Source organism: Ursus arctos, unplaced genomic scaffold (assembly GCF_023065955.2).
Source record: "Ursus arctos isolate Adak ecotype North America unplaced genomic scaffold, UrsArc2.0 scaffold_42, whole genome shotgun sequence".
NCBI classification, from domain to species: domain Eukaryota; kingdom Metazoa; phylum Chordata; class Mammalia; order Carnivora; family Ursidae; genus Ursus; species Ursus arctos.
This window is the reverse complement of record NW_026623059.1, coordinates 181,447-253,535: the sequence shown is the minus strand read 5'-3', so window position 1 is coordinate 253,535 and position 72,089 is coordinate 181,447. Positions and strand designations below refer to the sequence as shown.

The 72,089-nt window shown below is 44.0% G+C and overlaps 4 gene segments (V, D, J or C); all 4 read left to right on the top strand.

Annotated features, from left to right (window-relative positions):
- Positions 1-3,299: 3,299 nt before the first annotated feature.
- LOC125281442 (immunoglobulin heavy variable 3-23-like) lies at positions 3,300-3,903 on the top strand. The segment is given in 2 exon segments: positions 3,300-3,411; positions 3,515-3,903. Coding segments are annotated over 2 exon segments (435 nt in total).
- Positions 3,904-17,479: 13,576 nt separating this feature from the next.
- LOC125281443 (immunoglobulin heavy variable 3-23-like) lies at positions 17,480-48,306 on the top strand. The segment is given in 3 exon segments: positions 17,480-17,591; positions 17,695-18,021; positions 48,260-48,306. Coding segments are annotated over 3 exon segments (420 nt in total).
- A 2,300-nt stretch (positions 48,307-50,606) lies between these two features.
- On the top strand, positions 50,607-51,206 carry LOC125281444 (immunoglobulin heavy variable 3-23-like). The segment is given in 2 exon segments: positions 50,607-50,716; positions 50,818-51,206. Coding segments are annotated over 2 exon segments (435 nt in total).
- A 13,843-nt stretch (positions 51,207-65,049) lies between these two features.
- LOC113250191 (immunoglobulin heavy variable 3-30-like) lies at positions 65,050-65,676 on the top strand. The segment is given in 2 exon segments: positions 65,050-65,166; positions 65,270-65,676. Coding segments are annotated over 2 exon segments (453 nt in total).
- Positions 65,677-72,089: the final 6,413 nt, after the last annotated feature.

The following is a 72,089-nucleotide window of genomic DNA, read 5'->3' as shown; positions in this document are numbered from 1 at the left end:
GTAAGCCAAGAGAGACCCAAAGAGTCACATAGACCAGAAAGAAAAAGACAATCCACAGAAACAGGGAGGATGTGACAGGTAATACAATGGCACTAAATTCATATCTTTCAATAGTAACTCTGAATATAAATGGGCTAAAGGCTCCAATAAAAAGACACCAGGTATCAGATTAGATTTTAAAAAATGCAAGACCCATCCATATAGTGTCAACAGAAGTCCCATTTTAGACCTAACACACTCCCAAACTGAAAGTGAGGAGGTGAAGAACAACTTATTATGCTAATGGACATCAGAAGAAAGGTGGGATAACAATCCTCATATCAGATAACTTACATTTTAAAAAATTACATTTTTTAAATTATATTATGTTAGTCACCATACAGTACATCCCTGGTTTTTGATGTAAAGTTCGATGATTCATTAGTTGCATGTAATACCCAGTGCACCATGCACTACATGTCCTCCTTACTACCCATCGCCAGCCTATCCCATTCCCCCACCCCCCTCCCCTCTGAAGCCCTCAGTTTGTTTCTCAGAGAACCAAAGACTATAGGGGCGTCTGAGTAGCACAGTCATTAAGCGTCTGCCTTCGGCTCAGGGCGTGATCCCAGCTTCTGGGATTGAGCCCCACATCGGGCTGCTCCACTGGGAGCCTGCTTCTTCCTCTCCCACTCGCCTGCTGTGTTCCCTCTCTCACTGGCTGTCTGTCACATAAATAAAAAAATCTTAAAAAAATAAATAAATCAAAGACTGTAGTAAGAGATGTAAACAGACATGATATCATACTTAAAGAGTCTGCACAACAGGAAGACCTAACAATTATAAATATTTATGCTCCTAATTTGGGAGCAGCCAATTATATCAACCAATTAAAAACCAAAGTAAAGAAAAACATTGATCGTATTAGATTAATAGTAGGGGACGTCAACACCCCACTCACAGCAATGGACACATCACCTAGGCAGAAGATCAACAAAAATTCAAGGGCTTTGAATGACCCACTGGGCCCAATGGACTCTGAAGGCATATAGAGAGCAGTCCATCCTAACACAACAGAATATTCATTCTTCCCAGGTGCACATGGAACTTTCTCCAGAATAGATCAAATACTGAGTCATAAATCAGGTCTCAACTGATACCAAGAGGTTGGGATCATTCCCTGAATATTCTCAGACAGCACAGTTTTGAAACTGGAACTCAATCACAAGAGGAAATTTGGAAGGAACTCAAACACTTGGAGCTTAAAGACCATACTACTAAATAATGAATGGATCAATGAGGAAATTAAAGAAGAATTTAAAAATTCAGAAAAACTAAGGAAAGGGAAACACAGCTGTTCAAAACCTTTGGGATACAGCAAAGGTGATCCTAAGTAGGAAATACATGGCAATACAAGAATCTTGCAAAAATGTATAAAAATGTCAAATATGCAAGCTAACATTACGCCTAATGGGGCTACGGAGATAACAGAAAATAAAGCACTAACCAAGCAGGAGGAGAGAAATAATAAAGATCAGAGCAGAAAGCAGTGAAATAGAAACCAGAAGAGCAGCAAAACAGATCAAAGAACCTAGAATCTGGTTCTTTGAAACAACTGTTAATTTGTATAATATCCAAAGCAGACTTATCCAAAGGAAAAGAGAAGAACCCAAATTAACAAAATCATGAATGAAAGGGTACAGATAACAACCAACTGCAAGGAAATACAATTTTAAGACCATAATATGAGCAACTATTTACCAATAAATTAGGACAATCTGAAGAAATGGATACATCCCTGGAAACATATAAACTACCAAAACTGAAAAAGAAGGAAATAGAAAATCTGAACAGACCCATATCCAGCAAGGATATTGAAGCAGAAATAAAGACCTCTCAAAAAAAGACTCCAGGGCCAGATGGCTTCCCAGGGGAATTCCTAGTTCTAATTGTACTTTAATTATATTCTCAAGTTTGAAGAGGAGTTTTCGAAGACATCTACATGATTTATGAACACAAGAGGGCATAGAAACTCCTCCATTGACTTTATCGTCATCCTCTCCAGCTTAATTGTTGTGAAAAGCACATTAATAACACATTCTCTGAGCTCCATATCTATATTTGCAGGGTGATAAGCACGTTTATTATAATATCTAAAACGGGATAGGCTGGTGATGGGTAGTAGGGACGGCATGGTGCACTGTGTGTTATATGCAACTAATGAATAATGGAACTTTACATAAAAAACTAGGGATGTACTGTATGGTGACTAACATAATTTTAAAAATATTATTATAAAAAATATAAAAATAAAACTGGAAACAATCCCTATCCACAAGAACCACTTAAAAAATAAAATTTTCCCATGTTCACTCTTAGGAAAGCTGCCAAACATTAACAGATGTGCAGCAGAGAGAAATCTGGTTGAATTTTCAAGGATTTATGCAGATCAAAAAAATAAAATAAATTCCTACAAATGAAATTACAAACACTATAATTGCACATCTATAATTTCTTCACAATTAAAACTAGTCTAAGTAACATGAGGAATACCCAAGATATGTCAGGACAAGGAGAGAAAGGAAAGAGAGAGAAGGAATTCCCAGGAAAATATAGGAAATTTTAGGGAGAATTGATTTGCTCATTCTGGATAATGTTGATTGTGACACCTGTGTATATCATATCATGCACTCTGCATATGTGCAGTTCATCCCGTTTCAAACACACACATCACAGTTCTTACAAAGAGAGATGACTCGGGAGGAACACACAGATATTGCAATGTTAGAAAATACACCTGCATGAACCCTTATTCTCTCTATATTTCAGGTAAACTCTAGAGCATGTAAAATCATCCTGTCCCAACTACAGAGAGCTCCACATTCCTCAGGAGACTGGCCACTCTGTCCTCCAGGTGGTTCATGGGGCAGCAGGTCCTGTGGGAAGAGCACAGGGCCATACTGGGATTAACTCTCACCCTGTATATGCTCTTGGACACCTCACAAACCCTCTAACATTCCGGGTGTAGGTTTAGAGTTCTTTATGGGATAACATGACACCTGTCCCACAAGATTTGTGTGAATATATAAAACTGAAGACACACATGAAGGCCAAGTATATAATCTGGAAAGTTATATCATGAAATATAATTTTTTTCAGAAGTGGTCAACACCACCAAAACAAAAGCAGTCACATCTGTTCTGGTTACTGGCCTCTATGTCAGCATAGATCAAAAGCTGAATATATAGTCAGAGGTCATGCAAATAGGGCCCTCCCTCTGCTGATTAAAACAGCCCAACCCTGACTCTGCAGCTGGGAGAGGAGCCCCAGCCCGAGGGTTTCCAGGTGTTCCAATCAGTATCAGGACAGAACACAGAGAGCTCACCATGGAGTTGGTGCTCGGCTGGGTTTTCCTTGTTGCTCTTTTAAAAGGTAACTCATGCTGAACAAGAGACATGGAGTGTGTGAGTGGATCTGAGGGAGACAAACAGCGGGTGTGTGACAGTTTCCTGACCAGGATGTCTTGTGTCTGCAGGTGTCCAGTGTGAGGTGCAGCTGGTGGAGTCTGGGGGAGACCTGGTGAAGCCTGGGGGGTCCCTGAGACTCTCCTGTGCAGCCTCTGGATTCACCTTCAGTAGTTACGATATGAGCTGGGTCCGCCAGGCTCCAGGGAAGGGGCTGCAGTGGGTCGCATACATTAGCAGTGGTGGAAGTAGCACATACTACGCAGACTCCGTGAAGGGCCGATTCACCATCTCCAGGGACAACGGCAAGAACACGCTGTATCTGCAGATGAACAGCCTGAGAGCCGACGACACGGCCGTGTATTACTGTGCAAAGGACACAGTGAGGGGACATCAGTGTGAGCCCAGACACAAACCTCACTGTAGAAGGGGATCTGGACCAGCAGGGGGTGCACACTAGTCACCAGTTCTGTGCTTAAGCCCCAGGAGCAGCTGCAGATGGAGGTTGTGGGCAGGTTTCCTGTCAGGTTCTGGGGCTTCCTCTCCACAGAGCAGTTGCCCACAGGGACCCTCTCTGGACACATGATTCTGTGCTCAACTCTTCACTCTCTCACTTTGAAAATTTTTCTAACGTGAAAGCAGATATAGTAAAAACCACAAAAAAACAGAGTCACTCACAATGGTTATTCATGTGCCTAAATACCAATGAATTACAAATATCCTGATGCTCACATCTGAACCATCACAGGAATCCCACCTATACTCACTGTGCATCACAGGATGACCCAGCTCAACGTGCAAACATCCTAGAAGCAGCATTAAGTGCATGCTGGACATGAGGCTCCAGAGGCATCGACAATGCAAAGTGCAGAATGTGTCTTGGTGGGGGTCAGTGTCGTAAACCAAATCACAGCATCAATGTTAGTGACAACGTGGGAAAGCAGTGGATATCTTCCTGGTGTTGTCTGGATGTGCAATCTGAAGATCTCTCTCTCTGTCTCTCTCTCTCTCTCTCTCTCTCTCACACACACACGCACACACACACACACTGACTACACAAGGGTATAAAACCTTTAACACGTTCACCTGATTTCTCTAGGAAATGTGGTCCTACAACAGAAATACACAGATAGGGGAAGAACTCAAGAAGCAAGAATAATCTGAGATAAGCAACTTAAATTTACACCTAAAGGACCTAGAGAAAGTACAACTGAAGCCTAATACAGCTGAAGGAAGGAAATAAAGGTTGGAGAAGAAATAAATATAAATAAATGTTATAAAAACTAAAAAAACAACACAACAGATCAGAAAAAGTGTTATACACAAGAAATGAATCATGGAACACTACATCAAAAACTAAGAATATAGTGTATGGTGACTAACATAATAAAAAAAATATTATAAAAAGAAGGAAACCAAGGTTAAACACTATAAAAATGTCTGTCCTGAACAGAGGAACTTACACTTTCAATGCCAGCTCTAATAAAATACCATCGGCATATTTCAAAGAGCTGGAACAAACTATCCTGAAATTTGTATGGAAACAGAAAAGACCCGAAAATGACTAGGGAATGATGGAAAAGAAAGCCAAAGCTGGCAGCATCACGTTGCCTGACTGCGAGCTACATTCCAAAGCTGTGATCACCAAGACAGCACGGTACTGGCACAAACACACACACACATCAGTGCATCAGAAAAGAGACTCCAGAAACGGACCCTCAAATCTATGATCAACTAATCTTGGACAAATCAAGAAAACAATATCCAATCGAAAAAAGTTAGTCTCTACATTAAGTGTTGCTGGAAAAACTGGACAGCTACAGAGAGAAGAATGAAAGTGGACCATTCCGTTACACCCTACACAAAGACAAACTCAAAATGGATGAAAGACATCAATGTGAGCCAGGAATCCATCAAAATCTTTGAGGAGAATATAGGCAGGAACCTCTTCGACATCAGCCACAGTAACTTCTTTCAGGACACATCTCCAAGGCAAGGGAAACAAGCAAAAGTGAAAATTTGGGACTTCATCAAGATAAAAAGCTTCTGCACAGGGGCACATGGGTGGCTCCGTCGTTAAGCATCTGCCTTCGGCTCAGGGAGGGATCCCGGCGTCCTGGGATCGAGCCTCACATTGGGCTCCCTGCTCTGCTGGGAGCCTGCTTCTTCCTCTCCCACTCCCCCTGCTTGTGTTCCCTCTCTCACCGGCTGTCTCTCTATCAAATAAATAAATAAAATCTTTTTTAAAAGCTTCTGAACAACAAAGGAAGCAGCCAACAAAACTAAAGGGCAGCCCAGAGAATAGGAGAAGATATTTGCAGATGACATTTCAGATAAATGGCTGATATCCAAGATCTCTAGGACTTATCAAACTCAACACCAAAAAAACAAAAAACCCAGTCAATAATGGTAGGAGACATGAGCAAACACTTCTCCAAAGAAGACAAACAAATGACTAACAGACACATGACACAATGTTCAACATCATTAGCCATCAGAGAAATTAAAATCAAAACCACCTCGAGATACCACATTACACTAGTTAGAATGGCAAAAATTGGCAAGGCAAGAAAAAAAATGGTGCAGAGGATGTGGAGAAAGGGAAACCCTCTTACACTGTGGGTGGGAATGCAAGTTGTTCCAGCTACACTGGAAAACAATATGGAGGTTCCTTAAAAAGGTAAAACTGGACCTACCCTATGACTCAGCAATTGCACTAGTAGGTATTTTCAACAAACAGATACACAGTAGGGAAAAGAAGGGTCATACGCACCCCAATGTTCCTAGCAGCAACGTCCACAATAGCCAAACTGTGGAAGGAGCTGAGATGCTGTTCAACAGAAGAATGGATAAAGAAGATGCGGTCCGCACACACAATGGAGTATTACGCAGCCATCAGAAAGGATCAACCATTGCATCAACATGAATGAAACCGGAGGGGTTATGCTAAGTGAGCTAAGTCAGCAGAGAAAGACAATTATCACTTGGTTTCCTTACAAGTGGAATATAAGGAATAGCATGGAGGACATTAGGAGAAAGAAGAGGGAAAAGAAGGGGGGAATTAGGAGGGAAGATGGACCATGAGAGACAATGGACTCCAAGAAACAAACTGAGGGTTTTACAAGGGAGGCGGGTGGGGGCATGGGCAGGCCTGGTGACGTTTATTAAGGAGGGCACATATTGGGAGGAGTTAAGATGGCAGAGGAATAGGGGTCCCCCTTTTCAGCTGGTCCCGAGTCGCACTGGATATGCACCAGACCATAATGAAAACCCACGGAATCAGCCCGAGATGCAGGAAGATAAATCTGAATCTCCAGAAATGAACATCTCCAGCACTGAGTATTGAGGTACGAAGAGGGGAGCCGTGAATCCACGCACAGAAATCGGAAGATAAACTAAAGGGAGAGGGGGGGCAACGCAGTCGGGAGCCAGGAAGCAGTAGCCACCTGCACTGGGAAGCAGGCCAGACTTGCAGACCCGCACCCACAAGTGCGCAGACTGAGACCGTGAGCCTGGGCACGCCCCTCTGACCAGACTGAAAATGGGCTCTCCAGAGTACGCGGGAATCACTGAAAGAGGGAGCTCAGGAGCGCGCACGGGAACTGGGGGCAGCTGGCGGTTTTAGACACACAAAGAACAGAGACATGCTGGCCCTGGAAGTGAGGGCTGGGACACCGGCTGTGACGCGCACAACACAGGACGCTGCAGGGTGTTCAGCAGCACCGACAGAAACAGAGTTAAAGAGGCCAGAAGAGCCCAGTGGAGAGCAGACTGAGATCTCTCTGTTCTGAGACAGAGGCTGGGATTCGGCCACTGCTGCTCTGATGATCAGAAGAGCCACAGTAAACTGCCAGGGAAAGCCGCCAGAGAAGAAAAGCCTGGAAATACCAGCTCACAGTGTGCCCATCGCCATTCCCCCTCGCAGGGGACAGGGAGACTCTACCCAAACAGGGTTCCCTGAGTATCAGCGCGACAGGCCTCTCCCCCAGAAGGCAGTCTTAAAAATCAAGAAGCCCATATCCCTAAGGTCCCTATAAAACAAGTGCATGCTGCCTTGGTCCTGAGCCAAAATTTGGGCTCTGGGCAACCCCACAACCTCTCCTTATCAGAATGAGGAAAAGGAAAATCTGCACCCAGCAAAAAAAAAAAAAAAAAAAAAAAAAAAAAAAAAAAGAGTCTCCGGCCTCTGCCACAGAACTGATGGATATGGATATAAAAAAATTATCAGACATGGAGTTTAGAGTAACAATGGTCAAGATGATGTGTAGACTTGAAAAAAATATTAACAAAAATATTAACGAGAATATAAAATGTCTTAGGGCAGAAATATGGGCAAATCTGGCAGAAATTAAAAATGCTATGGTGGGGGGCGCCTGGGTAGCGCAGTCATTAAAGCGTCTGCCTTCGGCTCAGGGCGTGATCCTGGCGTTTCGGGATCGAGTCCCACATCAGGCTCCTCCGCTGGGAGCCTGCTTCTTCCTCTCCTACTCCCCCTGCTGTGTTCCCTCTCTCTCTGGCTGTCTCTCTGTCACATAAATAAATAAAATCTTAAAAAAATATATTAAAAAAATTTTTTAAAAAAATGCTATGGTGGGGAGGGCACGTATTGCATGGTGCACTAGGTGTTATACGCATCTAATGAATCATCGAACTTTACAGCAAAAACCAGGGATGTACTGTATGGGGACTAACATAATATAATAAAAAATATTTTAAAAAATAAAAATGCTATGAATCAAATGCAGTCAAACCTAGATGCTCTGACGGCCACGGTACATGAGGCAAAACGAATTAGTGAACTGGAGGATGGGATGGTAGAAAGAAAGTTGAGACAGAAACTTGGCTCAAAAAATCCAATCTCAGGAATGTAGGTTCCGGGAGACTCAATGAACCGTTCCAATGTCAGAATCATCGGCATCCATGAGGGGGTGGAGAAAGAGAGAGGTCTAGAAGAGATATTTGAACAAACTGTAGATGAAAACTTCCCTAATCTAGCAAAGGAAACAAGCATTCGTAGGAAGATCGGTAGGAGAAGAAAGGGATAAAGAAAGGGGGGTAATCAGAACGGGGAATGAAGCATGAGACACTATGGACTCCAGGAAACAAACTGAGGACTTCAGCGGGGAGGGGGGTAGGGGAATGGGATAGGCTGGTGATGGGCAGTAAGGAGGGCACGCATTGCATGGTGCACTGGGTGTTATATGCAACTAATGAATCATGGAACTTTACATCGAAGAGCAGGGATGTACTGTATGGTGACTAACATAATATAATGGAAAAAGAAGATTATAAAAAAAAAAAGATCTGTGTCTTGATGCCCCGCAGTGTTGATCCCCTCTGCGAACCTGATGTGCTGGCCCTACATGGGGAGGGGCATTATATATTCTAATGGTAAACCCCTGTGACTCAGTTGGACTGGGTGTGAGACGGGACCTTCATGAGCTGTTCCAGAGATTACCTCATTCCTTAAGCACAGGACACCCCATGAGAAAGCTCTTCCCTGTTGCAGGTGCAGAGTGGGGTGTGGGACTGGCAGCATCATGGCTTCCAGGATCTGCAGGAACATGAGGTCCAAGATCACATCTGAGGGTCTGTGCTCTACCCGTGGGGACCAGGACACCCCATCAGTCGTGCCAGCTGGAATCTGTGGGTGTTCAGAGACTCAGGAATCTGACCTCCTTCCTTTGGCTCATCCCATCACCTCAGGGCAAACTGTAAACGAGGAGCTTGACATTGGTAATTCCGTAAAGTACTTGCTCATACTAGGGAACAAAGGATGCCCAGAGAAGGAACAATGAATACAGAAATGATGAAATAAACAAGAAAAGCAGTATATCACTATGAATTCTATCAGGAGTTCTCAGTGGAATTGAAGAAAGCAAACAACGTGAACCCGCTAATTTGTACCTTACAAGAATCTTTCCCCTACTACCATGTGTGTTGAAATCTCCTGTGTGTGAGACAGAAGTTAGGAGGAGAGGAAAAGAGAGAGAACATGCGACAGAGAAAATGACTTTTCCTTTACAGATTCATAAATCATAAAGTCTTTATAATACATGCAGGAACCTGTCCATGAGGACCTCAAAGGACAGAGAAATCAAGGTAAAGAAGCTCCATATTCCAGACGCTGTGTGAACGTTCACGTGCAGCTTCCCCTTCATCCTCCTCTTTCCCATGAGGATTTGGGGTCTGGATGGAGATGGGGGCACATCCTGGGGCTTGGACCCCTTTAGATGCCTGTGTAGTAGGGTCTGCATGACTCACGTTCTGTGGGAAGGGAACACCTCCCTTTCTGACTCAGTTAAATGTGTTCCTCCCTAGAACCAACTGTCTCAGGGTGAGTACAGGACCATATGACTTGGATTTTAGGTGTTATTTTTTATTTAAATTCATTTAGCCAACATATAGTACATCATTAGACTCAGCGGTACTGTTCAACAATTTATCAGTTGCATATAAACATTTCTGTTCCATGGATGTAACTAGAGCGTATCGTTCTGAGTGAAATAAGTCAATCAGAGAAAGACAAATATCACATGGCTTCACTCATATGTGGAACATAAGAAAAAGTGCAGAGGGGGGCGCCTGGGTGGCACAGCGGTTAAGCGTCCGCCTTCGGCTCAGGGCGTGATCCCGGTGTTACGGGATCGAGCCCCACATCAGGCTCCTCTGCTGGGAGCCTGCTTCTTCCTCTCCCACTCCCCCTGCTTGTGTTCCCTCCCTCGCTGGCGGTCTCTATCTCTGTCGAATAAATAAATAAAATCTTTTTAAAAAAGTGCAGAGGATTATAGGGGAAGGGAAGGAAAACTGAATGGGATGTCATCAGACAGGAAGACAAACCAGGAGAAACTCCTAACTATAGGAAACAAACTGAGGGTTAGGGAAGGGAGGTGGGTGGAGGCATGGGCTGACCGGGTGATGGGCATTAAGGAGGGCACCTGATGTGATGAGCTCTGGGTGCTGTACACAACTGATAAACTATTGAACACTACATCGGAAACTAATGATGTACTATGTGCTGGCTAGTTGAATTTAAATAAAATTTAAAACAAGAGGAAAAGAAGAAACGCATACCCACTTAACACCCAATCCTTCTGCCTTGCTATCCACATGGATGAGCTTGTTTCCTTATGTAAATACTTGCATATACTTCATAACACCCCCTTTTCTAGATGGAGACGTAGGCCATCATCCAGGACCCCATATCTGATTAGAAGGAGAGAATGACCCTAAGAACGCAAGCAATCACGGTCTGCACCCTGGACTACTGCCTCATCCTCCAGGTATGTGAACAGGTGAATCTGAAGGTTAAAATTGCAGCCCACAGTTGAACAGCCAGACAAGAGAACACAAGAGAACCTTTGTGAGGTTTCCAAATCTTCATCAACTCCAGCACAAACCCACTCAAGTAACTGGGGCTGGAGAACAGTTCAGGCAGAACTCAGCCTAGATCTCTAGGAACAGGCTCAGTGGGTCCTCACACCACCCACCATGGGGACACCAAGAACTAGTGACTGTCACCAGGGCTCAGGATCTTTTAATGCTTCCCCGTCTCTGCGGGGACCCACATGCAAATCACCTGGGTGCTCCCAGAAGAAATCGGCATCACAGGCAGAGGCCAGCGTGCTGGGTCTCCATCCTGCAGGCAGCCATGCAGATGCTGTGGTCCCTCCTCTGCCTTCTGGCAGCTCCCCTGGGTAAGGGTCTAGACGCTCTGGGATAGACGGGGGCCTTTCTGTGGGATGGGACCGACTCACCATGACTCTCTTTGTCCCTAGGTGTCCTGTCTCAACTTACACTTCAGGAGTCAGGCCCAGGACTGGTGAAGCCCTCACAGACCCTCTCTCTCAACTGTGTTGTCTCTGGGGGCTCTGTCACCAGCAGTTACTATTAGAACTGGATCCGCCAGCGCCCTGGGAGAGCACTGGAGTGGATGGGGTACTGGACAGGTAGCACAAGCTACAACCCGACTTTCCAAGGCCGCATCTCCATCACTGCTGACTCGTCCCAAAACCAGGTCTCCCTGCAGCTGAGCTCTGTGACCACTGAGGACAGGGCCGTGTAGTACTGTGCAAGAGGCACACAGAGGAGACATCAGTGTGAGCCCAGACACAAACCTTCCTGCAGGGACACAGTAGGGGCAGGACAGCAGGGGCCCTCAGAATCCACCAGGGAGTGCTCAGGACACTAGAGGGCTCTCAGGACACCTGGTGGAGCTCAGGTCACCAGGGGGATCGCAGGTCACCTCTGGGAGCCCAGGTCACCAGGGGGTGCTCAAGAGTCAGGGGCTCTCAGGAGACAAGGGCACACTCAGATCAGCGTGTGGCACTCAAGACCCACAAATACACTTTCCACACCAGCAGCAGGTGCAGGTGGAGAGTAAACGCTCGTCTCCTGTCACCGTGTGGGGCATCCTCTCCATAAAACAGTTTCCCCAGGGGCCTCTCTCGAATAATGATTTCGTCTTACTCTTACATCTGTGAATACAAAGGTTGGTTGTAACAGGAGAAAACTATACTTCCATGCACAAAAAGCAGAACGTCACTTACACGGCTTCACCTTTTCCCTAAATGACAATTATATACAGACATTCTGATGTCAGTCTGCCAAGTCTGTAGAAGTTTCAGCAGGACTCAACAACACAGCACCACACGAACCAGTAAAATACAGTTCATGCTGGACATCAGGCACAGAAGCATCATGAAGCCAAAGCCAGAGGAGAAGGGCCCTAGTGCTGGGGGTGTTGTGTGACACCATGCTTACAGCATCTAGTTAGCTGACATCATCCAGAAGCAGAGGGACCCCCACCAAGCTTGATACAGTTGGGGAATCAGATGATACGACACACACATGGGAGAATACACAATGCTTATCGATCTCAGGGAATGTCACACAGCGTGTCAGAAATGCTTTAATAAAACCAGGAAAGGACATGACATCAGGGATTTTCTCGTGGCTCAGTGCTGGAAAAGTCCCAAGGGATCTAGAACATCAAAGGCACAGAATCTCGGCTTTCCTATCCGATGTCCCATGTGTGGTGCAGGAGAAGACAGAGCAAGGGGCTTCTGGTGTAGTAATGAATCATCAGAAGATAAAGTCTCATGCCTAATTCCATGCAACTAGAAAAATAAGTGAAAAGGAAGAGAACTGATCAAATAGGTGAAGACCACCTGAGTCCCTAGAAAATGAGAATGATAACATATAAGCCGACAATACTAATAAGGAAGCTATTAGAAGTGGACTGAGGTCTTGCCGGGTGTCTGCAGTGGAAGCTGTCCACTCCCCAAGGTCTCCAGCTGGTTCTGAAGGTTCTGTGTTCACCGTGTGCACGCAGAGACCAGAAGTTTCTACTGGATCCATGAGAATCCTCACTTTGAGGAGCTAGAGGGGAGGGACTTTTCATCTGCAGGGAATCGCTCATTGATCCTCAGTTGTTGTCTTCAGCTCAATGTGTGTGACCTCAAGCATCCTCACAAAGAAACCTAACGACAATGTGATGGGACGAGGAGTTGGGCCTCAGGGAGGCACTTGGGTCAGGAGGGTGCAGCCTCATGATGGGAGTAGTGCCCTTACACACCACGACTGAGAAAGCTCCCTGCCCCCTGACCCCATGTGCGGTGACAGGCAATGGACAGCCCAGGATGAGGGTGCTCTTCAGACATCACATCTGCCTGCACCTTGTCCTGAGTTTTCCAGACTCCAGCACTGTGAGAAATGAGTGTCTGTTGTTTAAAACCACCCAGTCTGTGTACAGTGTTACAGCAGCTGGAACAGAATAAGATATTTCTTTATTGATAATGATTTCATTTATTCATTTATTTGACAGAGAGAGATACAGCCAGCGAGAGAGGGAACACAAGCAGGGGGAGTGGGAGAGGAAGAAGCAGGCTCCCAGTGGAGCAGGGAGTCTGATCTGGAGCTCCGTCCCAGGACAACGGGATCACGCCCTGAGCTGAAGACAGACGCTTAATGACTGAGCCACCCAGACACCCCAAAATCAACATTTCTAAAAACAAGTATTTAGATCCCCAAATCCCCTTCTTGCCTCAGCTCAGCAGATGGCTGCCAGGCTATTCTCATCCCAGTCAATGTTGAGATTTACTCTCTGGGGAGGTCTCTGAACTGCAGGATACCAGGCATATGTCCTAAGCTCTAGTCCTTAGACCCTAACCCTAACCCCTAAATCTAACCCTAACCTAACACAAACAGTAACCATAAACATTACATGATGAGGGAATTGAGTAAATAAATGAATAAATACGAATTCCCATGTGTGAAATTGAGTTCCATGAATATCTACATAATAGGAAAACCCCCAAAGCTAAATAAAGTCCCTCATCGATGCAAAGGTACTCCCCCACATCTACTCCAGGTTAGTTGTTGCCGTGGTGACCATATAAATAATACATTCTCTGAACTCCACACCTTCAAATCAGGCTAGGAAGCAACTTGATTGAAATTCCAGAAACTGGAAATGATCCCAATCCTAAACAACTTCTTTAAAAAAATAAAATTCTCCTGTGTTCATTGTCTGGAATGCTGCCAGGAATTAATAGTGATTTTTGCTACACACAGCAAAACGGATGTGTTCTCAAGGATTGATGCTGAGCAAACTAAGCCTTAAAAATAAAAGCACATATATCATAATAAAACATCTATACATCCTAGAAAATTAAAGCTAGTCTATGGTAACAGAGAAAAATCAGTAGTTATGTGGGAACAGGGTGAAGAAGAGAAGACAGGAAGGAGGAATTCTAAGAGAAACAGGAAGATGTAAGAGGAATCTATTTTCTCACGTGATAATGTTGAGTCTAACATCAGTGATGACCATATCACGCACTCTGCACGTGTGCAGTGCATCCTGTGTCAAGTACACGCATCACAGCCGTTACAGATTCTCACAGAGATGACTCAGGAGCCACGCAGACATAGTGACATGTTAGAGACTTGAAAATACACCTGCACAAACCCTGATTCTCTCTGTACTTCAGGAAAAGTCCGGAAACAATCATCCTGTCCCCATCACAGGACAAGTTCCACATTCCTCATCAGCCTGCCTACTCTGTCCTGCGGGTGGCTCAGGGAGGCAGCAGGTCCTGTGTGTGGAGCACAGGTCCACGTCCTGGGGCTCATTCTCACCCCAGAGCTGCTCTTGGACACCTCACAATCCCTCTGCACTTCTGGGAATAGGTTCATATCTCTTTATGCAGTAACACGACACCTAGGCCCCAAGATTTGTGTGAATATGTAAAAACTATGTATCACACCGAGCCCAAGTGTGTATTCTGCAAAGTCATATAATCAAAATCCGAGTTTCCCAAATGTCACTAGCACCAAATCAAAGGCATTCACATCTGATCTGGTCTCTGCCCTTCTCTGTCAACATAGGTCCCAAGCTGGCTATAGAGTCACAGGACATGAAAATAGGGCCCTCGCTCCACTGATTGAAGCAGCCCAGCCCCGACCCCAGCAATGGGAAAGAAGCTCCAGCCCCAGGATCCCCAGGTGTTCCCATTCAGTGATCAGGAGAGAACACAGAAAACTCACCATTGACTTTGTGCTTGGCTGAGTTTTCATGGACACTATTTAAAAGGTAATTTATGGTGAAAAAGAGACATTGAGTATGTGAGTGAATATGAGTGGGAGAAGCAGTGGATGTGACACAGTTTCCTGACCAGGATTTCTTGTGTTTGCAGGTGTCTGGTGTGAGGAGCAGCTGGTGGAGTCCGGGGGAGATCTGGTGAAAGCTGGGGGTCCCTAAGACTCTCCTGTGCAGCCCCTGGATTCACCCTCAGTAGTTCCTGGATGAACGGGGCCTGGCAGGCTCCAGGGAAGGGGCTGCAGAGGGTCTCATGTATTAGCTATGATGGAAGTAGCACAAGCTGGGGAACCTGGGGACATGAATGTGTAACTGTCTCCAGAGGCAGGAGGACAGGAATGTTCCAGATCAAGCATGCAGGAAGGAAGAGTGAGGGAATTATTCCTCCCTCTGCATCTCATTCTCTTCAGAACCTTAATGGATTGGATGATGCCCACTTACACAGAGACCATGGATGCAAATACCAGTCTATTCTGGAAACAGCATTACAGGCACCCACAGAAACAATGTTTAATCTGGGCAGCCATGGCCCAGTCACGCTGACACAGGGTTAACCATCACTCATCAACCTTGGTAAACCTGGGCATCCATATGCATCTGTGTAAATCACACTCATTCTGAATATAAAGAAAAGAACACGGTCATAACTTCACCTTCTATGATACACATCTCCTGCATGTAACCAAGAACACAAAATCCCTTTACCACAGTAAAGAAAAACATTGATAATCATATATTACTAGCAGGGGACTTCAACACTTCACTCCCAGCAATGGACAGATATCTACGAAGATCAAAAAAGAAACAAGAGGTTTGGATAACACATCGGACCAGATGGACCTCACACACATATACACAGCATTCCATCCTAACACAGCAGAATACTCATTGTTCGTGAGTGCTCACGGACATTATTCCAGAATAGATCACATCCTGGGTCACAAATCAGGTCTCAACAGATACCAAGAGATTCCGATCATTACCTGCATATTTTCAGACCACGAGGCTTTGAAAGTGGAAATCACTGTGAAATCATTCACAAGAGGAAATTTGGAAGTGAAAGAGCACCCTACTAAATAATGAATGAGTGAACAAGGACATTAAAGAAGAATTTATAAAATCGTGGAAACTAAGGAAAAGGAAGCGCACCTGTTCAAGACCTATAGGAAACAACAAAGGTGGTCCTCAGGAAGAAGTACACTGCAATACAAACCTCTCTCAAAAATTTAGAAAAACCTCAAATCCACAAGCAAACTTTACACGTAATGGAGCTGGACAAAAAACAGCAAATGAAGTCTAAACCAAGGAGAACAACAGAAATAATAAAGATTAGAGCAGAAATCAATAAGTAGAAACCAGAAGCACAGTAAAGCAGATCACTGAAACTGCTACATTCTCTAAGTTCCATATCTACATCTGCAGTGAGAAGCAAATTTATTATAATATCAGACAATGGAAAAAATTCTTACCCCAACCAACCACTTAAAAAATAAAATTCTGCTATTTCACTCTAAGGAAAGCTGCCAAACACTAAAATACATGATTCTTGCTACAGACAGCAACATGGCTGAATTCTCAAGGATTTATGCAGAGAAAAAAGTCCTACAAATGAAATTACATACACTATAATTGCACATTTATAAACTCCTCAAAATTAAAACTAGTTTAAGTAATAGGAGATATTAGCCAAGGTATGTAGGGACAGGGTGAGAAAGGGAAGGAGGAGGAGGAATTCCAGGGACAATACAGGAAAATTTAGTGAGAAGTGGTTTGCTGACTCTGGATAATGCTGATTGTGACTCCAGTGTTTATCACATGACACATTCTGCATGTGTGCAGTGCATCCTGTGTCCAGTACACTCATCAAAGTAATAAACACAGAGATGACCCAGGAGGAACATATAGATATTGACATGTTAGAAAATCCACCTACATGAACCCTGATTCTCTCCTTACTTTAAGTAACTCTAGAGCAGGTAAAATCATCCTGCCCCCACTACTCGAGGGGTTCAACATGTCTCACAAGGTTGCCCTCTCTGTCCTCGGTGTTCAGGGGCAGGAGTTCGTCCTTGGATGCTGGGGCTCATTTTAACCCTGCATGTGTTCCTGGACACCTCACAAACCCTCTAAAATTCTCAGTGTAGGTTTATGATTCATTACGGGACAACATGACACCTATCCTGCAGGATTTGTGTGAGTATGTACAAATGAAGTCGCACAAGGAGGCTACGTACATACGTGAAAAGTTATATAATGAAGAGTCATATTTTTTTTCAAAAGTGGTCAATACCGCCAAAACAAAGAAAATCACATCTGCTCTGGTTATTGACTGCTATGTCAGCATAGATCCCAAGCTGAATATATAGTCAGAGGTCATGCAAATAGGGCCCTCCCTCTGCTGATTAAAACAGCCCAACCCTGACTCTGTAGCTGGGAGAGGAGCTCCAGCTCCAGGGTTCCAGGTGTTCCAATCAGTATCAGGACAGAACACAGAGAGCTCACCATGGAGTTGGTACTCGGCTGGGTTTTCCTTGTTGCTCTTTTAAAAGGTAACTCATGCTGAACAAGAGACATGGAGTGTGTGAGTGGATCTGAGGGAGACAAACAGTGGGTGTGTGACAGTTTCCTGACCAGGATGTCTTGTGTCTGCAGGTGTCCAGTGTGAGGTGCAACTGGTGGAGTCTGGGGGAGACCTGGTGAAGCCTGGGGGGTCCCTGAGACTCTCCTGTGCAGCCTCTGGATTCACCTTCAGTAGCTATGGCATGAGCTGGGTCCGCCAGGCTCCAGGGAAGGGGCTGCAGTGGGTCGCAGGTATTGATGATGATGGAAGTAGCACAAGCTACGCAGACTCCGTGAAGGGCCGATTCACCATCTCCAGAGACAACGGCAAGAACACGCTGTATCTGCAGATGAACAGCCTGAGAGCCGACGACACGGCCGTGTATTACTGTGCCAAGGACACAGTGAGGGGATATCAGTGTGAGCCCAGACACAAACCTCACTGTAGAAGGGGATCTGGACCAGCAGGGGGTGCACACTAGTCACCAGTTCTGTCCTTAAGCCCCAGGAGCAGCTGCAGATGGAGGTTGTGGGCAGGTTTCCTGTCAGGTTCTGGGGCTTCCTCTCCACAGAGCAGTTTCCCCCAGGGACCCCCTCTGCACACATGATCCTGTGCTCAACTCTTCACTCTCTGACTTAGAAAATTTTTCTAATGGCAAAACTGCTATAGTAGAAACCACAAAATACAGACTCACTCACATTGTTTATTCCTGTCCCTAAATACCAATGAATTACAAATATCCTGATGCTCATCAGCTGAACCTTTACAGGAATCCCAGCTGCACTCACTGTGCATCACAGGAGCACCCAGCTCAACGTGCAAACATCCTAGAAGCAGCATTAAGTGCGTGCTGGACATGAGGCTACAGAGGCATCGCCAATGCAAAGCAAGTGCAGAATGTGTCTTGGTGGGGGTCACCGTCATAAACCAAATCACAGCATCAGTGTTAGTGAGAACGTGGGAAAGCAGTAGACACCTTCCTGGTGTTGTGTGGATGTGGGGTCTTCAATCCTCACACACACACACGCACACACACACACAAACACATTCACGCATGAGTATAAAACCTTTATGACATTACCCTAATTTCTCTGCAGCAAAGTTGGTCCTAAGACAGAAATACAAGCATACAGGAAGACTTCAAGAAGCAGGAAAAATGTGAAATAAACAACCTAACATTACACCTGAAGGAGCTGGAGAAAATAAAATGACTGGTGCCTAATATCATGAAGAAATGAAATAGTAATAATGATTACAGCAGATAGACGATATAAAAACTAAGAACAGAACAGATAAAAAAACCAAGATCTGGTTCTTTGAGGAAAAAAAAAACAATAAAATTGAGAAATCTCTGCCTAATTGTATAAAAAAAAAAAATAGAAAAGACCCACATAAATCATATCAGAAATCAATCTGTTTCTCCAGGAAACAAACAGGGTTTCAGAGGGGAGGGGTTGGGGAAACGGGGTACCCGTGTGATGTGTATCAAGGAGGGCACGTGTTGTGATGAGTACTGGGTATTATACACAACTAGTGAATCATTGAGAACTACATCAGAAACTAATGATGTACTCTAGGTAGCTAACTGAACACTAGTTTTTAAAAAGGAATCACAAGAGATAACGTTGTGGGGCGCCTGAGTGGCGCCGTCGTTAAGCGTCTGCCTTCCGTTCAGGGCGTGATCCCGGCGTTCTGGGATCAAGTCCCACATCAGGCTCCTCCGCTGGGAGCCTGCTTCTTCCTCTCCCACTCCCCCTGCTTGTGTTCCCTCTCTCGCTGGCTGTCTCTCTCTGTCAAATAAATAAATAAAATCTTAAAAAAAAAAAGAGAGAGATAACGTTGTGAGAGAGAAAAAAAAAAAAGCTAGAATTATAGAGGAGCATTCCCCCATCCAAATCCTGAAATTATACTCAAAACTCAGTGTTCCAACTGGGGGTGACTGGAGGGGAGGAAGAGCGGATGGGGTAACTGGATGATGGGCATTAAGGAGGCACTTGATGGAATGAGCACTGGGTGTATATGCAACTGATAAATCGCTAATTCTACGTCTGAAACTAATAATACACTATGTAAACTAAATTGAATTTAAATAAAAATTTCTAAAACCTAAAAAAATAAAATAAAATAAATCCATCTGATAGACTCAAACACTTGGAAATTAAGAACCATCCTGATTGAGAATGTTTGGGTCAACAAGGAAATTCCAGAAGAACCTGAGTAATTTATGGAAACCGATGAGAATGAAAACACATCGGACCAAAACCTATGGGACACTGCAAGGCGGTCCTGACGGGAAAATACAGAGCCATCCAAGCCTCACTTGAGAGAAGGCAAGGATGATGCCCTGCCCTGGAAGGCGGCTGCAGGTCCCCATCAGGAGAGCCAGGATTCCCTTTCCAGCTTTCTCAGAATGGACTTCTCAGAACCAAAACTAGGGTTAGGGTTAGGGCCTATGACCAAGGGAGATCTGATCTGCCGGCTGTGTAGACACAATCCTGGATGCCTGCTTGAGGGCATGGTTTGGGAGGAGTGTCAGGCTCAGGGTTTTCGGCAAGTGGTGTGGTGAAGGGGGGGGGTTGATGGGATTGGCTCACGTGGGCATTTAGATATCTCGTGCTCTGAAATCATTCTGCAGGACCCAAATGGCACACTTTCCTTCTGTGTGGCATGCTGATTCCTCAGGTATGGCTCAGGTTTCCCCATTTCCTGGGCCTTTGGAGATAGGCCACTGGAAAGACCTCTGAGAATACAAGTAGCGTTAGGATTAGGACCTAGGAGCATGGGAGGTCCGATCTACTGGCTTTGTACTTATCATCCTGGGGGCCCGATTTGAGTAGGTGGGTTGTGGTGAATGTCAGGCCCATGGTTTTTGTCCAAGGGTCCCCTGAATGCGGGAGTTCACTGAGATTGACTCAGTGGGACATGGAGATTTCTCCTGCCCTGAATAGCTTCTGGAGTCCCGAAGACACGCTTTCTTTCTGTGTGGCATGCTGAGGCCTCATTTATGCCTCATGTTTCCCCAATTCCTATGTCTTTGGAGCCAGGCTTCTGGGAGTGGACTGCTCAGAACCCAACCTATGATTAGGGTAGGGCCTAGAGGGTGGAAAGTGTGATCGACCGGTGCTGTGGCCCTCCCAGGGGCTGAGTGGAGAGTGGTTCGGGGTGAGTTTCAGTCTGAGTGTTTGGGGTCAGAGGTTCGCTGAAAGTGGGGTCCGCTGGGATTGGCTCAGGTGGGCATTCAGATTTCTCCTGCTCTGACTCCTTTCTGGAGTCCCACATGGAAAGATTCCTTCTGTGTGGCAGGGTGAGTCCTCTGGTATTGTTTAGGCTTCTGGAAATCGTTGGGGCTTTAGAGCCATGCATGTCAGAATGGACGTCTCAGAACCGAAATTAGGGTTGAGGTAGGGCCTAGGAGCATGGGATTTCCAATCTGCTGGCTGTGTGGTGAATTTACCGGGGGAGGGGGGCATAATTGATGGCAAGGGTTGGAGCGAGTGTCAAGCACTGGGTTTGCGGCTTGGGGGCCAGTGAATGTGGGGAATTGTGGGATTGACTCAAGTAGACATTCAGATTTCTCCTCCTCTGCATCTCTTCTGGAGTCCCATGTGGCATGGTATCCTTCTCCGTGTCAGCCTGAGTCCTATGGTATTGCTAACTGATGCCCAGTCTCTGGGTTTTAGGGCCAGGACTCTGGCAATAGACATCTCAGAACCCATCTTAGGGGAAAGGTTAGGGCCTAGCACCATGCCTTTGGACTCCAGAAGCTATTCAGAGAGGGAGATATCAACATGTCAAACTGAGTCAATCCCAGCAAACTCAAGCATTCAGGGGATCCTTGGACCAAAACCCTGAGCCTGACATTCACCACAATGCACCAACTCAAATAGGCCCTGGGATCATAAGGACAAAGCTAGTAGATCAGACACCCATGCTCCTAGACCCTAACCCTAATGCGAGTTGGGTTCTCAGAGGTTGTTCCCTGGAGCCAATTTCCAAACCCCCAAGGTTTGGGGAAAACTGAGCCATACCTGGGGAATCAGCCTGCCACATAGAAGGAAACCATGCCATTTGGGACCTGCAGAAAGAATTTAGAGCAAGAGAAATCTGAATGCCCACCTGAGCCAATCCCAGTGGACCCCCCACCCCACTTTAGGCAGACCCCTGACCAAAACCACACTCTCCACTCAGCACCCAGGAGGGCAAGAGAGCCAGTCAATCACACTTTCCACCCTCTAGGCCCTAACACTAACCATAGATTGGGCTCTGAGCGGTCTACTCCCAGAAGCCTGGCTCCAAAGACATAGGGATTGGGGAAACCCGAGCCATACCTGAGGCCTCAGCATGCCACACAGAAGAAAGAGTGTCTCTGGGACTCCAGAAACTATTTGGAGCAAGAGTAATCTGATTATCCCACTGAGTCAATCTCAGCGAACTTCCATATTCAGGGGACTCTTGGCCAAAACACTGGGCCTGACATTCTCCACAACCCACCAACTCAAATCAGGCCCCCGGGATGATCACCACAAAGCCTGTAGATTGAAGCTCCCATGATCCTAGGCCCTAACCCAAATGCTAGGTTGGGTTCTCAGAGGTCATTCCCAGTGGCCTGTCTCCAAAAACACAGGGAACGGGGAAACCTGAGCCATACCTGAGGAATCAGCATGCCACACAGAAGGAAACCATGCCATTTGGGATCTGCAGAAAGAATTCAGAAAAAGAGAAATCTCAATGCCCACCTGAGCCAATCCCAGAGAGCCCCCACTCTCACAGGCACCCTGCCCGCAACTCCTGTGTCTGACATTCAACTGAAACAACACCCTCAACTTAGCCCCCTAGTAGGTCAACATGGCTGGCAGATCACAACACCCATGCCCCTAGGGCGAGCGCTAACACTAGGTTGTGATCTGAGAGGTCCATTCCCAGATGCCTGGCTCCAAAGGCCAGGGAACAGGGACTGCTGAGCAATGCCAAGACACTTAGCCTGCAGCACAGAAGAAACCTGTGCCATTTGGGACTCCAAAAAGGATGTAGAGAAGGAGAAAACTCAGTGACCATGTGAGCCAATCCCAATGAACCCCCACTTTCAGTAGACTCCTGCCCCAAACCCAGAGACTGACACTCACCCCAACCAACTCTCTCCACTCAGCCCCAGAGAGGGACACAGAGCCAATCGATCACACTTTCCATCCTCCTAGGCCCTGACACTAACCACAGGTGCGTTCTGAGAGGTCCACTCCCAGAGGCCTGGTTCCAAAGACAGGGATTGGGGAAACCTGAGCAATATCTGAGGCCTCAGCATGCCACACAGAAAGAAAGCACACCTCTGGGGCTCCAGAAGCTACTCAGGGACACCTGAGCCAATCCCATCGACCCCCCACTTTCACTGCACCACTTGCCAAAAACCCTGAGCCTGACACTCACCTCAAACCATGCCCTCAATTCAGGCATCCAGGATTGTGTCTATACAACCAGGAGATCAGACCTCCCATGGTCCTCAGCCTGACCCTTACCCCAAGTTTCAGTTCTGAGAAGTCCATTCCCAGAGTCCTGGACCTAAAACCCAGAGACTGGGCATCAGTTAGTAATACCAAAGGACTCAGGTGGACACAGAGAAGGAGACCATAACATATGGGACTCCAGAAAGGATGTCGAGGAGAAATCTGAATGTCTACCTGAGTCAATCCCCACAAACCCCCACATTCACTGGCCCCCAGGCCACATACCCAGTGATTGACATTCACCCTAACCCATGCCATCAACACCCCCACACAGAAAATTCACCACACAGCCAGTGGATAAGAACTCCCATGCTCCTAGGCTCTACCCCTAACCCTACTTTTGCGTCCGAGAGGTCCATTCTGAGAAGGCTGGAAAGGGAATCATGTCTCTCCTGATGGAGACCTGCAGCCTCCCTCCAGGACAGGGCACATCCTTGGCTCACAGGGGATCCATGGAAGATTTCCATCAGGCGATTGACAGGGCTGCCTCTCGAGAAGGCTACCCAGGCATCAGGTTGCTCAAGACAGAGTAGGTGGGTGAGATGGAGGGAAGGCAATACATCGGAGGCCATGGGGCAAGAGTAGAGGCTCAAGACCATGAAGATGACGAAAAGGAGGAGGCAGCAGCATAGGAGCAAGCACGAAAGTGCCATGGGAACAGTGCCCACAGCTACACTGACTGGTTGCCTTCTGTGCCAGGTGTGGCTGACTTCAGTGGGCTCCAGACTAGTCCTAACCACAATCCTAGGAAGTGTGCACCACCACCGCCCTCCTCTCTCCATGTAGCTGCTAAGAAACATGGTCAGAGGCCCCGGGCAGTTTTCATGGGAAACAAGCAGTGGCTCCCCTGCACGTTGTCCCTCTGGTGGATGTCCAGTGCGACCCTCGTGCCTGGCCAGATATTGATGTCTACCTGTATCCACACAACTCAATAGACAGGAGGGTGTCCCTGAATTCCACAGCACCTGATGGGACAGATCCACAGGCACCAACACCCAGTTGGTCACTCAGGACCTCGCCTATGGTCATGAAGCTCACCATGCCCCATTTCTGTTACTTCCAGCAGAAAGCCTCGTTCTGATCCCCCACAATACCATACATCCTGGCTCCTGACCTGGGGTCATGCCATGAACTCACATGGCACCTTTCTTTTAGAGAAAGCTACCCCAGCACCTCCTAGAAAATATTTCTAATGAAGTACGAGACAATCAGGACTATGGTGTGAACAGTGGTACACAGCCTGAATGGTAGTACTTGGTAATTCTAACAAGGGTTGACTCCCCCATCTCACAAAACTTTCCTCTGTCCCCAGGGAACTCATGGTCTGCCCTCAGAAAACCCCCCAGGAAACAAATCTTTAATCTGAATGCTCCCTTCACCTTCCGTTCAAATCTTGTCCAACCACAATGATATGAAACTAGAAATCAGGCTCAAGAAGAAAGTCCTTAAATTTGTATGGAACCAGAAAAGGCCCTGAATTGCCAAGGAACTGTTGAAAAGGAAAAACAAAGCTGGGGCATCACAATGCTGGATTTCAAGCTGTACTACAAAACCATGATCACAAAGACAGCATGATACTGGCACCAAAACAGACACATAGACCAATGGAACAGAATAGAGAACCCAGAAATGGACCCTCGGCTCTTTGGGCAACTAATCTTTGATAAAGCAGAAAAAAATATCCAGTGGAAAAAAGACAGTCTCCTCAATACATGGTGCTGGGAAAATTGGACAGCTACATGCAAAAGAATGAAACTTGACCACTCTCTCACACCATACACAAAGATAAACTCCAAATGGATGAAAGACCTTGATGTGAGACAGGAATCCATCAAAATCCTAGAGGAGAACATAGGCAGCAACCTCTATGACATCGGCCAAACCAATTTTTTCATGACACACCTCCAAAGGCAAGAGAAACAAAAGATAAAATGAACATGTGGGACTTCATCAAGATAAAACCTTCTGCACAGCCAAGGAAACAGTCAGAAAAACTAAGAGGCAGCCCACGGAATGGGAGAATATATTTGCAAATGATGTGACAGATAAAAGACTGGTACCCAAGATCTACAAAGAACTTCTCAAACTCAATACGTGAGAAACAAATAAACAAATCATTAAATCGGCAGAAGATATGAACAGACATTTTTCCAATGAGGACATACAAATGGCGAACAGACACATGAAAAAATGTTCAAAATCATTAGCCATCAGGGAACTTCAAATCAAAACCACACTGAGATACCACCTTACACCAGTTAGAATGGCAAAAATTGACAAGGGAAGAAACAACAATTGCTAGAGAGGATGTGGAGAAAGGGGATCCCTCCTACATTGTTGGTGGGAATGCAGGTTGGTGTAGCCACTCTGGAAACAGTGTGGAGGTCCCTTAAAACGTCAAAAATTGAGCTACCCTCTGACCCAGCCATTGCACTACTGGGTATTTACCCCAAAGATACAGACGTAGTGAAGAGAAGGGCCATATGCACCCCAATGTCCATAGCAGCATTATCCGCAATAGCTAAATCATGGAAGGAATCGAGATGCCCTTCAACAGATGACTGGATTAAGAAGCTGTGGTCCATATATACAATGGAATATTACCCAGCTGTCAGAAAGAACGAGTTCTCAACATTTGATGCAACATGGATGGCACTGGAAGAGATAATGCTAAGTGAAATAAGTCAAGCAGAGAAAGACAATTACCATATGATTTCTCTCATCTATGGAACATAAGAACTAGGAAGATCGGTAGGGGAAGAAAGGGATAAAGAAAGGGGGGGGTAATCAGAAGGGGGAATGAAGCATGAGAGACTATGGACTCTGAGAAACAAACTGAGGGCTTCAGAGGGGAGGGGGTGGGGGAATGGGATAGACTGGTGATGGGTAGTAAGGAGGGCATGTATTGCATGGTGCACTGGGTGTTATATGCAACTAATGAATCATCGAACTTTACATCAGAAACCAGGGATGTAGTGTATGGTGACTAACATAATATAATAAAAAAACATAGGGGGCAGTTAAGATGGCGGAGGAGTAGGGGACCCCTTTTTCAGCCGGTCCCCTGAGTCGAGCTGGATAGGTAACAGACCAGCCTAAATAACCACGGAATCAGCCTGAGATGCAGGAAGATACATCTGGATCTCTACAAATGAACATCTCCAGCGCTGAGTATTGAGGTACCAAGAGGGGAGCCGTAAAACCGTGCAAAGATATCGGAAGATAAACGGAAGGGGGAGGGAGCCGCCGGGTTTGGGCGCCGGGAAGCAGCAGCCACCTGCACGGGGGAGCGGGCGGACTCAGGGAGGGCACCCGCGAGAGAGCGGACTGAGACTGGAGAGCCGTGAACGCGTGCCACCAGGCATCTCCTGGAACACCGGAAACCCCGGTGTGCTGACAGGATCCAGACTGAGACCAGGAGCTCCCGGAGTGCACGTGGGGTGGCTGGCGGCTGGTGGGCCACCTGCACGGGGGAGCGGGCGGACTCGTGGTAGGCACCCGCGAAACAGCAGGCTGAGACCCTGAACCGGGTGCGCACGCCACCAGGCTTCTCACGAAACTCCGGAATCGTGGTGTGCTCACCGGGCATAGACTGAGACCGGGAGACCTGGGAGCGCGCGGGGTGGCCGGTGGCTGGCGGCATTAGAAACACAAAGGACGGAGACGCGCAGGCCCTGGAAGTGAGGGCAGGGACGCCGGGTGGGGCACACATCCCGGGACGCTGCAGGGTTGAGCAGCACCAACAGTAACAGAGTTAAAGTGGCCAGAACATTAGTGGAGAACGGGCCGCAATCCCTCTGTTCTGTGACAGAGGCTGAAATTCGGCCGCTGCTGCTCTGACTCTCAGAAGAGGCACAACAGACCGCCAGGGAAAGACGCCAGAGAACAAAAGCCTGGAAATACCGGCTCAGAGAGTGCCCCTCCCCATCCCCCCTCGCAGGGGACGCGGAGACTTTACCCAAACAGGGTTGCCTGAGTATCTGTGCGGCAGGCCCCTCCCCAGAACACAGAAGGCAGGCTGAAAAATCAAGAAGCCCACAACCTGGGGCGCCTGGGTGGCGCAGTCATTGAGCGCCTGTCTCCGGCTTAGGGCGTGATCCCAGCGTTCCGGAAAGGAGTCCCTCATTGGGCTCGTCCGCTGGGAGCCTGCTTCTTCCTCTCTCACTCCCCTGCTTCTGTTCCCGTTCTTGCTGTCTGTCTCCCTCTCTCAGATAAATAAATAAATAAAATCTTTAAAGAAGAAGCCCACATCTCTAAGATCCCTATAAAACAAGGGGCACGGCCTAGGACCCAGTGAATAATTTGGGCTCTGGACAACCCCGCAACCTCTCCTCATTAGAATGACAAGAAGGAGAAGCCCCCCCACCCCCAGCAAAGAAAAGACAGTGAGTCTGTGGCCTCTGCCACAGAAATAACGGATAGGGATGTAACCAAATTATCAGAAATGGAATTCAGAGTAACAATGGTCAAGATGACGAGTAGACTTGAAAAAAGTATTAAGGAAAATGTTACTGAGAATATAGAATCCCTAAGGGCGGAAATGAGGGCGAATTTGACAGAAATTAAAAATTCTATGAGCCAAATGCAGGCAAAACTAGAGGCTCTGACGGCCAGGGTCACCGAAGCAGAGGAAAGGGTTAGTGAATTGGAGGATGGGTTAATAGAGGAAAAAATGAAAATAGAAGATGCTTTTAAAAAAATCCACGCCCACGCATGTTGGCTACGGGAGATTACTGACTCAACGAAACAATCCAATGTTAGAATCATCGGCATCCCCGAGGGGGTGGAGAAAAACAGAGGTCTAGAAGAGATATTTGAACAAATTGTAGCTGAAAACTTCCCTAATCTAGCAAGGGAAACAAACATTCATGTCCAAGAGGCAGAGAGGACCCCTCCCAAGCTCAACCACGACAAACCTACGCCACGTCACGTCATAGTGCATTTCGCAAATATTAGATCCAAGGGTACAGTACTGAAAGCGGCCAGGGCAAAGAAATTTCTCACGTACCAAGGCAAAGACATCAGAATTACGTCAGAACTGTCGACACAGACCTGGAATGAGAGAAAGGGTTGGGGGAGCATTTTTAAGCTCTTTCAGAGAAAAACATGCAGCCAAGGATCCTTTATCCAGCAATGCTGTCATTCAGAATTGATGGAGAGATAAAGACCTTCCAGAAACGCCAGTCACTAACCAATTTCGTAACCACGAAACCAGCCCTACAGGAGGTATTACGGGGGGTTCTATAAAAGCAAAAAGGCCCCAAGAGTGATACAGAACAGAAAGTCACAGCCAATACAAAGACTTTACTGGCAACATGGCATCATTAAAAGCATATCTCTCAGTACTCAGTCTTAATATTAATGGCTTAAATTCTTGCTTAATCGCCACAGGGTTGCAGATTGGATAAAAAGAAATGACCCATCCATTTGCTGTCTACAAGAGACTCATTTCGAACCCAAAGATGCATTCAGACTGAGCGTAAGGGGATGGAGTACCATCTTTCACGCAAATGGACCTCAAAAGAAAGTTGGGGTAGCAATTCTCATATCAGATAAACTGGATTTTAAACTACAGACTATTAGTTAGAGACGCAGAAGGGCACTATATTATTCTTAAAGGAAGTATTCAACAAGTGGATATGACAATTATAAATATATATGCCCCCAACAGGGGAGCAGCAAGATACACACGCCAACTCTTAACCAGAATAAAGAGACATATAAATAAAAATACATTAATAGTAGGGGACCTCAACACTCCACTCTCAGAAATAGACAGAACACCCTGGCAAAAACTAAGCAAAGAATCAAAGGCTTTGAATCATACTCGACGAGTTGGACCTCTTAGATATATATAGAACACTACACCCCAGAACCAAAGAATACGCATTCTATTCTAATGCCCATGGAACATTTTCAAGAATAGACCATGTTCTGGGACACAAAACAGGTCTCAGCCGATACCAAAAGATTGAAATTATCCCCTGCATATTCTCAGACCACAACGCTCTGAAATTGGAACTCAACCACAAGAAAAAATTTGGAAGAAACTCAAACACTTGGAGACTAAGAAGCATCCTGCTCAGGAATGACTTGATAAACCAGGAAATCAAAAATCAAATTAAACAATTTATGGAGACCAATGAGAATGAAAATACAACAGTCCAAAACCTATGGGATACTGCAAAGGTGGTCCTAAGGGGGAAATACATAGCCATCCAAGCCTCACTCAAAAGAATAGAAAAATCTAAAATGCAGTTTTTATATTCTCACCTCAAGAAGCTGGAACAGCAACAGAGGGACAGGCCTAATCCAAGCACGAGGAAGCAGTTGACCAAAATTAGAGCTGAAATCAATCAAGCAGAAACCAGGAGTACAGTAGAGCAGATCAACAGGACTAGAAGCTGGTTCTTGGAGAGAATCAATAAAATTGACAGACCACTGGCAACACTTATCCAAAAGAAAAGAGAAAGGACCCAGATTATTAAAATTATGAATGAAAAAGGAGAGGTCACGACGAACACCATTGAAATTCGAAGGATTATTAGAAATTTTTATCAACAGCTATATGCCAATATACTAAGAAATCTGGAAGAGATGGAATCCTTCCTGGAAACCTATAAACTACTAAGATTGAAACAGGAAGAAATTGATTTCTTAAACAGGCCAATTAATTATGAAGAAATTGAGTCAGTGATAAACAACCTTCCAAAAAACAAAACTCCAGGCCCGGACGGTTTTCCTGGAGAATTTTACCAAACATTCAAAGAAGAAATAATACCTATTCTCCTAAAGCTATTTCAAAAAATAGAAACAGAAGGAAAGCTACCAAACTCATTCTATGAGGCCAAGATTACCTTGATCTCCAAACCAGGCAAAGACCCCCTCAAAAAGGAGAATTACAGACCGATTTCCCTAATGAATATGGACGCCAAAATCCTCAACAAGATACCTGCTAATAGAATCCAACAGTTCATTAAAAGGATTATACACCACGATCAAGTGGGATTCATACCTGGGATGCAAGCGTGGTTCAATATTCACAAATCAATCAGCATGATACATCATATCAACAAGAAAAGACTCAGGAACCATATGATCCTCTCAATCGATGCCGAAAAAGCATTTGACAAAATACAGCATCCTTTCCTGATTAAAACCCTTCAGAGTGTAGGAATAGAGGGTACATTTCTCAATCTCATAAAAGCCATCTATGAAAAGCCTACTGCAAATATTATTCTCAATGGGGAAAAGCTGGAAGCCTTTCCCTTAAGATCAGGGACACGACAAGGATGCCCACTCTCGCCACTATTATTCAACATAGTACTAGAAGTCCTTGCAACAGCAATCAGACGACAAAAAGGGATCAAAGGTATTCAAATCGGCAAAGAAGAAGTCAAAATGTCTCTCTTCGCAGATGACATGATACTCTATATGGAAAACCCAAAAGAAGCCACTCCCAAACTATTAGAAGTTATAGAGCAAAGATATGAACAGACACTTTTCCAATGAGGACATACAAATGGCTAACAGACCCATGAAAAAATGTTCAAAATCATTAGCCATCAGGGAAATTCAAATCAAAACCACATTGAGATACCACCTTACGCCAGTTAGAATGGCAAAAATAGACAAGGCAAGAAACAACAATTGTTGGAGAGGATGTGGAGAAAGGGGATCCCTCCTACATTGTTGGTGGGAATGCAAGTTGGTACAGCCACTCTGGAAAACAGTGTGGAGGTCCCTTAAAAAGTTAGAAATTGAGCTACCCTATGATCCAGCCATTGCACTACTGGGTGTTTACCCCAAAGATACAGATGTAGTAAAGAGAAGGGCCATATGCACCCCAATGTTCATAGCAGCAATGTCCACAATAGCTAAATCGTGGAAGGAGCCGAGATGCCCTTCAACAGATGACTGGATTAAGAAGTTGTGGTCCATATATACAATGGAATATTACTCAGCTATCAGAAAGAACGAGTTCTCAACATTTGCTACAACATGGACGGCACTGGAGGAGATAATGCTAAGTGAAATAAGTCAAGCAGAGAAAGACAACTATCATATCATTTCTCTCATCTATGGAACATAAGAACTAGAATGATCAGTAGGGGAAGAAAGGGATAAAGAAAGGGGGGGTAATCAGAAGGGGGAATGAAACATGAGAGACTATGGACTATGAGAAACAAACTGAGGGCTAGAGGGGAGGGGGGTGGGGGAATGGGATAGACCGGTGATGGGTAGTAAGGAGGGCACGTATTGCATGGTGCACTGGGTGTTATACGCAACTAATGAATCATCGGGCCTTACATCGGAAACGGGGATGTACTGTATGGTGACTAACATAATATAATAAAAAATCATTATTAAAAAAAAACATAAAAAAAATAAATTTGTCTGTTTCTCCAGAAAACAAACAGGTTTTCAGAGGGGAGGGGTTGGGGAAATGGGGGTAACAGGATGATGTGTATCAAGGAGGGCACATGTTGTGATGAACACTGGGTATTATACACAATTAATGAATCATTGAGCACTATATCAATAACTAATGCTGTACTACAGGTGGCTAACTGAACATTGTTTTTAGAAAAGGATTTGTAGGAGGTAAAGTTGTAAAAAAAAAATAAAGCTAGAATTCTAGAAGGACCTTTCCCCCATTCAAATAATGAAATTATACTACAAATTGTGTGTTCAACACAAAGTTGGTGGGTGGTGTGATGAAAGGGGCGATGGGGTAACAGGGTGACGGGCATTAAGGAGGCACGTGATGGCATGAGCACTGGGTGTTATATGCGACTGATGAATCACTAAGCTCTACCTCTGAAACTAATAGGACACTATGTGGAAACTAAATTGAATTTATTTTTTATAATAATATTTTTTATTATATTATGTTATCAAAATTGAATTTAAATAAAAATTTTGGTGATGGGTACTGAGGAGGACACATATTGCATGGTACACTGGGTGTGTATACACAAATAATGAATCATGGGACATTACATGAAAAACTAAGGATATACTGTGTGGTGACTAACATAAAAAACTAAAACTTATTATAAAAATAAAAATAAAATAAATAAATAAAAATTTTAAGACCTAAAAAAAAAAGGAATTAATCTGGTCCAGTGTGTAACTCAAACTCCTCGTTTTGAGAGAAGGGGGACAAGACGGTCACAGAATAGGGGATCTCATTTCAGCTGGTCCCTTGAATATGACTCGGTATCTATCCAACCATTCTGAACACACACGAATTCAACCTGAGATGTGAGAAGATTTTTCTCGAACTCTACAAACAGAAAAACGACTACTTCTTGCAATGTAGGAGGTGAGGAACTTTGAATCTTCAAGAAAGATATCCGAAGATAAAGGGAGGAGGAAGCCACCATAATCCAGCCACCGGAAAGCGATGTAACACCAGTGCAAAAAATTGGGAACTTGGAAATCTGCTCCAGTGAGAGACATCCTTGCTGAAAAGGGCACAGGGAATGAACAGGGCAGAATTTTAGATGAATCACTGGGGTCTCTTTTCCAGGAGACTCAGAAAGAATGGGGGAGACTGAACCTATACAGAGCTCAAGCAGTGGAGAGGGGAGACTGGTTATGGTCAGCGACCCTGGAAGGGACTCTCAGCTCTGGTCCCCATAAACAGTGAGCAAGGCCAGTTGGGAGACCACTGTTGGCCTGACCACCCTGAAAAGGACTAGACGTTGTTGGCTGTTTAACATTCCAGGGGAGATATAATATCAAAGGGCTTGAGCCAATGACAGGAAAACATCTCTCAGTGCAATGTGACCCATGAAAGAACACTGGGGCAGCACCCAGCCATGACCTGGCAGCCATGGAAAAGGGTGCACAAGTAAGCCCACAGCTGCCCCCAATGGCAAAGTCACAAAGCACAGAGATGCTCCTGGGTCTCTGGAACTCCCTCAGGAGAGGTGCAAGACAGGGGAGATGCAGGATTCACTGGTGTAGCACACAAAGTGGCACAGCCCACAATGGGCAACAGCACTCAAGGTGGTGTGATCCCTTTAGGGACACTGGGGCAGCACCAGCCATGATCTAGCAGCTGTGGAAGAGAGTGCACTGTCGAGCCCACAGCCAGTAGCAATTGTAAGGTCACAAAGCACAGAGTAGATCATGGCTCCCCAAGACCATTGTAGTGGGCATGAATAGCACAGTCTGGAGTTTGGTACCCACAGAAGTGGAGATGGTTTGACTTGGAGGGTTTGTTGAACAAAGGGGCCAGATATTGAGGTTCTGGGTCAGAGATTCCCTCAAGGCCATATTTGCTTGGACCTTCTACAGAGAAGCAGTAAGCTGCCAAGGGGAAAAAAAACCCACACAGAAGGCCAGCTCACATTAAGCCCGTCCTCCTGACAAGGGGTGGGGCAACTCCACCCAGGCAAAGACACCTGAGAAGCCAAGCAGCAGGCCCCTCCCCCAGAAGACAGACTAGAAGAACAGGTGAATGACAAGCTTATTTCCCACAGGACTGTAAAACTCCAGCACCAGGGGAAAATAATACATGGAGCTTCAGGTGCTCCCTCACAACTCACTTACACTTCAGGTAAAATTTTACATTTCTCTTTGTTTCTTTCTTTTACTTTTATTTTACCCTGTGCCCATTTCAAATACATTCTTATTTCCCAATGTAGGGTTTCAAGTCACTTTTTGACTTTTTTCCCACATTTACATTTTATAAATTTATGCCCCATACTAGCCCGTTTTTTACTCTATTCAATTTTATCTTGATATATATAAGTTCTGATTTCTTTAGAATTTGGGGATATATTGTCTTCTTTTTTTAATAATATTTTTTATTATATTATGTTAGTCACCATACAGTACCTCCCAAGTTTTTGATGTAAAGATCCATGGGATATACCGTCTTCTAACATACAGACCAAAAATCACTCAGGAACAGGCAGATTGAGGCAAGATGTCGGAGGTATAGGGGAACCCATTTAAACAGGTCCCCTGAATTTAGTTGAATATCTATCAAACCATTTGGAACATCCATGAAATCAACCTGAGATGTAAGAATATATATGTGGATCTCAACAAGCCAAAATGTGACCGTGTTTCGCAAGGTGTCTATTATACCAGCTCATATTTTCTAGGTGCTTTTTAACGTGTATTTTTACACACCTACATTTTTTATGGATATATGTTTATTTTAGTTTTGCACTCTATTCAGTTTTACCCTTGTATATGTGCAAGTTTTACTTTCCTGGTGGTTTTGGGATACAGTGTCCTCTAAAACACAGAAAAAATATCCACCAATTCACCCAGGAACAACTGAAACATGCTCTTTTGTCCTCAGTGAGAGATTATAGCCATTCTTTACCTCCCTCTATATTTTATTTTCTATTCTACTTTATACAATATTTTTAATTTTTTTCCAGTTTTTTAAATTTTATTCTTGTGATTCATTTTGGCTTTTTTTTTTCCAGTCGTGGCATCTGACCACTCCGGATTCTGCTAGGGTGCATCTACCTTGGATCATGGTTGATATTTTCAACTCAGTCCACTTGTTCAACCATCCACCGACAGAATGAAAAGGAGGAGGAAATCCCAATAGGGAAAAGAACCAGAAACAAGATCTTCTACCACAGAACTAACAGATTTCAATATAAGCAAATGTCAGACATGGACATCAAGATAGCGATCATGAAGTCAATAGCTAGGCATTAAAAAAGAATTACTGACAATATAGAATCTCTAAGGGCAGAAAGGAGATATGATCAGGCTGAACTCAAAATGCTATAAATGAAATGCTGTCTAAACTGGATACTCTAACAGCCATGGCAAATGAAGCAGAAGAACAAATTAGTGACTGGGAGGATGAGCTGATAGTAAGGAAGGAAACTGAAGAAGATAGGGATAGGCAGCTACTGGCACATGAGATTACCTAGAGAGATCAATGATGCAATGAGAGTCTCCAAAGTCAGAAAAATTGGGATTCTGGAGGGAGTAGAGAGAGAGAGGACTAGAAGGTATATTTGAGCAAATCATAGCTGAGAACGTCCCTAATCTGGAGAAGGAAATATGCATTCGAGTACAAGAAGCAGAGGAGCCCTCCCCAAATCAATAAAAATAGATCAACACTCTGACATGCAATTGAGAGGCTTGCAAACCTTAGACCAAGGAAGCTATCCTTATAGCAGGTAGGGGGATGAGATTTCTTACGTACAGAGGGAGGAACATCAGAATAACATCAGACCTCTCCACAGAGACCTGACAAGACAGAAAGTGCTCGCAGAACATATTCATGGTATGAAATGAGGAGAACATGCAGCCAAGAATACTTTACCCAGCAAGACTGTCATTCAGAATCGATGAAGAAATAAAGAGATTTCAGGATGGACGGAAACTGAAAACATATGTGACCAAAGCCAAGCCCCGCAAGAAATATTAAAGGGGATTCTGAAAACGAAAAGAAACCCCAAGAGTCACATAGACCAGAAAGAAACAGAAAACGTACAGAAACAGGGACTTTCAGGAATACAATGGCAGTAAATTCATATCTTTCAAAAGTTACTCTCAACATGGAATGGGCTGAATAGTCCCATCAAGATGCAGAGGGTATCAGATTGAGTAAAAAAGCAAGACCATATGCTGTCTACAAGAGACTCACCTTGAGCCTAAACATACCTCCAGACTGAAGGTAAGGGGATGGAGAACCATTTGCCACACCTACCAAAATCAAAAGAAACTGGGGTAGCAATTCTTCTATCAGACAAATTAGATTTTAAACCGAAGACTGTACAAAGAGATATAGAAGGACACTGTATCATACTTAAAGGGTCTATCCAATTACAGAACTCTTAAGAAAGAAATTGAGGATAGACTGGTGATGGGTAGTAAGGAAGGCACGGATTGCATGGTGTGCTGGGTGTTATATGCAACTAATGAATCATTGAACTTTACATCAGAAACCAGGGATGTACTGTATGGTGACTAACATAATATAATAAAAAAAAACATTAAAATAAAAAATGAAAAAAATTTAAAAAACCAACATAAAAAAAAAGAAATTGAGGAAGACTCAGTAATGGAAAATATTCCATGCTCATAGATTGGAATAATAAACATCGTCAAACTCTCTATGCTGCCCAGAGCAATTTACACTTTCAAAGCAATCCGTATCAAAATACCATCACATTTTTCAACGAGCTGGAACAAACAAACCTAAATTTTGTACAGATCATGAAAAGAACCCCAAATCGCCAAGGGAGTATTGAAAAAGAAAACCAAAGCTGGGGGCATCACAATGCCTCACTTCAATCTACATGACAAAGCTGTGATCCTCATGACACCGTGGAATTGGGAAAAAACAGACACACAGACCCCTGGAAAAGAATAGAGATCCCAGAAATGAAACCTCAACTCTATGGTCAAGTAATCATTGACAAAGCAGGAAAGGACATCCAATTAAAAAGGATAGAGTCTTCTATAAATGCTGCTTGGAATGCTGGACAACCACAGGCAGAAGGATGCAACTGGACCATTCAGTACACCATACACAAAGATAAACTCAAAATGGATGAAAACCTAAATGTGAAACAGGAATCCATTAACATCCGGGAGGAGAACAGAGTCAGTAACCTGTTAGACATTGGTCATAGCAACTTCTTTCAAAACATGTCTATAAAGTTATAGAAAACAAAACTGAAAATGAACTATTGGGACTTTGTCAACATAAAAAGCTTTTGCACAGCAAAGGAAATACCCAACAAAACTAAGAGACAATCCACGGAATGGGAGAAGATATTTGCATATAACACTTCAGATAAAGGGCTGATACCCAAGACCTAAATCTTATGAAACTCAACACCCCACCCAAAAAAATAACGCAGTCAAGAAATGGGCAGAAGACATGAACAGAAACTTCTCTGAAGAAGACATATAAATGGATAACGGACACAAGAAAAAAACGCTCCACATCACTAGCCATCAGGGAATTACAAAACAAAACCACAATAAGATATCACCTTACACCAGTCAGAATGGCCAAAATTAACAAGACAAGAAACAACAAATGTTGGCGAGGCTGTGAAGAAAGGGGAACCCTCTTACACTGTTGCTGGGGATGCAAGCTGGTACAGCCACAGTGGAAAACGGTATGGAGGTTCCTCAAGATGTAAAGAATAGAGCTACTCTATGGCCCAGCAATTGCCCTACTGGGTATTTATCCCAAAGATACAGATGTACTGAAAAGAAGGGGCACATGAACTCCAATGTTCATAGCAGCAATGTCCAAAATAGCCAAAATGTGGAAGGAGCCCAGAAGTCCTGCAACACATGAACGGATAATGAAGATGTGGTTCATTTATACAATGGAATGTTACTCAGCCATCAGAAAGGTTTAATACTTACCATCCACATCGATGTGGATAGAAATGGAGGGTGTTACACTAAGTGAATAAGTCAGTCGGAGAAAGACAATGACCATATGGTTTCACTCATATGCTGAATATAAGAACCAGGTCAGAGGATCATAAGAGATAGGAGAGAAAAGTGAAGGGGAAGAAATCAGAGAGGGAGACAATCCATAAGAGACTCTTAACTCTGGGACACCAACTGAGGTTTAGAGAAGGGAGGGTTTGGGAGGATGGGGAAACCGGGTGGTGGGTATTAGGGAGAGCACGTGTTGTGATGAGCACTGGGTGTTATACGCAACTAATGACTCGTTGGACACTGCATCAAAAACTAATGATGTATCATAAGCTGGCTAATTGAACATATTAATAAAAAAGTCCGTGTTTCTTTGTTGATCTTCTGGTTAGATGATCTGTCCATTGCTGTGAATGGGGTGCTAAACACACCTACTATTTTTCTACTATTATCCATGTGTTTCTATATATTGTTATTAATTGGTTTATATACTTGACTGATCCCATGTTAGGGGCATAAATATCTACAATTGATAGAACTTCTTGTAGGATAGACACATTTACTATGATAGAGTGCCCCCCTTCATCTCTTATTACTTTCTTTGGATTAAAATTATTTGTCTGATATAAGAAGGGCTACCACAATTTTCTTTTGACGTCCACTGGCAGGATCAATGATTCTGCTTCCCCTCACATTCAATGTGAAGGTGGCTTTGGTTCTGAAATTAGTCTCTTGTAAGCAGGAAATGATGGGGCTTGTCCCCTAAGATCTGGAATATGACGGGGATGTCCACACTCACCAACTGTTCTTCAATATAGTACTGGAAGTCTAGCCACAGCAATGACACAATGAAAGAAATAAAAGGCATCCAAAATGGGAAAGAAGAAGTCAAACTTTCATAGAAGACTTAATAGTCTATATAGAAATGCCAAAAATCTCTGGCAAAAAAAATGCTACAACTGACATTGCAATTCAGCAAAGTGGCAGGATATAAAATCATCGAACAGAAGTCAACTGCATTTCTATACACTAACAATGAAGCAGAAGAAGGGAAAGTCAAGCAATTGATCTACTTAGAAATTGCATGAAAAAGTAAAATACCTAGGAATAAACCTAAACAGAGAGTAAAGGATCTGTACTCTAGAAACAACAGAATCCTAGAGAAATAAATTTAAAAAGACACAAAGAAATTTGAAAAACATTCCACTTTTTTCCATCTTGGGAAAAGCAGAAAAGAATATCCTATTGAAATTAGACAGTCTCTTCAATAAATGGTGTTGGGAAAGTTCAATAGCAACATGCAGAAGAATGAAACTGGAACATTCTCTTACACCATACAAAAAATAAACTCTTAAGGGATGAAAAAACCTTAATGAGAGGCAAGAATTTATCAAAATCCTAGAGAATACCATGGGCAGCAAGCTCTTTGACCTCAGCCACAGCAACTTCTTGGTAGACAGGTCTCCAAAGGCAAGAGAAACAAAAGCAAAAATGAACTATTGGGACTTCATCAAGATAAAAACCTTATGTGCAAATGAAATGGTCAACACAGCTAAAAGGCAACCTACAGAGTGGGAGAAGCTCTTTGCAAATGTCTTATCAGATAAAGGATTAGTATCAAATGCATAAGGAACTTATCAAACTCAACACCCTAAAAAAAGCCCAATTAATCCAGTCAAGAAATGAGCAGAAGACATGAGTAGACATTTCTCCAAAGAAGATACACAAATGGCTAACAGACATATGAAAACCTGCTCAACATAACTTGGCATCAGGGAAATACAAATCAAAACGACACTGAGATACCACCTCACATCATTCAGAATGGCTAGAGTTATCAAGTCAAGAAAGAACATTTGTTGGCAAGGATGCAGAGAAAGGGTACACCTCTTGCACTGTTGATGCTAATGAACGCTGGTACAGCCACTCTGGAAAACAGTGTGAAGTTTCCACCAGATGTTAAGAATGGAGCTACCCTACAACCCAGCAATTGCACTACTAGGTATTTACCTCAAAGATAGAGATGTAGTGAAAAGAAAGGACACATGCACCCCAATGTTCATAGCAGCAATGTCCACAATAGCCAAACTGTGGAAGGAGCCCAGATGTCCATTGACAGATGAATGGATAAAGAAGACATGCTTCATATATACAATGGAATATTACTCAGCCATCAGGAAGAATGAATACCTACCATTTATATCGACGTGGATGGAACTGGAGGAGATAATGTTAAGTGACATAAGTCAAGCAGAGAAACACAATTATCAAACGGTTTCACTCATAAGTACAATATAGGGAATAGTGCAGAAGAAAATAGGGGAAGGGAAGAGAAAGTGAATGGGAAGAAATCAGGGATGGAGACAAACCATGAGAGGCTCTGGACTCCAGGCAACAAATTATGGGTTGCAGAAGGGAGTGGGATGGGGGGATGGAGTAACTGGGTGATGAGCATTAAGGAGGGTACATGATCTAATGAGCACTGGGCATTATACGCAACTGATGAATCATTGAGCGCTACGTCAGAACTAATGATGTACTATATGTCAGCTAATTGAACTTAATTTGAAAAGGACTAATATCGAAATCTACAAAGAACTTATTGAACTCAACACCCAAAAATCAATTAATTCAATCAAGAACTGGTAAGAACACATGAACAAACATTTCTCCAGAGAAGACATACAAATAGCCAAAACACATGAAAAAGTGCTCCACATCATTCAGCCTCAGGGAAATACAAATCAAAACCACAATGTGCTATGACTTCACACACGTCAGAATGGTTAAAATGGACAAGTTAGGAAACAACAAATGTTGGCGAGGATGCGGAGAAGGGGGAACCCTCTTGCACTGCTCGTGGGAATGCAAACTGGTGCGGGCACTCTGAAACAAATGTCTATGCACATCCCAGAGCTAAGGAAACCTGGGAAGTGAGATACTCAGGCCACCAGGTAGTGTGAGCAGCAAGCCCTGGAGGACAGGAGGAAACTGGTTACTTGGTGCCCTCAGGACCCTCTGGCCACAGGTCCCACCCCCAGATGCAGGTGCAGAGAGAGCCTGGGAAGTGAGGGGTTTCCTGTAGGGCTCTGCAGTTTGTTCCTGTGAACAAATCCATGCTTGTGGGCCCTCTGTTTTCCTACTCTGAGTCTCACTTTCCCCTATAACCTCACACTCTGGGGAAATGGTTCAGGCACCCCTGAGCCTAAATCATTTCAATACTTGCAAGATGCAAAATATCACTAATGATCTTATTTTAGCTCCTCTCCATTCAAAGATGTGATCCTGTCTAGGTAATGGTTTCGGTTTCAAGGTATATTCCATGAGCTATCATAAGGGGAGATCTGCTCCACAGGCTTAGACAAAACTACAGAACCATCAATATCTACAAGGAGACAAATCCTACCCTCTGTGGAAGCTGTAGTTATTCAAAAACCTAACACAGAAACCCTTACTTGCCATATGTCAGTGTTGACACCAAAATATTCCTTCACTATGGAAATATGGTTTTGAAAATATTGGCAATTATGGATATTTCATCCTATGGGTTCCTAATGATACGATTCCTTTCTGGTGTCTTTTTTAGGAAATGTAAAATTATCTAAGTATCCATCCATCATCTGTCCATTCTCTAGTCATCTGATCTCTATTAAAAATCTATTCATTTAATTCAGCATTTATCCTATTGACACAAGCCTTTCAGGGCAATAGACATAAACTCTGCAATCTCTTCTTACACCTCTAATGGTTAGATCCTAATTTTCTCCAGGTCATTCATTGCATTTCCTTCAAGCTGATATTTGAGTGTCATTAACTCCATGCCTGAGTTAGTGATGATCTCTGTGTGGTGTCAAAGAAAAGTTACCCTCTTTTCTCTAAACCTAGTTCCTCCTCCCAGAGTTACAGGCCCCTGTGTGAGGTGGATTTCTCAGAAGGGAGTCACCCTCCAAGCACTGTACCTGCAGATCACAGAGTGGGGGCCTTGTGTTGGTATCCTTGGTGCACTTGAGGACATAGATGCCACTTCCAGGCTTTGCAGATGTCCTGGCAGACAAAGCCCATCTGCAGTGACCATCAGGATCAAAGGTCTCCAGATGTGATTCTGCTGTGCAGGTAGTTGTTCATATGGGGTCAAGTAGCTCAGGAAAAACTAAAAGATATATGATCTTGGGACCCAGTACCCTTTACTCATCATTGTATTTACACCAGAGTGGGCATCAATACATAATTTTGTATACAATTATATCTGGGACGACTGTTGATATTGAGTGTATGTAAGGACTAGATTTGGAAAGCTGTAGCTGCAAAATGCGGATTCAATTAAATATCTTTTGGAAAAATAGTTTAAATAAATTGTAACCCACTCATTTGTTCAAAATTGAATCTTATGTTCAGGGAGGTAATGCCATCTATTGGTCTACTTCCAACGCAGCTCATAGACCAAGTGCTCTCCCAACACAGACCAACATGTCTTGTGAGTTCAACAAAGAGATGCCCACAGGTAGCCCTGGAAGGTCCAGTGGAGCCCGACTCTGTTCCTGTCCACTTATAAGGACAGGTTCCATTCCACACATGCAAATCGCTCCTCAACATCCAGGGTAACAAGCAGGAAGAGCTCACACCTCTCTCTTCAGACAGGGTGAGGTGTCTGGGAAAGGCGGAGCTGTGGTCTGGAGGAATTTGACTTTCTAGGGCCTTCTGTGTGTCTGGTGACAGTTCCCCAATGTGATGGTCTGAGCCATCACAAATGGGAATGTAGCAATGGTTGTGAATGTCATGATTGATAGGGCCGGAGTCTATTGTCCCCCAGTGTCCTGTCCCAGGTGTTGCTGCAGGGATCAGACCCAGGACTGGTGAGGGGCTCGCAGACAATGCACCACACCAGCACCATCTATGGATTCTCCATCTCATACAGAAATTTCTGGTGGAGTTGAATCCACCAACCCCAGGTGCCTGGCTGCAATGAATTGGTTCATAAATCATACATACAGCACATATGAGAGCCCATCCAAGAAAAGCCAATGTCCATGTCCAGAGTCACATCCAAGAACGAGTTCCTCAGCTGACCAATCTCAGGGCTACCAAGGTCCTGGCCGTGTATTACAGTATAGAGACATGGTGAGGGAATGTCAGTCTGAGCACAGACCCAAACCTCTCTGCAGGGACACAGGAGGGGTTGGTCTGCAGGGGCTCTCAGGTCACCAGGGGGCACTCAGGACACCAGGGGGCGCTCAGGCCCGCCAAATACAGGGTAGGCCTGGTTACAGGTAGACTCTCTCTCTTTGCCTATGACATGATACTTTATGTGAGAATACCAAAAGACTACACCTCCCAGTTATAATAACTCACAGCAAATCAGCAATGTGGCAGGATACAAAATCAATCCTCAGAACTCACTTGAATTTCTATACACTAAGAATGAGACTGAAAAAAAAAGAGAAATTAAGGACACTATCCTATTGACACTTGCATCAAAAACTATTAGATACAGAAGAATGAACCTACCAAAGAGGGAAAGGTTCTATACTCTAGAAACTACAAAACACATATGGAAGAAACAGAGGAACACTAAAAATGGGGAAACATTCCACACTCATGGATGGGGGGGGGGGGGAAACACTGTCAAAACGTCTATGCTGCCCAGAACAATCTACATTTTCAATGCCATCCTTATCAAAATAACAGTGACATTCTTCACAGTGCTGGAACAAACCTAAAATTTTTATGGAACCAGAAAGACTTCAAATTGCAAAGGGAATGTTGAAAAAGAAGAACAAAGCTGGGGGCATCACATTGCCTGGCTTCAAGCTACAACACAAAGCTGTGCTCATTAAGAGGGCCATACTATTGTCACAAAAACGGAAGCATAGTTCAATGGAACAGAAGAAAGACTCAGAAATGGACCCTCAACTCTATGGTCAAATGAACTTCAACAAAGCAGGAAAGAACATCCAATGGGAAAGAAAAAGTCTCCTCAATAAATGCTGCTGGGAAAACTGGACAGCCACATGCAGAAGAATGAACCTAGACCATTCTCTTACATGACACCCAAAGATAAACTCAACATGGATGAAAACATAAATGTGAGAGAGGAGTCCATCAAAATCCTAGAGGAAAGTATACACAGTAAACCACTGACATTGGCCGCAGCAACTTGTCTGAAGGGAAACAAAAGCAAAAAGGAACTTTTGGGACTTCATCAAAATAAAAAGCTTCTACACAGCAAAGGAAACAGGCAACAACATGAAGAGGTAGACCAGGGAATGGGAGAAAATATTTGCAAGTGACATTTTGGAAAAGGGCTGATATCCAAAATCTACAAAGAACTTATCAAACTCAACACCGAAAAAACAAGTAATCTGGTCAAGAAATGGGCAGAAGACATGAACAGACACTTCTCCAAGGAAGACGTACACATGGCTAACAGACACAGGAAAAAATGTTCAACATCACTAGCCGTCGGAGAAATACAAATCAAAACCTCAATGAGATACCACCTTACACCAGTTAGAATGGCCAAAATTAACAAGACAGGAAACAACAAGTGTTGGCGAGTTCCTGGAGAAAGTGGAACTCTCTTACACTGTTGGTGGGAAAGCAAGTGGGTGTAGACACTCTGGAAAATGGTATGGAGGTTTCAAACTATTAAAAGAGAACTACCCACAACCCAGTGATTAAACTACCAGGTATTTACCCTAAAGAACAGAGGTAGTAAAAAGAGGGGCACATGCACCCCAATGTTCATAGCAGCAATGTCCACAATAGCCAAACTGTGGAAGGAGCCAAGATGTCCTTCCCAACAGATGAATGGATAAAGAAGATGTGGTTCATACATACAATGGAATTTTACTCATCCATCGGAAATGATGAATACCCACCATTTGCGTCAACAATGGATGGACCAGGAGGGGATTATGCAAAGTGAAATAAGTCAAGCAGAGAAAGATGGTTATCATATGGTTTCACTCATATGTGGTACATAAGAAATAGCACAGAGGACCATATGGGAAAGGAGGATAATCTGAATGGGAAGACATCAGAGAGAGAGACAAACCATGAGAGACTCTGGAGTTTGGGAAACAAACTGAGGTTTACAGAAGGGAGGTAGGGTGGGAGGGTGGAGTGACTGGGTGATGTAAATTAAGGAGGGCACGCGTTGGGATGGGCACTGAGTGTTATATGCAACTAATGAATCACTGAACTCTACAGCAAAATCTTATGGTGTACTATATGCTGTGAAACCGAACAAAATGAAAAATCACAAAAAATAAAAAAAAATAATAAAGTGTATGTTGGATATCGGGTACAGGGACGTCATGAAACCAGAGCTAGAGAAGAGTGGCCCCAATGCTGGGTGTTACTGTGTGGACCCCATGCTCACAGCATCTATTTTACTTGACTCCATCCAGAGGCAGAGGGACCCCCACCAAGCTTGGTACAGTTGGTGAATCAGATGATATGACACACACATAGTAAGGGAATAAAAAATGTGGATCACCTACATAATTGAGGTGTCTGTTGATCTCAGTGAATGCCACACAGCATATCAGAAATGCTTTAATAAACCCAGGAAAGGACATGAAATCAGGGATTTTCTTGTGGGTCAGTGCTGGAAAATCCTGAGGGATCAGGAATATCAAAGGCACAGAAACTAGGATTTCTTATGAGATTTCCTATGTGTGGTGCAGGAGAAGACAGAGGAAGGGGGCTTCTGGTGTCAGTAATGAATTGTCAGAAGATAAAGTCGTACGCCTAGTTCCATGCAAGTATTAAAATAAGTGCAAAGGAAGATAACTGATCAAATACGTGAAGACAACCTGAGTCCCTAGAAATTGAGAATGATAATATATAAGCAGATAATAATAATAATGATGATGATGAAGCTATTAGAAGTGGACTGAGGTCTCACCCGGGATCTACAGTGGAAGCTGTCCACTCCCCAAGGGCACCAGCTGGTTCTGAAGTTTCTGTGTTCACCATGTGCACAGAGAGACCAGAGCGTCTACTGGATCCATGAGAAAACTCACTTTGAGGAGCTAGAGGGGAGGGGCTTTTCATCTGCAGGGAATCACTCATTGATCCTTCAGTTGTTGACTTCAGCTCAATATGTGTGACCTCAAGCATCCTCATAAAGAAACCTAACGACAGTGAGATGGGATGAGGAGTTGGGCCTTATGGAGGCACTTAGGTCAGGAGGGTGTAGCCTCATGATGGGATGAGTGCCCTTACACACCACGACTGAGAAAGCTCCCTGCCCCCTGACCACATGTGAGGTGACAGGGAAAAGACAGACTAGGTTGTGGGTGGCCTTCACACACCAGATCTGCCTGCACCTGACCTGGGGCTTCCCAGACTCCAGTACTGTGAGAAATGAGTGCCTGTTGTTGAAAACCACCCAGTCTGTGTACAGTGTTACACAGCTGGAACAGACTAAGACATTAGTGACACATGAAATGCCAGGCATTTCCTCTGGCATTTCCAGAAGATGTGGCTGTGATGACCAAGAGGATTTGAGGCTTACCATCTCCTTACAGACTTGTTATACTGACTGCCGTGAGATGTGCAGCTCAGTCACTGGATATAATGTTGGTAACACTGAGTCTTCAACCTGAAACCCACCTGCATTTATGACTCTCCTTCTGGTCATGAGGATAGGTTCACCTTGCCAGTTTCATTACTGGAAAACCTCAAGGCACCTACATTACTTGTTTACCCTCCATCTTCTTATATCTATGCAATCCTTCACTAATGGGTTTTGCACAAAATATGCAACAATGGTGATGATAAACTCTAACAGCTCTGCCATCATAATACACAGTTTACACATGTACACACCTGGTAGTGAGCAAAGAGTAAAATGGAGAGAATGGGACAAGAAACAGACACATAACTACAGAAAACATACTGATGGTTATTAGAGGGATCAAAGGTAGGGGATGAAAAACACATCAGATGGGGATGAAAGAGGGCAATTGCTGAGATGAGCACCAGGTGTTGCATGGAAGTACTGAATCACTAGATACGATATGTAATATCACACTTTGTGGTAACTAACTAGCATTAAAATCAACATTTTTAAACAAGGGCTTAGAACACCAAGTCCCTTTCTTGCCTCAGCTCAGGAGACAGCTGCCAAGGCTATTCTCATCCCAGTCAATGTTGACATTTACTCTCTGGGGAGGTCTCTGAACTGTAGGATACCAGGCACATATCCCCAGCCCTAGTCCTTAGACCCTAACCCTAACCGCTATATCTAACCATAACCTAACACTAACAGTAACCTTAAAGATTACATTATGAGGGACTGAGTAAATAAATGAATAAATAAACATGAATTCCCATGTGTGAAATTGAGTTCCAAGAATATTTACATTAAAAGAAAACCCCCCGAGGTGGATAAACGCCCACATCGATGCAAAGGTACTCCCCACACCTACTTCAGGTTAGTTGTTGCTGAGGAGACCATATAAATAATACTGAACTTCACACCTTCAAGTCCAGGCTAGGAAGCAACATGATTGAAATACCAGAAGCTGGATATGATCCCAATCCTAAACAACTGCTTAAAAAGTAAAATTCTCCTGAGTTCATTGTCTGCAATGCTGCGAATAATTAAATTGGTGATTTTTGCTACAGCAACATGGATGTGTTCTCAAGAATTGATGTGGAGCAAAATAAGCCTTAAAAATGATAGCACATATGATACCACTAACATTTATACATTCTAGAAAAGTAAACATAGTCTACGGTAACTTGAGAAAAATCAGAAGTTATGTGGGAACAGGGTGGAAAAGAGAAGACAGGAAGGAGGAATTCTAGGAGATACAGGAAGATGTAAGAGGAATCTATTTTCTCACGTGATAATGTTGAGTCTAACATCAGTGATGACCATATCACGCACTCTGCACGTGTGCAGTGCATCCTGTGTCAAGTACACACATCACAGCCGTTGCAGATTCTCACACAGATGACTCAGGAGCCATGCAGACATAGTGACATGTTAGAGACTTGAAAGTACACCTGCACAAACCGTGATTCTCTCTGCACTTCAGGTAAAGTCCGGAAACAATCATCCTGTCCCCATCACAGGACGAGTTCCACATTCGTCATCAGCCTGCCCACTCTGTCCTGCAGGTGGATCAGGGAGGCAGCAGGTCCTGTGGGTGGAGCACAGGTCCACGTCCTGGGGCTCATTCTCACCCCAGAGCTGCTCTTGGACACCTCACAATCCCTCTGCACTTCTGGGAATAGGTTCATATCTCTTTATGCAGTAACACGACATCTAGGCCCCAAGATTTGTGTGAATATGTAAAAACTAAGCAGCACACCGAGCCCAAGTGTGTATTCTGCAAAGTCATATACTCAAAAATCCGAGTTTCCCAAATGTCACTAGCACCAAATCAAAGGCATTCACATCTGATCTGGTCACTGCCCTTCTCTGTCAACATAGGTCCCAAGTTCAATATAGAGTCAGAGGACATGCAAATAGGGCCCTCGCTCCTCTGATTAAACCAGCCCAGCCCCGACACCAGCAATGGGAGAGAAGCTCCAGCCCCAGCATCCCCAGGTGTTCCCATTCAGTGATCAGGAGAGAACACAGAAAACTCACCATTGACTTTGTGCTTGGCTGAGTTTTCCTGGACACTATTTAAAAAGGTAATTTATGGTGAACAAGAGACATTGAGCATATGAGTGAATATGAGTGGGAGAAGCAGTGGATGTGAGACAGTTTCCCGACCAGGATTTCTTGTGTTTGCAGCTCTCCAGTGTGACGTGCAGCTGGTGGAGCCGGGGGAGATCTGGTGAAAGCTGGGGGTCCCTAAGACCATCCTATGCAGCCCCTGGATTCACCTTCAGTAGTTCCTGGATAAATTCAGTCTGCAAGGCTCCAGGGAAGGGGCTGCAGTGGGTCTCATGTATTAGCTATGGTGGAAGTAGCACAAGCTGGGGAACCTGGGGACATGAATGTGTAACTGTCTCCAGAGGCAGGAGGACAGGAATGTTCCAGATCAAGCATGCAGGAAGGAAGAGTGAGGGAATTCTTCCTCCCTCTGCATTTCATTCTGTTCAGAACCTTAATGGATCGGATGATGCCCACTTACACAGAGACCATGGATGCAAATACCAGTCTATTCTGGAAACAGCATTACAGGCACCCACAGAAACAATGTTTTATCTGGGCAGCCATGGCCCAGTCACACTGACACAGAGTTAACCATCACTCATCAACCTTGGTAAACCTGGGCATCCATATGCATCTGTGTAAATCACACTCATTCTGAATATAAAGAAAAGAACATGGTCACAACTTCCCCTTCTATGATACACATCTCCTGCATGTAACCAAGAACACAAAATCCCTTTACCAAAGTAAAGAAAAACATTGATAATCATATATTACTAGTAGGGGACTTCAACACTCCACTCCCAGCAATGGACAGATCATCTACGAAGATCAACAAAGAAACAAGAGCTTTGAATAACACATTGCACCAGATGGACCTCACACATATATACACAGCATTCCATCCTAACACAACAGAATACTCATTGTTCGTGAGTGCTCACGGACATTATTCCAGAATAGATCACATCCTGGGTCACAAATCAGGTCTCAACAGATACCAAGAGATGCGGATCATTCCCTGCATATTTTCAGACCACGAGGCTTTGAAAGTGGAAATCACTGTGAAATCATTCACAAGAGGAAATTTGGAAGTGAAAGAGCACCCTACTAAATAATGAAGGGGTGAAAAAGGACATTAAAGAAGAATTTAAAAAATCGTGGAAACTAAGGAAAAGGAAGCACACCTGTTCAAGACCTTTAGGAAACAACAAAGGTGGTCCTCAGGAAGAAGTACACTGCAATACATCCCTCTCTCAAAAATTTAGAAAAACCTCAAATCCACAAGCAAACTTTACACCTAAAGGAGCTGGAAAGGAACAGCAAATAAAGCCAAAACAAAGCAGAAGTAGAGAAATAATAAAGATTCGAGCAGAAATCAATAAATAGAAACCAGAAGAACAGTAAAGTAGATCACTGAAACTGCTACATTCTCTGAGCTCCATATCTACAACTGCAGGGTGAGAAGCAAATTCTGTGTAATATCAGAAACTGGGAAAAATTCTTATCCCGACCAACCACTTAAAAAATAAAATTCTGCTACGTTCACTCTTAGGAAAGCTGCCAAACATTAAAATACATGATTCTTGCTACAGACAGCAACATGGTTGAATTCTCAAGAATTTATGCAGAGAAAAAGAAAGTTCTACAAATGAAATTACATACACTATAATTGCACATTTATAAACTCCTCAAAATTAAAACTAGTTTAAGTAACAGGAGATATAGCCAAGGTATGTGGGGACAGGGTGAGAAAGGGAAGGAGGAGGAGGAATTCCAGGGAAAATACAGGAAATTTCAGTGAGAAGTGGTTTGCTGACTTTGGATAATGCTGATTGTGACTCCAGTGTTTATCACATGACACATTCTGCATGTGTGCAGTGCATCCTGTGTCCAGTACACTCATCAAAGTAATAAACACAGAGATGACCCAGGAGGAACATATAGATATTGACATCTTAGAAAATACACCTGACGAACCCTGATTTTCTCCTTACTTTAAGTAACTCTAGAGCAGGTAAAATCATCCTGTCCCCATTACTCAAGGGGTTCAACATTTCTCACGACACTGCCCACTCTGTCCTCAGTGTTTCAGGGGCAGTAGGTCCTCCTTGGATACTGGGGCTCACTCTAAACCTGTATGTGTTCCTGGACACCTCACAAACCCTCTAAAATTCTGGGTGTGGGTTTACAATTCATTATGGGACAACATGACACCTATCCTGCAGGATTTGTGTGAGTATGTAAAAACGAAGTCCCACAAGGAAGTTACGTACATGCATATGAAACTTATAAAATGAAAAGTCGTATTAAAGAAAAAGTGGTCAATACCACCAAAACAAAGGCAGTCACATTTGCTCTGGTTACTGGTCTCCATGTCATCATAGATCCCAAGCTGAATATATAGTCAGAGGACATGCAAATAGGGCCCTCCCGCTGCTGATTAAAACAGCCCAACCCTGACTCTGCAGCTGGGAGAGGAGCCCCAGACCCAGGGTTTCCAGGTGTTCTAACCAGTAATCAGGACAGAACACAGAGAGCTCACCATGGAGTCTGTGCTCAGCTGGGTTTTCCTTGTTGCTCTTTTAAAAGGTAACTCATGCTGAACAAGAGACTTGGAGTGTGTGAGTGGATCTGAGGGATACAAACGGGGTGTGTGACAGTTTCCTGACCAGGATGTCTTGTGTCTGCAGGTGTCCAGTGTGAGGTGCAGCTGGTGGAGTCTGGGGGAGACCTGGTGAAGCCTGGGGGGTCCCTGAGACTCTCCTGTGCAGCCTCTGGATTCACCTTCAGTAGCTATGGCATGAGCTGGGTCCGCCAGGCTCCAGGGAAGGGGCTGCAGTCTGTCGCAGGTATTAGCAGTAGTGGTGGTAGCACATACTACGCAGACTCCATGAAGGGTCGATTCACCATCTCCAGAGAAAACGGCAAGAACACGCTGTATCTGCAGATGAACAGCCTGAGAGCCGACGACACGGCCGTGTATTACTGTGCCAAGGACACAGTGAGGGGACATCAGTGTGAGCCCAGACACAAGCCTCACTGTAGGAGGGGATCTGAACCAGCAGGGGGTGCACACTAGTCACCAATTCTGTCCTTAAGCCCCAGGAGCAGCTGCAGATGGAGGTTGTGGGCAGGCTTCCTGTCAGGGTCTGGGGCATCCTCTCCATAGAGCAGATTCCCCCAGGGACCCTCTCTGCACATATGATCCTGTGCTTACCTCTTCACTCTCTGACTTGGGAAATTTTTCAACTAGTAAAGCAGATATAGTAAAAACCACAAAATACAGAGTAATTTACATTGTTTATTCTTGTCCCTAAATACAAATGTATTGGTATTGGTTATTTTGGACAATTCTGCTATGAACATTGGGGTGCATATGGCCCTTCTCTTCACTAAGTCTGTGTCTTTGGGATAAATACCCAGTAGTGCAATTTCAGGCTCATAGGGTAGCTCAATTTTTAACTTTTTAAGGGACCTCCACACTGTTTCCCAAAGTGGCTGTACCAACTTCCTTTCCTACCAACAATGTATTAAAAAATATATAAATAATTAAATTAATTAAAAAATAAAAGAAACTATAAAAAAATACTGACGTACTATAATTGGCTAACTGAACAGAAGTTTAAAAAATTTGCAGGAGGGAGGACTAGGGGACCCCTTTTTCAGCCGGTCCCCTGAGTCGAGCTGGATAGGTACCAGACCAGCTTAAACAACCATGGAAGCAGCCTGAGACACAGGAAGATACATCTGGATCTCTACAAATGAACATCTCCAGCGCTGAGTATTGAGGTACGAAGCGGGGAGCCATGAAACCACGCACAGATATCGGAAGATAAACAGAAGGGGGAGGGAGCCGCCGCATTCAGGTGCCGGGAAGCGGTGGCCACCTGCACGGGGTAGCGAGTGGACTCACGGACAGCACCCGTGAGAGAACAGACTTAGAATGGTGAGCTGGGAGCGCGCACCACCAGGCATTTCGCGGAACTCCGGAGTCCCGGTGTGCTCATTGGATCCAGACTGAGAACGGGAGCTCCCAGAGTGCGCGCAGGGTGGCTGGTGGGCCACCTACACGGGGGAGCAGGCAGACTCGCGGAGGGCACCCGCAAAACAGCAGACTAAGACCCTGAGCCGGGAGCGCACGCCACCAGGCTTCTCACGGAACTCTGGAATCCCGGTGTGCTCACCGGAAATAGAGTGAGACCCGGAGATCTGGGAGTGCATGGGGGCGGCTGGCGGCGTTAGAAACACAAAGGACAGAGACGTGCAGACCCTGGAAGTGAGGGCTGGGACGCCAGGTGTGGGGCGCACATCCCGGGACGCTGCAGGGTTGAGCAGCACCAACAGTAACGGAGTTAAAGTGGCCAGAACATCAGTGGAGAATGGGCCACAATCCCCCTGTACTGTGACAGAGGCTGAAATTCGGCCGCTGTTGCTCTGACTCTCAGAAGAGTCACAGCAGACCACCAGGGAAAACCACCAGAGAACAAAAGCCTGGAAGTACCAGCTCACAGCATGCCCATCCCCATCCCCATCCCCCCTCACAGAAGACATGGAGACTTTACCCAAACAGGGTTGCCTGAGTATTGACACGGCAGGCCCCTCCCCCAGAACACAGAAGGCAGGCTGAAAAATCAAGAAGCCCACAACCCGGGGCGCCTGGGTGGCGCAGTTATTGAGCACCTGTCTTCGGCTTAGGGCGTGATCCTGGCATTCCTGAAAGGAGACTCTCTTCGGGCTCCTCCGCTGGGAGCCTGCTCCTTCCTCTCCCACTCCCCTGCTTGTGTTCCCTCTTTCGCTGGTTGGCTGCCACATAAATAAATAAATAAAATCTTTAAAGAAGAAGCCCACATCCCTAAGATCCCTATAAAACAAGGGGCACGGCCTGGGACCCAGTCAATAATTTGGGCTCTGGACAACCCCGCAACCTCTCCTCATCAGAATGACAAGAAGGAGAAGCCCTCCCCAGCAAAGAAAAGACAGTGAGTCTGTGGCCTCTGCCACAGAAATAATGGATATGGATGTAACCAAAGTATCAGAAATGGAATTCAGAGTAACGATGGTCAAAATGATGAGTAGAATTGAAAAAACTAATAACGAAAAGGTTACTGAGAATATAGAATCCCTAAGGACGGAAATGAGAGCGAATCTGACAGAAATTAAAAATTCTAGGAGCCAAATGCAGGCAAAACTAGAGGCTCTGACGGGTAGGGTCACAGAAGCAGAGGAACGGGTTAGTGAACTGGAGGATGGGTTAATAGAGGAAAAAACGAAATAGAAGCTGGTCTTAAAAAAATCCACGCCCACGAATGTAGGTTACGGGAGATTACTGACTCAACGAAACGATCCAATGTTAGAATCATCGGCATCCCCGAGGGGGTGGAGAAAAACAGAGGTCTAGAAGAGATATTTGAACAAATTGTAGCTGAAAACTTCCCTAATCTAGCGAGGGAAACAAACATTCGTGTCCAAGAGGCAGAGAGGACCCCTCCCAAGCTCAACCACGACAAACCTACGCCACGTCACGTCATAGTGCATTTCGCAAATATTAGATCCAAGGGTACAGTACTGAAAGCGGCCAGGGCAAAGATTTTTCTCACGTACCAAGGCAAAGGCATCAGAATTACGTCAGACCTGTCTACACAGACCTGGAATGAGAGAAAGGGGTGGGGGGGGCATTTTTAAAGCTCTTTCAGAGAAAAACATGCAGCCAAGGATCCTTTATCCAGCAAGGCTGTCATTCAGAATTGATGGAGAATAAAAGATATTTCAGAATCGCCAGTCACTAACCAATTTCGTAACCATGAAACCAGCCCTACAGGAGATATTAACGGGGGTTCTATAAAAGTAAAAAGGCCCCAAGAATGATACAGAACAGAAAGACACAACCAATACAAACAAAGACTTTACTGGCAACATGGCATCATTAAAATTCTATCTCTCAGTTCTTAGTGCCAATGTAAATGGTTTAAATGCTCCCATAAAGCACCACTGGGTTGCAGATTGGATAAAAAGAAATGACCCATCCATTTGCTGTCTACAAGAGACTCATTTCAAACCCAAAGATGCATTCAGACTGAGAGTAAGGGGATGGAGTACCATCTTTCACGCAAATGGACCTCAAAAGAAAGCTGGGGTAGCAATTCTCATATCAGATAAATTGGATTTTAAACTACAGACTATAGTTAGAGATGCAGAAGGGCACTATATTATTCTTAAAGGGAGTATTCAACAAGTGGATATGACAATTATAAATATATATGCCCCCAACAGGGGAGCAGCAAGATACACAAGCCAACTCTTAACCAGAATAAAGAGACATATAAATAAAAATACATTAATAGTAGGGGACCTCAACACTCCACTATCAGAAATAGACAGAAGATCCTGGCAAAAACTAAGCAAAGAATCAAAGGCTTTGAATGCCATACTCGACGAGTTGGACCTCATAGATATATATAGAACACTACACCCCAGAACCAAAGAATACTCATTCTATTCTAATGCCCATGGAACATTCTCAAGAATAGACCATGTTCTGGGACACAAAACAGGTCTCAACCGATACCAAAAGATTGAAATTATCCCCTGCATATTCTCAGACCACAACGCTCTGAAATTGGAACTCAACCAGAAGGAAAAATTTGGAAGACACTCAAACACTTGGAGACTAAGAACCATCCTGTTTAGGAATGACTCGATAAACCAGGAAATCAAAAATCAAATTAAACAATTTATGGAGACCAATGAGAATGAAAATACAACAGTCCAAAACCTATGGGATACTGCAAAGGCAGTCCTAAGGGGGAAATACATAGCCATCCAAGCCTCACTCAAAAGAATAGAAAAATCTAAAATGCAGTTTTTACATTCTCACCTCAAGAAGCTGGAACAGCAACAGAGGGACAGGCCTAATCCACACACGAGGAAGCAGTTGACCAAAATTAAAGCTGAAATCAATCAAGCAGAAACCAGAAGTACAGTAGAGCAGATCAACAGGACTAGAAGCTGGTTCTTTGAGAGAATCAATAAAATTGACAGACCACTGTCAACACTTATCCAAAAAAAAAAAAAAAGAGAAAGGACCCAGATTATTAAAATTATGAATGAAAAAGGAGAGGTCACGACAAACACCATTGAAATTGGAAGGATTATTAGAAATTTTTATCAACAGCTATATGCCAATAAACTAAGCAATCTGGAAGTGATGGAATCCTTCCTGGAAACCTATAAACTACCAAGATTGAAACCGGAAGAAATTGATTTCTTAAACAGGCCAATTAATTATGAAGAAATTGAGTCAGTGATAAACAACCTTCCAAATAACAAAACTCCAGACCCGGACGGTTTTCCTGGGGAATTCTACCAAACATTCAAAGAAGAAATAATACCTATTCTCCTAAAGCTATTGCAAAAAATAGAAACAGAAGGAAAGCTACCAAACTCAGTCTATGAGACCAATATTACCTTGATCCCCACACCAGGCAAAGACCCCCTCAAAAAGGAAAATTACAGACCGATTTCCCTAATGAATATGGATGCCAAAATACTCAACAAGATACTTGGTAATAGAATCCAACAGTACATTAAAAGGATTATCCATCACGATCAAGTGGGATTCATACCTGGGATGCAAGCGTGGTTCAATATTCACAAATCAATCAGTGTGATACACCATAGCAACAAGAAAAGACTCAGGAACCATATGATCCTCTCAATCGACGCCGAAAAAGCATTTGACAAAATACAGCATCCTTTCCTGATTAAAACCCTTCAGAGTGTAGGAATAGAGGGTACATTTCTCAATCTCATAAAACCAACTATGAAAAGCCTACTGCAAATATTATTCTCAAAGGGGAAAAGCTGGAAGCCTTTCCCTTAAGATCAGGAACTCAACAAGGATGCCCACTCTCGCCACTATTATTCTACATAGTACCAGAAGTCCTTGCAACAGCAATCAGACGACAAAAAGGGATCAAAGGTATTCAAATCGGCAAAGAAGAAGTCAAAATGTCTCTCTTCGCAGATGACAAGATACTCTATATGGAAAACCCAAAAGAAGCCACTCCCAAACTATTAAAAGTTATAGACCAATTCAGTGACGTGGCGGGATACAAAATCAATGCTCAGAAATCAGTTGCATTTCTATACACGAATAACGAGACCGAAGAAAGAGAAATTAGGGAATCCATCCCATTTACAATAGCACCAAAAATCATACGTTACATTGGAATTAACTTAACCAGAGACGTAAAGGACCTATATTCTAGAAACTATAAATCACTCTTGAAAGACATTGAGGAAGACATAAAAAGATGGAAAGAAATTCCATACTCATGGATCGGAAGAATTAACATAGTTAAAATGTCCATGCTACCCAGAGCAATCTACACTATCAATGCTATCCCGATCAAAATACCAAGGACATTTTTCAAAGAACTGAAACAAATAATCCTTAAATTTGTATGGAAACAGAAAAGGCCCCGAATCTCCAAGGAACTGTTGAAAAGGAAAAACAAAGCTGGGGGCATCACAATGCCGGATTTCAAGCTGTACTACAAAGCTGTGATCACAAAGACAGCATGGTACTGGCACAAAAACAGACACATAGACCAATGGAACAGAATAGAGAACCCAGAAATGGACCCTCAGCTCTTTGGGCAACTACTCTTTGACAAAGCAGGAAAAAACATCCAGTGGAAAAAAGACAGTCTCTTCAATAAATGGTGCTGGGAAAATTGGACAGCTACATGCAAAAGAATGAAACTTGACCACTATCTCACACCATACGCAAAAATAAACTCCAAATGGATGAAAGACCTCTATGTGAGACAGGAATCCATCAAAATTCTAGAGGAGAACATAGGCAGCAACCTCTACGACATCGGCCAAAGCAAACTTTTTCATGATACATCCCCAAAGGCAAGAGAAACAAAAGATAAAATGAATTTATGGGACTTCATCAAGATTAAAAGTTTCTGCACAGCCAAGGAAACAGTCAAAAAAACTAAGAGGCAGCCCACGGAATGGGAAAATATATTTGCAATTGACAGTACAGTTAAAGGACTGGTATCCAAGATCTACAAAGAACTTCTCAAACTCAATACATGAGAAACAAATAAACAAATCAAAAAATGGGCAGAAGATATGAACAGACACTTTTCCAATGAAGACATACAAATGGCTAACAGACCCATGAAAAAATGTTCAAAATCATTAGCCATCAAGGAAATTCAAATCAAAACCACACTGAGATACCACCGTACACTAGTTAGAATGGCAAAAATAGACAAGGCAAGAAACAACAATTGTTGGAGAGGATGTGGAGAAAGGAGATCCCTCCTACATTGTTGGTGGGAATGCAAGTTGGTACAGCCACTCTGGAAAACAGTGTGGAGGTCCCTTAAAAAGTTAAAAATGGAGCTACCCTATGATCCAGCCATTGCACTGCTGGGTGATTACCCCAAAGATACAGACGTAGTGAAGAAAAGGGCCATATGCACCCCAATGTTCATAGCAGCAATGTCCACAATAGCTAAATCGTGGAAGGAGCCGAGATGCCCTTCAACAGATGACTGGATTAAGAAGTTGTGGTCCAAATATACAATGGAATATTACTCAGCTATCAGAAAGAACGAGTTCTCAACATTTGCTACAACATGGATGGCACTGGAGGAGATAATGCTAAGTGAAATAAGTCAAGCAGAGAAAGACAACTATCATATCATTTCTCTCATCTATGGAACATAAGAACTAGGATGTTCAGTAGGGGAAGAAAGGGATAAAGAAAGGGGGGGTAATCAGAAGGGGGAATGAAACATGAGAGACTATGGACTATGAGAAACAAACTGAGGGCTACAGAGGGGAGGGGGGTGGGGGAATGGGATAGACCGGTGATGGGTAGTAAGGAGGGCATGTATTGCATGGTGCACTGGGTGTTATACACAACTAATGAATCATCGAGCCTTACTTTGGAAACCGGGGATGTACTGTATGGTGACTAACATAATATAATAAAAAATCATTTAAAAAAATGTCAAAAATTGAGCTATCCTATGACCCAGCCATAGCACTACTAGGTATTTACCCCAAAGATACAGACGTAGTGAAGAGAATTGCCATATGAACCCCAATGTCCATAGCAGCATTGTCCGCAATAGCTAAATCGTGGAAGGATCTGAGATGCCCTTCAACAGATGACTGGATTAAGAAGTTCTGGTCCATATATACAATGGAATATTACTCAGCTATCAGAAAGAATGAGTTCTCAACATTTGCTGCAACATGGACGGCACTGGAGGGGATAATGCTAAGTGAAATAAGTCAAGCAGAGAAAGACAATTATCATATGATTTCTCTCATCTATGGAACATAAGAAGTAGGAAGATCGGTAGGGGAAGAAAGGGATAAAGAAAGGGGGGGTAATCAGAAGGGGGAATGAAACATGAGAGACTATGGACTATGAGAAACAAACTGAGGGCCTCAGAGGGGAGGGGGGTGAGGGAATGGGATAGACCGGTGATGGGTAGTAAGGAGGGCATGTATTGCATGCTGCACTGGGTGTTATATGCAACTAATGAATCATGGAGCCTTACATTGGAAACTCGGGATGTACTGTATGGTGACTAACATAATATAATAAAAAATCATTTAAAAAATGTCAAAAATTGAGCTACTCTATGACCCAGCCTAGGCCCTACTAGGTATTTACCCCAAAGATACAGACGTAGTGAAGAGAATTGCCATATGCACCCCAATATTCATAGCAGCATTGTCCGTAATAGCTAAATTGAGGAAGGATCTGAGATGCCCTTCAACAGATGAATGGATAAAGAAGATGTGGTCCATATAGAGTATTATTTATCCATCAGAAAGGATGAATACCCATCATTTGCAATGACATGAAAGAAACTGGAGGGATTATGCTAAGTGAAATAATTCAAGCAGAGAAAGACAATTATCACTAATATGTGGAATATAAGGAAAAGCATGGAGGACTTTAGGAGAAGGAAGGGAAAAATGAAGGGGGGAAATCAGAGGGTGAGATGAACCTTGAGATAGTATGGACTCGGGAAAACAAACTGAGGGTTTGAGAAGGAAGGGCTGTGGGGGACTGGGCTAGCCTGGTGATGGGTATTAAGGCAGGCACGTATTGCATGGAGCACTGGGTGTTATGCACAAACAATGATTCATGGAACACTACGTCAAAAACTATGATGTACTGTATGGTGACTAACATAATGTAATAAAATAAACAATAAAATAAAACACAACCAAGGGCTGATTCTAAAAAGAAAAGAAAAGAAAAAAGACAATAAAATTGAGCAACTCGGCCTAGACTAATCAAAAAGAAAAGAGAAAGGACCTAAATAAATATCAGAAATCTAGCTGGTGCAGTGTGTCATCCAAAGTTATCGTTTTGGGAGAAGTAGGCAAGATGGGCACAGAGTAGGGGACCTTGTATCACCTGGTGCCTCAAATTTAAATGTATCTATCAAACCATTCTGAACACACACAAACTCCACCTCGGATATAAGAATAATTGTCTGGACCTCCAGAAACAGAAAAATTACTGTTTTTTGCAAGGTAGGAGATGCTGAACTTTGAATCCTCAGGGGAAATATTGGAATATAAATGGACTGGAGATGGAGCCTCCATAAGCTGGCGACTGGAAAGTGATATGCCACCAGCAGAAAAAATCAGGGCCTTTGGAAACCTGCTCTAGTGAGAGACATTCCTTTCTGAAAAGTGCACAGGGGATGAATAGGGCAGGATTGTAAGTGGATCATTAGGTCTCAGGATCCCAGGAGGCTCAGCAAGAATGGGGGAGCCTGATCTGATAGAATGCCCAAGCAGTGTAGAGGGGAGACTTGTTATGGTCAGCAAGCCCAGAAGGAACTCTCAGCTCCGGTCACCTTAAACCATTAGGCAGGCTGGTTGGGAGAGTGCCTCGCCTCGTCCTGAAAAGTACTGGAAAGTGGAGGCTGTTTAACATCCCAGTGGAGATAGAAAAGAGCTTGCATCCACAACAGGGCAACAGATCTCAGGGTGGTTCAGTCTGAAAGTACACTGGGGTGGCACCCAGCAGTGACCTGGGAGCTGCAGGAAAGGGTCCACAAGAAAGCCCACACGTGCTCCCATGTGCAAAATCACAAAGCACAGAGACAATCACAGCTCCCTGGAACTCCCCCAGGAGAGATGCAATGGGTAGGAATAGCTCAAGTCTACAGAGGTTGGTATGTAAAGAAGAGGATACTGCTTAACCTCAAGGATTTATTGAAGAAAGGGGATCTGGAACTTAGGCTCTAGGTCAGAGATTCCCACATGGCCATATTTGCTCTGACCCACTAACAAGAAGCAGAAAGCCATCAGGGAACAAGAGGCACACAGACAACCAAGTGAAATTAAGCCGATGGCCCAACAAGGGGTGGGGTAATTCCACCAAGGCAAAGACAGCTGAGAAGCTGAGTGGCAGGCCCCTCCCCCAGAAGGCAGACTGGAAGAACAGGTGAATGACAAGATTATTTCCCACAGGACTGTAAATCTCCAGCACCAGGGGAAAATAATATAGGGAGCTCCAGGTGTTCCCTCATGACTCGCCTTATACTTCAGGCTACAATTTTACATTTCCTTCTTAGTTTCTTATTCTTTCTTTTCCCCACTTCAGATTTTTTCTAATGTGCATTTTCCTTGGGTTATGATTGATATTTTGGACTCTGTCCATCCCTCAACCATCCCTCAACAGATGACAAGGAGGAGGAATTCTCAACAAGAAAAGAACTGGAGACAATGTCCTCTCCACAGAACTAATGGATATGAATAGAAACAAGATATCAGAGACAGACATCAAGATAGCAATCATGAAGTCAATAGCCAGGGTTGAAAAAAGCACTAGTGACAATATAGAATCTCTAAGAGTAGAAATGAGATCTACTCAGGGTGAACTTACAAGTGCTATGAATGAGATGCAGTCTAAACTGGATACTCTAACACCAAGGGTAAATAAGGCACAAGAACGAGTCAGTGATCCAGAAAATAAGCTTATAGAAAGGAAGGAAGCTAAGGAAAATAGGTATAGGCAGCTAGTAGCACATGAAAATTGACTTAGAGAGATCAAAGACACCATGAAGCATTCCAATGTCAGAATAATTGGGATCCCTGAGGTGGTGGAGAGAGAGAAAGGACTAGATTATATGTTTGAGAAAATCATAGCTGAGAACTTCCCTCATCAGGGGAAGGAAACAAGCATTCAAGTCCAGGAGACAGAGAGGACCCCTCCCAAAATAAATAAGAATAGGTCAATACCTGACATATAATAGTGAAACTTGCAAATCCTAGAGCGAAGGAAGCTGTCCTGATACCAGCTATGGGGAAGAGATTTCTTATGAAACGTGGGAGGAACATCAGAAAACATCAGAACTATCCACAGAGACTTGGCAAGACAGAAAGGGCTGGCAAGACATAATCGGATGTTAAATGAGAAAAACATGCAGCCGACAATACTTTATCCAGCAAGACTGTCATTCAGGATGGTCAGAGAGATAAAGAGATTCCAGGATCAGCAGAAACTGAAAGAATATGTGACCGCAAAGCCACCCCTGCAAAAAATATTAAGGGGGCTTCTGTAAGCCAAGAGAGAACCAAAGGGTCACATAGACGAGAAAGAAAAAGACAATCCACAGAAACAGGGACAATACAGGTAATACAATGGCACTAAATTCATATCTTTCAATAGTAACTCTGAATATAAATGGGCTAAAGGCTCCAATAAGAAGACACGGGGTATCAGATTAGATTTTAAAAAATGCAAGACCCATCCATATAGTGTCAACAGAAGTCCCATTTTAGACCTAACACACTCCCAAACCGAAAGTGAGGAGGTGAAGAACAATTTATTATGCTAATGGACATCAGAAGAAAGGTGGGATAACAATCCTCATATCAGATAACTTACATTTTTAAAAATTACATTTTTTAAATTATATTATGTTAGTCACCATACAGTACATCCCTGGTTTTTGATGTAAAGTTCAATGATTCATTAGTTGCATGTAACACCCAGTGCACCATGCACTACATGTCCTCCTTACTACCCATCACCAGTCTATCCCATTCCCCCACCCCCTCCCCTCTGAAGCCCTCAGTTTGTTTCTCAGAGAACCAAAGACTGTAGGGGCGTCTGAGTAGCACAGTCATTAACCGTCTGCCTTTGGCTCAGGGCGTGATTCCGGCTCCTGGGATCGAGTCCCACATTGGGCTCCTCCGCTGGGAGCCTGCTTCTTACTCTCCCACTCCCCTGCTGTGTTCCCTCTCTCACTGGCTGTCTGTCACATAAATAAAAAAATCTTAAAAAAATAAATAAACCAAAGACTGTAATAAGAGATGTAAACAGACATGATATCATACTTAATGAGTCTGCACAACAGGAAGACCAAACAATTATAAATATTTATGCTCCTAATTTGGGAACAGCCAATTATATCAACCAATTAAAAACCAAAGTAAAGAAAAACATTGATCGTATTAGATTAATAGTAGGGGACTTCAACACCCCACTCACAGCAATGGACACATCACCTAGGCAGAAGATCAACAAAAATTCAAGGGCTTTGAATGACCCACTGGGCCCAATGGACTCTGAAGGCATATACAGAGCAGTCCATCCTAACACAACAGAATATTCATTCTTCCCAGGTGCACATGGAACTTTCTCCAGAATAGATCAAATACTGAGTCATAAATCAGGTCTCAACTGATACCAAGAGGTTGGGATCATTCCCTGAATATTCTCAGAGAGCATAGCTTTGAAACTGGAACTCAGTCACAAGAGGAAATTTGGAAGGAACTCAAACACTTGGACCTTAAAGACCATACTACTAAATAATGACTGGGTCAATGAGGAAATTAAAGAAGAATTTAAAAATTCACAAAAAGTAAGGAAAGGGAAACACAGCTGTTCAAAACCTTTGGGATACAGCAAAGGTGATCCTAAGTAGGAAATACATGGCAATACAAGAATCTTGCAAAAATGTAGAAAAATGTCAAATATGCAAGCTAACATTACACCTAATGGAGCTACGGAGATAACAGAAAATAAAGCATTAACCAAGCAGGAGGAGAGAAATAATAATGATCAGAGCAGAAAGCAGTGAAATAGAAACCAGAAGAGCAGCAAAACAGATCAAAGAACCTAGAATCTGGTGCTTTGTAACAACTGTTAATTTGTATGATATCCAAAGCAGACTTATCCAAAGGAAAAGAGAAGGACCCAAATTAACAAAATCATGAATGAAAGGGTACAGATAACAACCACCAGCAAGGAAATACAATTTTAAGACCATAATATCAGCAACTATTTACCAATAAATCAGGACAATCTGGAAGAAATGGAGACATTCCTGGAAACGTATAAACTACCAAAACTGAAAAAGAAGGAAACAGATAATCTGAACAGACCCATATCCAGCAAGAATTTTGAAGCAGAAATAAAGACCTCTCAAAAAAAGACTCCAGGGCCAGATGGCTTCCCAGGGGAATTCCTGGTTCTAATTGTACTTTAATTATATTCTCAAGTTTGAAGTGGAGTTTTCAAAGACATCTACATAATTTATGAACACAAGAGGGCATAGAAGCTCCTCCATTGACTGTTCATCGTCATCCTCTCCAGCTTAGTTGTTGTGGAAAGCACATTAATAACACATTCTCTGAGCTCCATATCTACATCTGCAGGGTGACAAGCACGTTTATTATAATATCTAAAACAGGATAGGCTGGTGATGGGTAGTAAGGAGGGCATGTATTGCACGGTGCACTGGGTGCTACACACAACTAATGAATCATTGAACTTTACATCAAAAACTAGGGATGAACTGTATGGGGACTAACATAATTTGAAAAATATTATTATAAAAAATATAAAAATAAAACTGGAAACAATCCCTATCCACAAGAACCACTTAAAAAATAAAATTTTCCCATGTTCACTCTTAGGAAAGCTGCCAAACATTAACAGAAGTGCAGCAGAGAGAAATCTGGTTGAATTTTCAAGGATTTATGCAGAGCAAAAAAAAAGTAAATTCCTACAAATGAAATTACAAACACTATAATTGCACATCTATAATTTCTTCAAAATTAAAACTAGTCTAAGTAACATGAGAAATACCCAAGATATGTCAGGACAAGGAGAGAAAGGGAAGAGAGAGAAGGAATTCCCAGGAAAATATAGGAAATTTTAGGGAGAATTGATATGCTCACTCTGGATAATGTTGATTGTGACACCTGTGTATATCATATCACGCACTCTGCATATGTGCAGTTCATCCCGTTTGAAACACACACATCACAGTTCTTACAAAGAGAGATGACTCAGGAGGAACACACAAATACTGAAATGTTAAAAAATACACCTGCATGAACCCTTATTCTCTATATATTTCAGGTAAACTCTAGAGCAGGTAAAATCATCCTGTCCCCACTACAGAGAGTTCCACATTCCTCAAGAGACTGGCCACTCTGTCCTCCAGGTGGTTCATGGAGCAGCAGGTCCTGTGTGAAGAGCACAGGGCCAGACTGGGATTAACTCTCACCCTGTATATGCTCTTGGACACCTCACAAACCCTCTAACATTCCGGGTGTAGGTTTAGAGTTCTTTATGGGATAACATGACACCTGTCCCACAAGATTTGTGTGAATATCTAAAACTGAAGACACACATGAAGGCCAAGTATATAATCTGGAAAGTTATATCATGAAATATAATTTTTTTCAGAAGTGGTCAACACCACCAAAACAAAGGCAGTCACATCTGCTCTGTTTACTGGCCTCTATGACAGCATAGATCCCAAGCTGAATATATAGTCAGAGGACATGCAAATAGGGCCCTCCCTCTGCTGATTAAAACAGCCCAACCCTGACTCTGCAGCTGGGAGAGGAGCCCCAGACCCAGGGTTTCCAGGTGTTCCAATCAGTAATCAGGACAGAACACAGAGAGCTCACCATGGAGTTGGTGCTCGGCTGGGTTTTCCTTGTTGCTCTTTTAAAAGGTAACTCATGCTGAACAAGAGACATGGAGTGTGTGAGTGGATCTGAGGGAGACAAACAGTGGGTGTGTGACAGTTTCCTGACCAGGATGTCTTGTGTCTGCAGGTGTCCAGTGTGAGGTGCAGCTGGTGGAGTCTGGGGGAGACCTGGTGAAGCCTGGGGGGTCCCTGAGACTCTCCTGTGCAGCCTCTGGATTCAGCTTCAGTAGCTATGGCATGAGCTGGGTCCGCCAGGCTCCAGGGAAGGGGCTGCAGTGGGTCGCAGTTATTAGCTATGATGGAAGTAGCACAAGCTATGCAGACTCCGTGAAGGGCCGATTCACCATCTCCAGAGACAACGGCAAGAACACGCTGTATCTGCAGATGAACAGCCTGAGAGCCGACGACACGGCCGTGTATTACTGTGCGAGTGACACAGTGAGGGGACATGAGTGTGAGCCCAGACACAAACCTCACTGTAGAAGGGATCTGGACCAGCAGGGGGTGCACATTAGTCACCAGTTCTGTCCTTAAGCCCCAGGAGCAGCTGCAGATGGAGGTTATGGGCAGGTTTCCTGTCAGGGTCTGGGGCTTCCTCTCCACAGAGCAGTTGCCCATAGGGACCCTCTCTGGACACATGATTCTGTGCTCACCTCTTCACTCTCTGGCTTGGAAAATTTTTCTAATGTGAAAGCAGATATAATAAAAACCACAAAAAAACAGAGTCACTCACAATGGTTATTCCTGTTCCTAAATACCAATGAATTACAAATATCCTGGTGCTCACATCTGAACCTTCACAGGAATCCCAGCTATACTCACTGTGCATCACAGGGCCACCCAGCTCAACGTGCAAACATCCTAGAAGCAGCATTAAGTGCGTGCAGGACATGAGGCTCCGGAGGCATCGACAATGCAAAGCAAGTGCAGAATGTGTTTTGGTGGGGGTCACTGTCATAAACCAAATCACAGCATCAATGTTAGTGACAACGTGGGAAAGCAGTGGACACCTTCCTGGTGTTGTGTGGATGTGCAATCTGAAGATCTCTCTCTCTCTCTCTCTCTCTCTCTCTCTCTCTCGCTCTCGCTCTCTCTCTCACAAACACACACGCACGCACGCACACACACTGACTACACAAGGGTATAAAACCTTTAACACGTTCACCTGATTTCTCTAGGAAATGTGGTCCTACAACAGAAATACACAGATACAGGAAGAACTCAAGAAGCAAGAATAATCTGAGATAAGCAACTTAAATTTACACCTAAAGGACCTAGAGAAAGTACAACTGAAGCCTAATACAGCTGAAGGAAGGAAATAAAGGTTGGAGAAGAAATAAATATAAATAAATATTATAAAAACTAAAAAAACAACACAACAGATCAGAAAAAGTGTTATACACAAGTAACGCATCATGCAACACTACATCAAAAACTAAGAATATAGTGTATGGTGACTAACATAATAAAAAAAATATTATAAAAAGAAGGAAACCAAGGTTAAACACTATAAAAATGTCTATCCTGAACAGAGGAACTTACACTCTCAATGCCAGCTCTAATAAAATACCATCGGCATATTTCAAAGAGCTGGAACAAACAATCCTGAAATTTGTATGGAACCAGAAAAGACCCGAAAATGACTAGGGAATGATGGAAAAGAAAGCCAAAGCTGGCAGCATCACGTTGCCTGACTGCGAGCTATATTCCAAAGCTGTGATCACCAAGACAGCACGGTACTGGCACAAACACACACACACATCAGTGCATCAGAAAAGAGACTCCAGAAACAGACCCTCAAATCTATGATCAACTACTCTTGGACAAATCAAGAAAACAATATCCAATCGAAAAAAGTTAGTCTCCACATTAAGTGTTGCTGGAAAAACTGGACAGCTACATAGAGAAGAATGAACGTGGACCATTCCGTTACACCTTACACAAAGACAAACTCAAAATGGATGAAAGACATCAATGTGAGCCAGGAATCCATCAAAATCTTTGAGGAGAATATAGGCAGGAACCTCTTTGACATCAGCCACAGTAACTTCTTTCAGGACACATCTCCAAAGGCAAGGGAAACAAGCAAAAGTGAAAATTTGGGACTTCATCAAGATAAAAAGCTTCTGCACAGGGGCACATGAGTGGCTCAGTTGTTAAGTATCTGCCTTCGGCTCAGGGAGGGATCCCGGCGTCCTGGGATTGAGCCTCACATTGGGCTCCCTGCTCTGCTGGAAGTCTGCTTCTTCCTCTCCCACTCCCCCTGCTGTGTTCCCTCTCTCACCGGCTGTCTCTCTGTCAAATAAATAAATAAAATGTTTTTGAAAAAGCTTCTGAACAACAAAGGAAGCAGCCAACAAAACTAAAGGGCAGCCCAGAGAATAGGAGAAGATATTTGCAGATGACATTTCAGATAAATGGCTGATATCCAAGATCTCTAGGACTTTTCAAACTCAACACCAAAAAAACAAAAAAAAAACCCAGTCAATAAATGGTAGGAGACATGAGCAGACACTTCTCCAAAGAAGACAAACAAATGACTAACAGACACATGACACAATGTTCAACATCATTAGCCATCAGAGAAATTAAAATCAAAACCACCTTGAGATACCATATTACACCAGTTAGAATGGCAAATATTGGCAAGGCAAGAAAAAAAATGGTGCAGAGGATGTGGAGAAAGGGAAACCCTCCTAAACTGTGGGTGGGAATGCAAGTTGTTCCAGCCACATTGGAAAACAATATGGAGGTTCCTTAAAAAGGTAAAACTGGACCTACCCTATGACTCAGCAATTGCACTAGTAGGTATTTTCAACAAACAGAGACACAGTAGGGAAAAGAAGGGTCATACGCACCCCAATGTTCCTAGCAGCAATGTCCACAATAGCCAAACTGTGGAAGGAGCTGAGATGCCCTTCAACAGAAGAATGGATAAAGAAGATGTGGTCCGCACACACAATGGAGTATTACGCAGCCATCAGAAAGGATCAACCATTGCATCAACATGAATGAAACCGGAGGGGTTATGCTAAGTGAGCTAAGTCAGCAGAGAAAGACAATTATCACTTGGTTTCCTTACAAGTGGAATATAAGGAATAGCATGGAGGACATTAGGAGAAAGAAGAGGGAAAAGAAGGGGGGAATTAGAAGGGGAGATGAACCATGAGAGACAATGGACTCCAAGAAACAAACTGAGGGTTTTACAAGGGAGGCGGGTGGGGGCATGGGCAGGCCTGGTGACGTTTATTAAGGAGGGCACATATTGGGAGGAGTTAAGATGGCAGAGGAATAGGGGTCCCCCTTTTCAGCTGGTCCCCTGAGTCACGCTGGATATGCACCAGACCATAATGAAAACCCACGGAATCAGCCCGAGATGCAGGAAGATACATCTGAATCTCCAGAAATGAACATCTCCAGCACTGAGTATTGAGGTACGAAGAGGGGAGCCTTGACTCCGCGCACAGATATCGGAAGATAAACTAAAGGGAGAGGGGGGCAACGCAGTCGGGAGCCAGGAAGCAGTAGCCACCTGCACTGGGGAGCAGGCCAGACTTGCGGACCCGCACCCACGAGTGCGCAGACTCAGACCGTGAGCCTGGGCACGCCCCTCTGACCAGACTGAAAATGGGCTCTCCAGAGTACGCGGGAATCACTGAAAGAGGGAGCTCAGGAGCGCGCACGGGAACTGGGGGCAGCTGGCGGTTTTAGACACACAAAGAACAGAGACATGCTGGCCCTGGAAGTGAGGGCTGGGACACCGGCTGTGGCGCGCACAACACAGGACGCTGCAGAGTGTTCAGCAGCACCGACAGAAACAGAGTTAAAGAGGCCAGAAGAGCCCAGTGGAGAGCAGACTGAGATCTCTCTGTTCTGAGACAGAGGCTAGGATTCGGCTACTGCTGCTCTGACGATCAGAAGAGGCACAGCAAACCACCAGGGAAAGCCGCCAGAGAAGAAAAGCCTGGAAATACCGGCTCACAGTGTGCCCATCCCCATTCCCCCTCGCAGGGGACAGGGAGACTCTACCCAAACAGGGTTCCCTGAGTATCAGCGCGACAGGCCTCTCCCCCAGAGGTCAGGCTGAAAAATCAAGAAGCCCACATCCCCAAGGTCCCTATAAAACAAGTGCGCACTGCCTTGGTCCTGAGCAATAATTTGGGCTCTGGGCAACCCCGCAACCTCTCCTCATCAGAATGAGGAAAAGGAAAATCTCCACCCAGCAAAAAAAAAAAAAAAAAAAGAGTCTGTGGCCTCTGCCACAGAACTGATGAATATGGATATAACAAAATTATCAGACATGGAATTCAGAGTAACAATGGTCAAGATGATGTGTAGACTTGAAAAAAATATTAAAAAAATATTAATGAGAATATAAAATCTCTAAGGGCAGAAATGAAGGCAAATCTGGCAGAAATTAAAAATGCTGTGGTGGGGAGGGCAGGTATTGCATGGTGCACTAGGTGTTATATGCATCTAATGAATCATCGAACTTTACAGCAAAAACCAGGGATGTACTCTATGGGGACTAACATAATATAATAAAAAATATTTTAAAAAATAAAAATGCTATGAATCAAATGCAGTCAAAACTAGATGCTCTGACGGCCACGGTACATGAGGCAGAAGGACGAATTAGTGAACTGGAGGATGGGATGGTAGAAAGAAAGTTGAGACAGAAACTTGGCTCAAAAAATCCAATCTCAGGAATGTAGGTTCCGGGAGACTCAATGAACCATTCCAATGTCAGAATCATCGGCATCCCTGAGGGGGTGGAGAAAGAGAGAGTTCTAGAAGAGATATTTGAACAAATTGTAGCTGAAAACTTCCCTCATCTAGCAAAGGAAACAAGCATTTGTAGGAAGATTGGTAGGAGAAGAAAGGGATAAAGAAAGGGGGGGTAATCAGAAGGGGGAATGAAGCATGAGACACTATGGAATCCGGGAAACAAACTGAGGGCTTCAGCGGAGAGGGGGGTAGGGGAATGGGATAGGCTGGTGATGGGTAGTAAGGAGGGCACATATTGCATGGTGCACTGGGTGTTATACACAACTAATGAGTCATGGAACATTACATCAAAGAGCAGGGACGTACTGTATGGTTACTAACATAATATAATAAAAAAGAAGATTATAAAAAGAAAAGACCTGTGTCTTGATGCCCCGCAGTGTTGATCCCCTCTGCGAACCTGATGTGCTGGCCCTACATGGGGAGGGGCAGTATATATTCTAATGGTAAACCCCTGTGACTCAGTTGGACTGGGTGTGAGACGGGACCTTCATGAGCTGTTCCAGAGATTACCTCATTCCTTAAGCACAGGACACCGCATGAGAAAGCTCTTCCCTGTTGCAGGTGCAGAGTGGGGTGCGGGACTGGCAGCATCATGGCTTCCAGGATCTGCTGGAACATGAGGTCCAAGATCACATCTGAGGATCTGTGCTCTACCAGTGGGGACTAGGACACCCCATCAGTCGTGCCAGCTGGAATCTGTGGGTGTTCAGAGACTCAGGAATTTGACCTCCTTCCTTTGGCTCATCCCATCACCTCAGGGCAAACTGTAAACGAGGAGCTTGACATTGGTAATTCCGTAAAGTACTTGCTCATACTAGGGAACAAAGGATGCCCAGAGAAGGAACAATGAAGACAGAAATGATGAAATAAACAAGAAAAGCAGTATATCACTATGAATTGTATCAGGAGTTCTCAGTGGAATCGAAGAAAGCAAACAACGTGAACCGGCTAATTTGTAACCTTACAAGAATCTTTCCCCTACTACCATGTGTGTTGAAATCTCCTGTGTGTGAGACGGAAGCTAAGGAGGAGAGGAAAAGAGAGAGAACATGCAACAGAGAAAATGACTTTTCCATTACAGATTCATAAATCATAAAGTCTTTATAATACATGCAGGAACCTGTCCATGAGGACCTCAAAGGACAGAGAAATCAAGGTAAAGAAGCTCCATATTCCAGACGCTGTGTGAACGTTCACGTCCAGCTTCCCCTTCATCCTCCTCTTTCCCATGAGGATTTGGGGTCTGGATGGAGATGGGGGCACATCCTGGGGCTTGGACCCCTTTAGATGCCTGTGTAGTAGGGTCGGCATGTCTCACGTTCTGTGGGAAGGGAACACCTCTCTACCGACTCAGTTAAATGTGTTCCTCCCTAGAACCATCTGTCTCAGGGTGAGTACAGGACCATATGACTTGGATTTTAGGTGTTATTTTTTATTTAAATTCATTTAGCCAACATATAGTACATTAAACTCAGCTGTAGTGTTCAACAATTTATCACTTGCATATAAACATTTCTGTTCCATGGATGTAACTAGAGGGTATCGTTCTGAGTGAAATAAGTCAATCAGAGAAAGACAAATATCACATGGCTTCACTCATATGTGGAATATAAGAAAAAGTGCAGAGGGGGGTGCCTGGGTGGCACAGCGGTTAAGCGTCTGCCTTCGGCTCAGGGCGCGATCCCGGCTTTACGGGATCGAGCCCCACATCAGGCTCATCTGCTGGGAGCCTGCTTCTTCCTCTCCCACTCCCCCTGCTTGTGTTCCCTCTCTCGCTGGCGGTCTCTATCTCTGTCAAATAAATAAATAAAATCTTTAAAAAAAAGTGCAGAGGATTATAGGGGAAGGGAAGGAAAACTGAATGGGATGTCATCAGACAGGAAGACAAACCAGGAGAAACTCCTAACTATAGGAAACAAACTGAGGGTTAGGGAAGGGAGGTGGGTGGAGGCATGGGCTGACCGGGTGATGGGCATTAAGGAGGGCACTTGATGTGATGAGCACTGGGTACTGTACGCAAGTGATAAACTATTGAAGACTACATCGGAAACTAATGATGTACTATGCGCCTGCTAGTTGAATTTAAATAAAATTTAAAAGAAGAGGAAAAGAAGAAACGCATACCCACTTAACCCCCAATCTCTCTGCCTTGCGAT